At 41.3% G+C, this 71113-nt stretch overlaps 4 protein-coding genes across 7 annotated transcripts in view; 3 read left to right on the top strand and 1 right to left on the bottom strand.

Moving 5' to 3' along the window:
* Prdm9 (PR/SET domain 9) overlaps window positions 1-4939 on the top strand; it is a 15880-nt gene extending 10941 nt beyond the window's left edge. The window contains exon 9 of the mRNA XM_036169065.1: window positions 3296-4939. Coding sequence (XP_036024958.1) covers window positions 3296-4929 — 1634 coding nt within the window. The 3' untranslated portion in view covers window positions 4930-4939. The remainder of the gene's footprint in view (window positions 1-3295) is intronic.
* An 18317-nt stretch (window positions 4940-23256) lies between these two features.
* On the top strand, window positions 23257-29569 carry Pdcd2 (programmed cell death 2). 2 transcript variants are annotated; one of them, XM_036169258.1, is made up of 5 exons: window positions 23257-23672; window positions 24020-24262; window positions 25069-25200; window positions 28022-28125; window positions 29071-29569. In XM_036169258.1, the coding sequence occupies exons 1-5, from the start codon at window positions 23390-23392 to the stop codon at window positions 29227-29229; spliced, it is 921 nt and encodes a 306-aa protein (XP_036025151.1). In that variant the 5' UTR covers window positions 23257-23389; the 3' UTR covers window positions 29230-29569. The 2 variants fall into 2 exon arrangements, with proteins under 2 accessions (XP_036025151.1, XP_036025150.1); XM_036169257.1 differs by having other exon boundaries at window positions 23258-23672; window positions 28957-29569.
* Window positions 29570-33911: 4342 nt separating this feature from the next.
* On the bottom strand, window positions 33912-50447 carry LOC118570589 (TATA-box binding protein). Of its 3 annotated transcripts, none has more exons than XM_036169235.1 (9): window positions 50353-50447; window positions 49035-49084; window positions 45819-45988; window positions 44488-44861; window positions 41578-41665; window positions 38233-38324; window positions 36716-36883; window positions 35433-35527; window positions 33912-34644 (listed from the first exon to the last, which is right to left on the bottom strand). In XM_036169235.1, the coding sequence occupies exons 3-9, from the start codon at window positions 45870-45872 to the stop codon at window positions 34565-34567; spliced, it is 951 nt and encodes a 316-aa protein (XP_036025128.1). In that variant the 5' UTR covers window positions 45873-45988; window positions 49035-49084; window positions 50353-50447; the 3' UTR covers window positions 33912-34564. The 3 variants fall into 3 exon arrangements, with proteins under 3 accessions (XP_036025128.1, XP_036025126.1, XP_036025127.1); XM_036169233.1 differs by having other exon boundaries at window positions 45819-45983; XM_036169234.1 differs by lacking the exon at window positions 50353-50447 and adding an exon at window positions 49898-50342 and having other exon boundaries at window positions 45819-45983.
* A 1676-nt stretch (window positions 50448-52123) lies between these two features.
* Psmb1 (proteasome 20S subunit beta 1) lies at window positions 52124-68117 on the top strand. Its single transcript, XM_036169330.1, has 6 exons — window positions 52124-52289; window positions 54405-54512; window positions 55444-55525; window positions 58262-58391; window positions 66478-66584; window positions 67866-68117. The coding sequence occupies exons 1-6, from the start codon at window positions 52180-52182 to the stop codon at window positions 68049-68051; spliced, it is 723 nt and encodes a 240-aa protein (XP_036025223.1). The 5' UTR covers window positions 52124-52179; the 3' UTR covers window positions 68052-68117.
* Window positions 68118-71113: the final 2996 nt, after the last annotated feature.

Here is a 71113-nt window from a genome sequence, read left to right as displayed (position 1 = left end):
CTGCAGCCGAGGGCCATATCTAGATCCATGGCCCTACAGCATTCAGTGTCTGTGTTGATGTCCATGGCTCCTATTACCATCGAAGGCTGTGTGGATGCCCCGGTTCTGGCCTGCCACTTAGGACCATGTTAGCATCCGAGGGCCATACTGCTACTTGGGGCCATAGTGATATCTCAGACTAGGCTGCTGCTGAGGACCATGTCTGAATCCATGGTCCTACTGCAACTACGGTCCATGTAGATGTCTGTGGCCTGTGTTGCCACCAGAGGCCACAAAGATGGCCAAGGTCTGGGCTGCCACCTGTGGCCATGTTGGTGTCTGAGGGCCATGCTGCCACTGGGGCCATACTGATCTGGGTGGCTTGCACTACCACCTAGGCCATGGCAACATCCAGGCACAAGCGGCTGCCAAGGGCCATGTCTGAGTCTATGGTTCTGCTGTAGCTAGGGTCTATGTTGATCTCTGTGGCCCATATTACCACAGGGAACCATAAGAACCATGCATATTGAAATCTGAAGGCCTTGCTGAACTGGACCTGCCCCTTGCTGGCCACTATAGCACAAGAGCTGGTCCCACCCCTCACAGGAGAGCTTGTTCTACTACACTTGGGAGATGTCCCTGATAGCATGGGCATAGAAAAGCTGGCTCCACCTGTCACCGGAGGGAGGTGCTCTCAGTGGCCAGGACTGACAAAATCAGCTACCACACAGACCCACATCCAGAGCTTTGAGTTGGCTCACCCCAACATCTATGACCTGCCAGAATGTGTGAAGGGACTGGTCCTGCAGAACCATAGCTGCAGGATCTTCATGACTCAGGGCAACAGCAAAATATCCTAGAGGAATTTCTGTGAGGGTCCAGTATTGATGGTATTCCAGAAGCCAGAGGCCTTGAACGTGACCAATAACAACTCATTGCAATGAACACTTGCAAGTAAAACTAAATGAACAAAAGGGTCTACTTTGTGACACACCATAGCTCCTAATGCCACTAAGACCAATGATGAGGTTTTGGAGAGGCAGGAAACATAGAGCAAAGGGTTTTTTTGTTTGTTTGTTTGTTTTGTTTTGTTTTTAATTAATATTTTTAAATTTTTCTTTTGGGGGATCATGCTACAGGGGTGAGGGGCAGATATGGAGGGACTGGAAAATAAGTGGATTGGGGCACATGACCTGAAATTCCTAAAGAATCAATAAATAAATTATGGCAGAAAAATGTTTATATGTTTCTTTTTTCCTTTTCTTTTTTTCCCCTTTTTCTTTCTTTTTTTGGTTTTTGGAGACAGGGTTTCTCTATAGCTTTGGAGCCTGTCCTGAACTAGCTCTGTAGATCAGGCTGGCCTTGAACTCACAGAGATCCGCCTGCTTCTGCCTCCCGAGTGCTGAGATTACAGGCGTGTGCCACCACTGCCCAGCTCTAACTTTTAAAAAAGAATTTATGGGGGTTGGGGATTTAGCTCAGTGGTAGAGCGCTTGCCTATCAAGTGCAAGGCCCTGGGTTCAGTCCTCAGCTCTGGCAAAAAAAAAAGAAAAAAAAAAGAAAAGAAAAGAAAAAGAATTTATGTATTTATTTTATATGTTTGAGTGCTTGCATGTATGTATGTGTGTGTAATGCCTGCTGATGCCAGAAGACAGTGTTGGATCCCCCTGGAACTGGAGTTATAGACAGTTGTGAGATACCATGTAGGTGCCAAAACCAAACCCAGGTCCTCTGCAAGAGCAGCAAATACTCTTAACAGCTGAGCCTTCTCTCTAGCCCTAAATTTATTTTTAAGTACTTTATGAACAAAATATATAACATATAGTGCTATATGTTTAGGAGCAAAAGAAGAAAAGTTCTCAAGTACTCACCAATTCTTTTACTAAACTAGTTTATTCTGGTCCTTTTGGATTCTTTTTAATTTCCTTCTTATTTGTAAATAATATTAATATATCATCATGCATTATATCAACTAGTTGTCAAGTAAATTGTGGCTCTGTGCTAGGAGAGAAAAATATAAAATAAACAAAATGACTGGAATGCCTGCTCTTTGGAAGTTGACTCATGAGCTAGGGAAGCATGCATATTTGTATGCAGAGTCAGGAAGTAACTCCGACTTTGAAGAAAATTAATCCCAGAAAAGTGTTTAGAGACCTGTGGAGTAGGGGTGACTATAAATGATACTGAAGGAAGATAGCATTTGGAAGGGGCAAACAGTTGGTCAAAGGGTCCCAGACAGAAGAAGTAGTTGAGGCATGAGAGGTTTGGACCTTTGAGAACAGGCTGAAATCACTTAATGGAAGGAAGAAGATGCCAGAGAAATGTACATAAGCCTGTTAACATAGAGCTTGTGACTGGTGCCAGGACAGTGGAGAATGAAACAATTGTGGGGTTTTTAGTTCTCTTCTAAAATGATGCGTTGGTTAATTTTCTAAAATATAATGCAATGTGCGATCACCTTAGAGATTGCTTCAGTCTCCAGGGGGAAGGAGGACGCATACAAAGGGTTAGGTGTCAAAGAGAGACGATATCTGACTAAGGATATGTTTGGAAACAGGATTTTCTGTTATATCTGGAATGGGCTAAGAGTAAATGAAATAAGCATGAATACTTAGAATGAGACCTGAGGAAGGAGTTAACTTTCATTTTAAGATTTGTGGATCACTGAGAAAGACAAGTTTTGACAGTAGAAGGAGAATCCCCAGGTGAATATGCATTTTTGAATGAGAAGACAATTTTAGACTTACATGTGCTGCTTTAGGAATTAAAGGAATTTCCACCTAAGTCAGGAAGTGTTTCTATGTCTCAATAGAATAAATAGAGGCAGAAAGTGTGTGGGGAAAGGCACCCAGAGATCTGAGTAAGTGAAACTGGATGAGGCATTAGGTTTGCTGGGTAAAGTAGGATCTAACCTAGAAGATACTTGTAGTTTTTAGGGCATGCTCATTGCTGCACTATTTATAACAGAAGTAAAGTTGTCCCTGATCCTACTTGGAGGACCATAGTCTGGCTGACATGTAGAAAAGGGACCTAATGTGAGCTTTTATAGATTTCTATAAAAGATATAGTAAATAAAAATGGAATAAGGGAAACAGCTTGTGTTGGCTGTTGTTTGTCTTGAGACAAAGTTTCACCCCATAGTCCAGGTTGTCATTGAACTGAAAGTGATCAGACATGAACCATCAAGCACAACTGAGTTTGTGTTGTTAACACATGAAGATTGAGTAGTAGGATAGGCCTGGTCACATAGAAAAATCAGATGCCTAGGCAGTTTGTTATTATATTCACTCTAACCAAAAACTTCATCTTTCAACAGAATTAAGGACAGAGATCCATCCTTGTCTTTTGTGCTCTTTGGCCTTCTCAAATCCAAAATTCCTCAGTCTACATATGCAATGGAATCATCGAACTAAAATCTTCTCAAGAGCATCTTCAAGGATAAACTCCAAACCAGGGGATCCCCACCCAGATCAACTTCAGGAACAGCAACATTTGGATTCACACAACAAAAATGACAAGGCCAGAAGTCAAGAGGACAAAGGAAAGTCCAAACCCATGCATAAATGGGCAAGAGAGAAGATTTCAACAGCCTTTCCCAGCACATTCAATGGACAAATTAGATCTGAGGAAAGTAAGAAAACTATGGAAGAAGAGCTCAGAACAGGCCAGAAAACAAATATAGAGGACACAGTCAAATCATTTGTTGGATCAGAAATCTCAAGAATTGAAAGACAATGTGGGCAATGTTTCAGTGATGAGTCAAATGTCAATGAAAGCCAGAGGACACACTCAGAGGAGAAGCCCTATGTTTGCAGGGAGTGTGGGCAGGGCTTTACATGGAAGTCAGTCCTCATCAGGCACCAGAGGACACACACAGGGGAGAAGCCCTATGTTTGCAGGGAGTGTGGGCAGGGCTTTACACAGAAGTCAGTCCTCATCTGTCACCAGAGGACACACACAGGGGAGAAGCCCTATGTTTGCAGGGAGTGTGGGCAGGGCTTTACATGGAAGTCAGTCCTCATCAGGCACCAGAGGACACACACAGGGGAGAAGCCCTATGTTTGCAGGGAGTGTGGGCAGGGCTTTACACAGAAGTCAGTCCTCATCTGTCACCAGAGGACACACACAGGGGAGAAGCCCTATGTTTGCAGGGAGTGTGGGCAGGGCTTTACATGGAAGTCAGTCCTCATCAGGCACCAGAGGACACACACAGGGGAGAAGCCCTATGTTTGCAGGGAGTGTGGGCAGGGCTTTACACAGAAGTCACACCTCATCTGTCACCAGAGGACACACACAGGGGAGAAGCCCTATGTTTGCAGGGAGTGTGGGCAGGGCTTTACACAGAAGTCAGTCCTCATCTGTCACCAGAGGACACACACAGGGGAGAAGCCCTATGTTTGCAGGGAGTGTGGGCAGGGCTTTACACAGAAGTCACACCTCATCTGTCACCAGAGGACACACACAGGGGAGAAGCCCTATGTTTGCAGGGAGTGTGGGCAGGGCTTTACACGGAAGTCAGTCCTCATCTGTCACCAGAGGACACACACAGGGGAGAAGCCCTATGTTTGCAGGGAGTGTGGGCAGGGCTTTACATGGAAGTCAGTCCTCATCTGTCACCAGAGGACACACACAGGGGAGAAGCCCTATGTTTGCAGGGAGTGTGGGCAGGGCTTTACACAGAAGTCACACCTCATCTGTCACCAGAGGACACACACAGGGGAGAAGCCCTATGTTTGCAGGGAGTGTGGGCAGGGCTTTACATGGAAGTCAGTCCTCATCTGTCACCAGAGGACACACACAGGGGAGAAGCCCTATGTTTGCAGGGAGTGTGGGCAGGGCTTTACACGGAAGTCACACCTCATCAGGCACCAGAGGACACACACAGGGGAGAAGCCCTATGTTTTCAAGAAGGATGAGAAAGCCCATAGCAACAAAACCACACCTCAATAATCACAGGAAGAAAAATGTAGCCTCTAAATATCTTCTCATTTATTCTACTAAAACTTCTGACAAGTTTACTAATTTTCTTTTCTTTTCTTTTTTTTTTTTTTTTTTTTTGGTTTTTGGAGACAGGGTTTCTCTATACCTTTGGAGCCTGTCCGGGACTAGCTCTGTAGACCAGGCTGGCCTCGAACTCACAGAGATCCGCCTGCCTCTGCCTCCCAAGTGCTGGGATTATAGGCGTGTGCCACCACCGCCCGGCATTTTTTTTTTTTTTTCCACAGAAGAGTTTTTATTAAGATAGGAGAAGAGATAGACGTGAACAGGCCTGTGGGAAACACATGTGGTCAAGATAAAGGGGAAGAGAGGTCTTTAAAAAAAAAAAAAGATTTGTTTATTATGTATACAGCTTTCTGCTTGCTGTATACTTAAGAAGGCACCAGATCTCATTTCAGATGGTTGTGAGCCACCATGTGGGTGCTGGGAATTGAACTCAGGACCTCTGAGAGAGCAGCCAGTACTCTTAACCTATCTCTCCAGCCCTGATTTTTCTAAACTCAAGAGTATAAAATGATCAGCCCCATTTTCTTTTGTCTTTTTTTTTTTTTTTTTTTTTTTTTTTAAAGACAAGATTTCTCTGTTTAGCCCTGGTTGTCCTGGAACTTGTTCTGTAGACCAGGCTGCCCTGGAAATCAGACCTGCTTGCCTCTACTGCCTTCTGAGTGCTGGGTAAATTAAGGCATGCATCCACTACTACAATTTCCCACTTGCATGATGTGAGATGAGCTATAAAAACAAACAACAATAAAAAAGCAGGAGTTTCTTGGGTGATCAGAGGACGTCTCTCTGTTCTTTCCCACACAAATCCCTTCCATGTCTTTTGTTTCTACTTTATTTATTTAGCTTCCTGGTCTAATAAAGTTTGTCTCCATACAAGTCTGAAGCCCAAGTACCTTGCCCCATTCATCACAGGATGCAGAAAAAGTCAAGAGGGCATGGGAGAACTCATACTCTGAACTCAGGTCTTTGTGAAATTTCAATCCCTGGAAAGGTGTAAGTCTGAGATCATTACAGTTAAACTTTTAGAGAATCATAGCCAGACAGGCATGGTGGTACAACCTTTAATTCCAGCACTTAAGAGGCAGAGGCAGGTAGATTACTTTTTTGTGTGTGTGTTTTCAAGACAGGGTTTCTCTGTGTGGTTTTGGTGCCTGTCCTGGAACTCACAGAGATCTACCTGGTTCTGCCTCCTGAGTGCTGGTATTAAAGGCATATGCCACCACCACCCAGCCACAAGGTAGGTAGATTTCTGTGATTTCAAGGCCAGACTGTTCTACATAGTGAATGTCTAGGACATCCAGAACATAGAGAGACCCTACATAGAGAGACCCTATTTAAAAAAAAAAAAAAGTATTAGAGAATCAAGTCTGGGACAAAGGGAGAATTATCTGAGATTTAAGGCATAACTGGGAGTCTTAGTTACAGTTTCTACTGTGTGATAAGACACCATGACCAAAAACAACTTGGCAAGGAAAGGGTTTATTTTACCACACACTTCCAGGTAACAGTCCATCACTGAAGGAAGTCTGGGCAGGAACTCAAGTAGGACAGAGATCAGGGGCCGTGGAAAAGTTCTGCTTACTGGCTTGCTCCTCATGGCATATTCTACTAGCTTTCTTATAGCACCCAAGATCACCAGCACAGACCCTCCCACATCAGTAGTTGAGAAAATTCAACATTGGCTTGCCCACAGGCAAATCTGGTAGGGACATTTTCTCAGTTGAGAGACCCTCTTCTAAAGGGGCTCTAGTTTGTGTCAAGTTAATATAAGACTGGCCAGCACACTGGGTCAGGGAAGAGGATTCTGCAGTTACCTGAGAAATGAGGCTTTTCTTTTCTCTACTCTCCTGCCAGGCTCCTACCTTGACTTTATTTATTTATTCATTCATTCATTCATTCATTCATTCATTTATTTATTTATTTATTTGTTTGTTTATCTATCTATCTATCTATTTATTTATTTATTTATTTTAAGTGAGTCTCTATCATTCTATTTTATTAATGAAGACTCGGGAGCCAGATGCTGGGGTGAAAACCTGCTAGCTCAGAGAAGCAAAGAAAGCACCCAGCTGACTGTCCTTCTCAGCTGTTGTCCCAGAAAGATAGTTTTCTCCTACACGATCTGAAACAAAAACTCCTCCAAATGCATAGCACTCCCTTCTACTTCCTGTACATCTCTCTCCACGTCCTCCTGACTTCCTCATACTCTCTATGGTTTTTTCATTATCAACTGGTTGCTTGCTCCACATCTTGACCCATGGTTGATTTTATTTAAGCCTGTTTACAATATTCAAGCAGAAAGCTCTTGGATTAAAGGTATGTGCTAGGGATGAGCCACACCACAGCTAGAAGCAGTTTTTTTTTCTAGTAAGTAATGCAGTCTTGGGGTTCATAGTATGATCAAATATCCTGCAACAGCTCTTGGCTTCTTTCAACCTCTGTAAACTCAGAGATGAAATCCAGACAGGGTTGTACATGTATGAGTTCATGTGCAGCTGTGTTTTATGTACTTTACATGCATGTATGAAAATGTTTATAGATGTGGCCTACATGTGTGCCTTATTGTATGGTGGATGGTTATGACAGTATACCTAATGTGTGTATGTTTTATTTGTATGTGCATGTGTGGGTATGTTTATTTGGGCTGCCAGTCAGGGAAATAATGTAGTTTAGTCCATCCCTCTAGAGTAATCCTAGACGTGTGTGTGTGTGTGTGTGTGTGTGTGTGTGTGTGTGTGTGTGTGTAGATAGGTAGACAGGTAGATAAATGTTGGCTAGATAGTGAAATAGTAGGGAATTACTAGCCATTGAAAACAGAATCATGGCATTTTCTTTCCTTTTTTTGTTTTTTGTTTTTGTGGGTTTTTTTTCTTTTCTTTTCTTTCTTTCTTTTTTCTTTTCTTTCTTTCTTTTTTTTTTTTTTGTTGTTCTTTTTCAGACAGGGTTTCTCTGTGTAGCTTTGGAGCCTTTTCTAGAACTCACTCTATAGACAGACCAGGCTGGCCTCAAACTCATGGACTCATGGAGATCCTCCTGCCTCTAGGTCTTGAGCGCTGGGATTAAAAGCATGCACCACCACCGCCCCGTGAATCATGGCATTTTCAAGAAAATGGATGCAATCAGATACCTATCATGTTTAGCAAAATAATCCAGACTCAGAAGCACAAGTATTATAGGTTATTTCTCATATGTGGAAATGTAAACAAACAAAAGACATGGATGTAGATGGAGGATCTGTTACGGAATAGAATAGAGCTAGGGAATTAGCGAGGAGGGACAAGTATGGGTAATAGCGAAATAAACACAACCAAAGTCCCTTGCATGTATGAAAATGTCACAATGAAACCCACTACTTTGTACAATTAATATACACTGGTTAAAATATAGAAAAATGATACCTTTTAAGACTACTGGGACACTGCCTCCACCATCCAACTCCATCAGAGACTTCCCATATCCTGCTCCAGAGTTTAGCCTGGTGGCTATCCACCACCACCCCATACTTGTTATCCCACCCCCACCCAACCCCCACAACCTACCAGACCTAGCCTGGGTCCCACAGCTGGCACTCCAGCCTAGTCTGGCCACCTGCACTTTGCAGCAGGCAACCCCTAGGCTTCTTCAAGGTCCCACATCCTGTGCTTAGATGTCACTTTGGGTGCCAAATGTCATGAAGTGTCACTGTACAGGTGTGTGGGTTTATGTGGGTCTGTGGAAAGAAGACTCAGAGGTACCGTATGAATGAATCTAGCCTTTTACAGCTGCAGGCTCTCAGGACTGAAAACTTTCCCTGCGCCCAGGGCAATTTTATTTTTTCTCCATATTTACACTTTAGCCTGTTGATTTCCATATGTTCAAAACAACCCAAAAGAAGCTCCCCAAAATACAATGCCAAGTGCAACTTCCTCAATTCATCAGGTACCACAGTTTTCCAGGTTTCCTGAACCAAGTTTTTCATAGGCCTTTGTATCCTTGGGAGACTCTCAGACAAAAATCACATAGGGCGACAAGAGAAACAAAAGGTATCAGGTAAACAAGAGATGGATTAGGGCTAGGTGCTACCCAGACCTAGTCCCAACAGTCCCTCCACCTCCTCCTGAGCCACAGCTAACCTCTAGGCATCCTCCAGGACAAGCCCTAGCTTTATCCAGCCTCCAGACACTGCACACTATCTTCACCAGCTGACGGGTATAATCTGGTGAGTACCCCAGACCACTTCATCCATGGCTTTCCCACAATCCACCAGATCAGCCTGGGTCCCACATCCAGTGCACCAGTCTAGTCTGGCCTTCCATGCTTTCATTATAGAGGAGCTCTAGGCTTGGGCTAGTATTCTCCTTCCCTATTCACTAGATCATAGGATTCTTCCATGTCACATTCAACCTTTCTACTCAGACCTGTCTAACCCCATATTATTCAACTTGGAACAGGAAGCATGTTCTGTTTACCAGCCCAATGCTCTTTGCCCATGTGAATTCATTCCTCTCAATACATCTCAAATTTCTAGATCCAACCCACCTCCACATCTTCTCTTCTCCCTCAATCTACATCAACAACAAACTTAGAACTAACAAAGGAAGTCCACATGCCCATATTTCATCACAGGAATCCCATCAATATGAAAGATCAAGCTGATATCTTTTCTCCAAACCTAACAGTTCTGTAGAAATATTTGACAATGAGAATTACTTAGATGAATTCCAGGACACAGAGGTTAAAAGAAAAATAATAAACTTCATCAAATAATTCAAGGAGTTAAAAAAAGACAGAAAGAGACACTCAATGAAAACAAGGAGAAAGAGCTTAAGGAGAATATATGCTTGAGCAATGCCCAGGAAAAAAACAAACATAAGGCTGATGGAAATGACAAAGACAATACAAGGCCTGAGAATAGAATTCAATCAAGAGATCAAAATATTGATGAGGACTCAGCTAAGATGAAGATGGAATTGAAAACCCAATAGCCCAGTTAGAAAAGTCAAAGGAAAGCTTGCAAATAAAATGAATCAAGCAGAAGACAGAATCAGGTCTAAAAAATAAAATAGAGGGTCTATAGCAAATAAACAGGAGAGTGAAAAAATAAAAAATATAGAAAAGAAACACACAGGAAATGTGGGACACCATAAGAAACCAAACCTTTGAATTCTAGGTATAGACAAGGGAGAAGAATCCCAAGTCAATGGCATAGACCAGATCCTCAACAAGATCATACAAGAAAACTTTCCCAAACTAAAGAAAGACACACCCAAAAGAATACAAGAAGCATACAGAACAGGAATAGAAAAGAAAATGCCCACAGTGTATCAAAGTTAAAACACGCTGGGTAGCAGTGGCACACACCTTTAATCCCAGCACTCGGAGGCAGAGCCAGGCAGATCTCTGTGAGTTCGAGGCCAGCCTGGTCTACAGAGTGAGATCCAGGACAGGTACTACACAACTACACAGGGAAATGCTCTCTCTCTCAAAAAAAAAAAAAAAAAAAAAGGAAAAAAAGCTAAAACATTAAGTATACATAACAAAGAAAGTACATTGAAAGCTTCAAGAGAAAAAAATTGTAAGTCACATATAAGGACAACCTATTAGAATAATGATTGATTTTTCAATGGAAACTTTGAAAGACAGAGAGCCTGAAGCAGTGTATTCCAAGTCCTAAAAGACTATGACAGCCAATCTAAAATAGTATACCCAACAAAACTACCTACCATGTTTGAAAGACAAACAAAAATTTCTACAACATAAACAGCCTAGAAAAATTTATATCCAGCAAATAAAATGTAAGAAAAATTATTTCAAGACAAGAATGAACATAGAAGAGAGCTCATGGAAAGGAATATGAAGCCATAATTATTAAGAAACAAAATACCACTGAGAAAACAATAAAAACCACAAAACAATGACCACAACTAACATACACATTTCAATAATAACTTCATTATCAATGGCCTCAATTCTCCAATCAAAAGACACAGATTGACTGAATGTATCAATAAACAACATTTATCTATCTAATGCCTACCAGAAACACATATTAGTTTTAAAGATAGCACTGCCTCAGAGTAGTGAGATAAAACAGGACTCCATCAGACAGGACTGGGAAGCAGGCAGGTTGCTGTCTAAATATCTCACAAAACAGACTTCAAGCTAAAACTAATCAGAAGAGAGACTAAAAGATAATTTATCCTAGTCAAGGGAACATCTAACTAAGAAAACACACAGATAAAACACAGATCCTAAACATATATGTGGCAAACTCAGAGGTGCCCAATTTCATAAGAAGTCTACTATTGGAATTAAAAACACAGATTAACATCAATCCACTAACAGTAAATTATTTCAAAGCCCCACTTTTGCCAACAGAAAGATCATCTGGATGAAAAATAAACAGGAAAACATCAGAATTGACATCATACATCAAATGGACTGAACCAATATCTGCAGAATATTCTATCCAAATACCAAAGAATACACATTCTACTCAGCAGCACATGGAAGTTTTTGTTTTTGTTTTTTTTCAAAATAGGCACATCTTGGGATATAAAACAAATCTTTGAAAATTCAAAAAGATTGAAATTGCTCCTTATATCCTATCTGACCACAATGTAATAAAACAAAGTGGATAGCAATAAAACCTCTAGTAAATACGAAAATTTATGGAGATTAAACAACCCATTACTGAATGATGAATGGACCAAAGAGGAAATCAAGAAAATAAAAACTCCCAGGAGACTTTTTTCATTTTTAAATTTATTTTTGTCATGCTGGGACTTGAACCTAGGGCCTTGGACATGCTAATCAGGTGCTTTTCCACTGAGCTGCATCCCTAGTCCCAAGTTATTTTTAAAATACATTTGTGATAAACCTAAAAAAGGAAAATTAGAAGATAAACTTAAAAAAGGAAAATTAGAAAAATGAGTCACAGAGGGACTCTCCACCTGGACTGGCTGGCTTCAAGTGTTTCTTGATCCTTCCTTCAGACTCTCCAGGTAAAGTTGCTGTGAAACTAAGCCAGGAGCTGCCTCAGGCGCCACCAGAGGGAGCCTTGTGGGAAGAAACTTGACCCGACCCGAGCCTTCTGTCCAAGACCGGCCTGGGACCCAGCTGCAGATCTGAGGAACCTAGCAACTTCAGTGAACCAGGATCAGCTGAGGAGCTGGAGACCACTGTCAGAGAGGAGCATCAGGGACTGATCACTGAGAAAAAAAAATTAGAGATACATTTTGCAATTGCAAATTGCTGACTTTGCTTCTGTAAACTTGCTTGCGTTAGACATTGATCCATCCCCTCCCTGGAAATAAGTAAAAAGTTTCAGAGTCCAGACGCCAGCCTTGGGACAAGGTCTGTAATTATAAATAATAATAATAATAATAATAATAATAAGTCTCTGTTTAAAAATTCCCCAAATGGGACCCAAGATAAGGACCATCTGGTGAGTCCAGCAAACTAGGTCAAATGTCAGCCAATCAGAAGCCTTTAACTATGCGAACTCCCCTCCAGAGTAACTGCTCCCCCTGGACCTCCCTTGAGCCAACCAGTTTACGACTAATGTTACAAAATTTCCCGCATAACAAAATGATTGCTGAAATATATGATGATTTTTAAATTGGGCCAAACCCAGGGCACCTGGTATCTTATGCTAATTTTGTATTTTCTGCCTTTAAAAATGCTTGTAACCGATGCTCGGGGCTCTCTGACTGACGGGGTAGAGAGTCTGCGCAAGCACCAGCGCTAAATACATTCATCTTGCTTGTTGCATCTGCTGGTTTGGAATCTTGGTTTCTGGGGTGCCCTCCCACAGACGAAAGTATCCCAGGAGTCTAGGGTCTTTCAATCACACGCTTTAATTGCAGCACTGTGTGTGTGTGTGTGTGTGTGTGTGTGTGTGTGTGTGTGTGTGTGTTGTGGGGGGCGGGGACGGGAAGCCATTGCCGTGGGATGAGACCAGAATGGACCCAAGCATTTGCCCAAAGGGCCCAGATGCAGATCTTGATCGTGGGCGAAGCCTAACAACTTGGAGGCATTGGTGAGATTGCCCTACTGATCAACCTGTTCAGCTGACACCCATTCAGGAGAGGTTTCAGAAGCCTGAAGCCTCCAGTTTGAGGAAACAAGATCAGTTGAGGAGTTTGTGAGCAAGCAGAACCGGGACCTGAGAACGCAAGAGAAGGAGTAATCCAGACACGGAACCAGATCACCAGAGTCATAAGACCACTCTACACCTACTGGGAAAAGGTAAGGCACCATCTCTGGACCGGCAGACCAGGTCTCTAGCCTCTAGGCCCCAGGGGCACATTACATGCCCCTCCCCGCCAGCCATTGGCCTCTTTCCCTGCCCCTCACCAAGAAAACCATCCCATGCAACACCAACAACTACCAGAGCTATAAGCCCACCCTGCACCGATTGCAAACAGCTGCTCCCTGAGACAGAACCCACTAACACTGATTGGACTAAGTTGCTCCTGGAGAAACAGATCCCAACAGCACCGATTTGACCAAGAATTCCCAGTGGATCAAGACTATCAATTGGAACAAGACAGACACCTTCAGACAGATACTGCCTGCACCGAGCAGAGGAAGAGATGAGAAGATGCCAGTGCAAAAATACAGGCAACAACATAAAGACCTATATGACACCATCAGAACCTAGCAATTCTACACCTGAAGGCCTGAACATATCAAGGCAGACGAAGCAGAAGAAATCAATCCTAAAAACTTTAAGATGATAGAGGCCCTTAAAGAAAGGGAAGAAAAAAAACAAAAACAAACAAAAAATTGGAAGAAATCAAAGAAAGCCAAGAAAAAGCAATTAAACAGATGAAGGAAACAGTCCAAGATTTGAAAACTGAAATCCAGACAATAAAGAAGACACAAACTGAGGGAATGCTGGAAATAGAAATCCTGACTAAATGAACAGGAACTACAGAAGCAAGCATAACCAAAAGAATGCAAGAGATGGAACAGAGAATCTCTGACATTGAAGACACAATAGAGAAAATAGACCTGTCAATCAAAGAAAACACGGAAGCCAAAAAAGTCATAACACAAAATGTCCAGGAAATTTGAGACACCATGAAAAGACCAAACCTGAGAATAACAGGGATAGAAGAAGGAGAAGAATACCAAATCAAAGGCACAGAAGATATATTCAACAAAATCATAGAAGAAAATTTTCCCAACCTAAAGAAAGAAATACCTATGAAGAAACAAGAAGCTTACAGAACACCAAACAGGCCGGATCAAAAAAAAAAAGTCCCCTCACCACATAATAATATAACCACTAAACATACAGAACAAAGAAAAAATATTAAGAGCTGCAAAGGAAAAAGGCCAAGTAACATATAAAGACAGACCCATCAGAATAACACCAGACTTCTCAATGGAGATTATGAAAGCTAGAAGGTTCTGGACAAACGTTATGCAGACACTGAGAGACCATTCATGGATGCCAACCCAGACTATTATACCCAGCAAAACTCTCAATCACCATAGACAGAGTAAACAAAATATTCCATGATAAAATCAGATTTAAAAAATACCTATCCACAAATCCAGCCCTACAGATACAAAAAAATTGAAATAACCTCCTGTATTTTATCAGACCATATGGCTTAAAGTTAGATTTCAACAACAACAAAAATTACAGAAAGCCTACAATCTCATGGAAACTGAATAATGCTCAACTGAATCAACAATGGTTAAGGAAGAAATAAAGAAAGAAACTAAAGACTTCCTAGAATTCAAAAAAAAATGAAAGTACAACATACCCAAACTTATGGGACACTATTAAAACAACGCTAAAAGAAAAATTCATAGTGCTAAACACCCACATAAAGAAGATGGAGAAATTTCACACTAGTGACGTAACAGCATACCTGAAAGCTCTAGAACAAGAAGCAAACCCACCCAGGAGGAATCCACTCCAAGAAATAATCAAATTGAGGGCTGAAATCAATGAAATAGAAACAAAGAGAACAATACAAAGAATCAACGAAACAAAGAGTTGGTTCTTTGAAAAAATAAAGAAGATAGACAAACCCCTATCCAAATTAACCAAAAGACAGAGAAATAGCATCCAAATTAACAAAATCAGAAATGAAAAGGGGAACATAACAACAGACAACGAGGAAATCCAGAGAATCAGGTCATACTTCTAAAACCTGTACTCCACAAAATTGGAAAATCTGAAAGAAATGGACAATTTTCTTGATAGGTACCACATACCATAGTTATCAAGACCATATAAACGATTTAAATAGACCAGTAACCCCTAAGGAAATAGATACAGTCATTAAAAGTCTCCCAACCAAAAAAAAAAAAAAAGCCCAGGACCAGATGGTTTCATTACAGAATTCTACCAGATTTTCAAAGAAGAGCTAATTCCAATATTCTTCAAATTGTTCCACACAATAGAAACAGAAGGAATATTACCAAACTCTTTTTATGAGGCTACAGTTACCCTAGTACCTATACCACACTAAGATACAACAAAGAAAGAGAATTACAGACCAATCTCCCTCATAAACATTGATGCAAAAATACTCAACAAAATATTGGCAAACCAAATCCAAGAACACATCAAAAATATTATCCACCATGACCAAGTAGGCCTCATTCCAGGGGTGCAAGGATGGTTCAACATAGAAAAATCTGTCAATGTAATACACCAAATATAAACAAACTGAAAGAAAAAAAAACACATGATCATCTCATTAGATGCTAAAAAAAAAACTTTGACAAAATCCAACACCCCTTCATGATAAAGGTCTTGGAGAGATCAGAAATACAAGGAACATACCTAAACATAATAAAGGCAATTTACAGCAAGCTAACAGCCACCATCAAATTAAATGGAGAGAAACTCAAAGTGATTCCACCAAAATCAGGCACAAGGCAAGGCTGTCCACTTTCCCCATATTTATTCAATATAGTACTTGGAGTTCTAGCGAGAACAATAAGACAACAAAGGAGATCAAAGGGATAGAAATTAAAAAGGAAGAAGTCAAACTTTCATTATTTGCAGACAATATGATAGTATACATAAGTGACCCCAAAAATTCTGCCAGGGAACTCCTACAGCTGAAAATTCCTTCAGTAAGGTGGCAGGATACAAGATCAACGAAAATAAAAAAAATCAGTATCCCTCCTATATACAAATGATAAAAGGGCTGAGAAAGAAATCAGAGAAACATCACCCTTTACAATAGCCACAAATAATATTAAATACCTTAGGGTAACTCTAAGCAAGTGAAGGACCTGTATGATAAGAACTTTAAGTCTCTGAAGAAAGAAACTGAAGAAGATGTCAGAAAATGGAAAGATCTTGTAGTTAGAGTTTCCTGCCTGGCCCAGTCAGGACAAATCTCTCTTACCTGCCTATCTCATAGTCGCTCAGACCCAACCAAGAAAGCACACAAAAACTTGTATTGCTTACAAACTGTATGGCAGTGGCAGGCTGCTTGTTATCTACCTTTTCTATCTTAAATTAACCCATTTCTGTTAGTCTATACTTTGCCACATGGCTTGTGGCTTACCAGTGTCTTTACATGTTGCTTTTCATGGCGGCGGTAGATGGTGTCTCTTTCCACCCAGCCTTCCACCTCCCAGAATTCTCTTCTCTCTTGTCCCGCCTATACTTCCTGCCTGGCCACTGGCCAATCAGAACTTTATTTACACAGAGCGATATCCACAGCACTTCCCCTTTTCTTTTTTTTTAAAGGAAGGTTTTAACTTTTACATAGTACAATTACATATAACAAAACAACCATCAAACAAGAATTACAGTTACAATATTAAAGAAGATATCCTATCTATCTTATATTTGTGAGTCTAAGGTTTTTATATCTAACTTGCCTTTTATCATAACTGAGGAAATTATAACTATCTAGTCTTCAACCACATCAAAGACCTCAGAAAGGATATAATATTACCTGAGAACTGGGAGAAGGATGCAAGCAACTTTCGGGAGTCTTGCAGGGTAGACAGAGACAGCTGGCAGCCTGGACAGTCACCTAATGTTCCTTTGTAAAATTAGGGCATTTGTCTTCAGCCCACAGGGCTAGAGTCTCTCGGTCACTTCTCTCAGTGTCCTGTAGAATGTCTGGCAGTTTCCTCTGCGAAGCAGGAACCTGAAGGACCATTTTGTCAAGCAAAGTTTAGTGGTCACCTTTTTATGGGTCCTGTACGTCCAGTTGATCAAGCAGTCCAGGCAAGAACAGTTTCTTGCCCAAATGGCTATTTTTGCCAAGGTGAAGATAAACTCCATATGAAGTGTCTTCAATGCCCATCCTCCTCTCTGAAGTAAATTGGTGCTTCCAGGAGCAGTCATGTCTCACTGTCCAGAAAGTCTAAATTTTAAAAATATTTTAAATGCCATATTCTGTAGGTCTTTGAAGTGTTTGAAGATTACCTGTCTATCTGAAATATCTCTGTGTATACCTAGAAGACTTAACTAACATGGCTATGAGTATGATTATCATAGATGACCAGTTATTAATCTATTTTTAATTATCCACTACAATTTTAAATGAGCTGTACAAACATATCTTAAACAAGAGTAGAAATATACACACAGTATAACAAAATTAACTTTAAGTTTGTATCAATAGACTAAAATCTATACCAATGTAAAACATTTTAAACAAGTTGTTGCTCTTTAGAAGTAAGTTCCTTCCTTAATCTACCCTTTCATCCTATTATATTTATATTGTATCCCCTTTTCTTCTTTAGAAAGAGATCGCATTTATAATCAACCTGCTTTAAAGAAAAATATTGGTTTTTCTCTGTCCCACACCAGAGGGCTCTTCTGATTTGGGACACAAGAATCTCTTAACCTTTTTTTTTTTTTTTTTTTTAGCAATATGTCTGGGTTTAGAGAAGGAGTGAGCCAATTCCATCTCCAAAGCCAGCTTGATAATTTTGGGAATGTGGGCGTAGTTTCTCTTACTACTTCCTGCTGGAGGGGGGCGCTGTATCTTATGGGGACACAAAGAAAATTTTAGGATTATGGAGTAGTCCATTAGGGTGAACGTCTGAGCCAGTTGCCTTGAAACCATTTTGGATGTTGGATCATCTGGGCCATGGCGTCATTGGAGACCTTTCAGGTGGTCTTGGCTGATCAAACCTGATGTATCTTAATCTGGAACAAATGCACAGCCTCTGGCTTTCTGTGGAAACAAAATCAGATACTCTTTTCCAAAGCATCATATCCTTATATCCAAATTTTGAAGTCAAGTTACCTTTAAAATTTACATATTTGTTTAACTCAACAGTTTTTACAATCAAATCTTTTTCTGTAGTTAAAAATCCCAAAGACAAGACAAACCAGATTGTCTGTGTAATATCCATCTTTGTAAGACTGAAACGCTGCAGTGGCTGCTGGCTCCACCCACCTCAGCTTCCCAACATGGCGGTGGTACAGTTTACCGCCAGCTCTGGGTCTAGAGCCATGTGTACCATCAACTATCAGAAGCAGTTCTATCAAAGCAGTGCATAGCCCAGAAACCTTTTTTCTTTTTTTTAACTAGCAAAGGCTAAATCCAACATGCAGCAGAGTAAAGTGCTGCTTGTAGATTCCTCATTCCCACCACACTGCAGGTCAGATGCACACTCCAGGAACCTGCCATTGTAGCTCAAACCAGCAGGCTGCCGCTAACTTGAGAGAGGCAACTAGACAGCTGTTTTTAGTTCCGTTTTAGAATCTTTTTTTTATCAGGTTTTAGGTGGAAACTCTTGTCAACACATTGGGCACCATTTGTAGTTAGAATTTCCTGCCTGGCCCAGTCAGGACAAATCTCTCTTACCCGCCAGTCCCACAGTCGCTCAGACCCAACCAAGAAAGCACACAAAAACTTATATTGCTTACAAACTGTATGGCAGTGGCAGGCTACTTGTTATCTACCTTTTCTATCTTAAATTAACCCATTTCTGTTAGTCTATACTCTGCCACATGGCTTGTGGCTTACCAGTGTCTTTACATGTTGCTTTTCATGGCGGCGGTAGGTGGTGTCTCTTTCCACCCAGCCTTCCACCTCCCAGAATTCTCTTCTCTCTTGTCCCGCCTATACTTCCTGCCTGGCCACTGGCCAATCAGAACTTTATTTACACAGAGCGATATCCACAGCATGATCTCCCATGCTCATGGATAGGTAGGATTAACATAGTAAAAATGGCAATCTTACCAAAAGCAATCTACAGATTCAATGCAATCCCATCAAAATCCCAACAGAATTCTTCACAGACTTGGAAAGTACAATACTCAACTTCATATGGAAAAACAAAAAGCTCAGGATAGCTAAAAGAATCCTGTACAGACAGTAGTATCAAGACATAATATCATGAATGTAATAAATCAATAATTAATGCAATTAATTAATATCATAAATATAATTATTGAATGAATACTGTGAATGTAATCAATGAATACCACAAATGTAATTAATATCATGAGTATAATTAGTGAATATCATGAGTATAATTAAAAAATAAATAAAAAGAATCCTGTACAATAAAGTGACCTCTGGAGGCATCACTATCCCTGACCTCAAGCTCTACTATAGAGCTACAGTAATAAAAACAGCTTGGTGCTGGCATAAAAACTGACATATGGACCATTGGAATCGAATTGAAGACCCTGACATTAACACACATATGAACACCTGATTTTTGACAAAGAAGCCAAAACTATACAATGAAAAAAAAGAAAGTATCTTCAACAAATGGTGTTGGCATACCTGGATGTCAACATGTAAAAGATTGCAAATAGATCCATATCTGTCATCATGCATAAAACTCAAGTTCAAGTGGATCAAAGACCTAACATAAATCCAGTTACACTGAACTTGATAGAAGAGAAAGTAGGAAGTACTCTTGAACGCATTGGCACAGGAGATCACTTCCTAAATATAACACCAGTAGCACAGACACTGAGAGAAACAATTAATAAATGGGACCTCTTGAAACTGAGAAGCTTTTGTAGGGCAAAATCACGGTCAATAAGACAAAAAGACAGCCTACTGACTGGGAAAAGACCTTCACCAACCCCATATCTGACAGAGGGCTGATCTCCAAAGTATATAAAGAACTCAAGAAACTAGTCATCAAAATACTGAACAATGCAATTACAAAATGGGCTAAAGAGCTAAACAGAGAATTCTCAAAAGAAGAATCTCAAATGGCTGAAAGACATTTAAGGAAATGCTCAACATCCTTAGTCATCAGGGAAATGCAAAGCAAAACAACTCTGAGATACCACCTTATACCTGCCAGAATGGCTATGATCAAAAACACTGATGACAGTCTATGTTGGAGAGGATGCAGAGCAAAGGGAACAAACCTCCACTGTTGGTGGGAGTGCAAACTTGTACAACCACTGTGGAAATCAGTATGGCGGTTTCTCAGAAAATTGGGAATCTACCTACCACAAGACCCAGCCATACCACTCTTGGGCAAATTGTAGTTAGAGTTTTCCTGCCTGGCCCAGTCAGGACTAATCTCTCTCACCCGCCAGTCCCACAGTCGCTCAGACCCAACCAAGAAAGCACACAAAAACTTACATTGTTTACAAACTGTATGGCTGTGGCAGGCTGCTTGTTATCTACTTCTTTTCTCTTAAATTAACCCATTTCTGTTAGTCTATACTTTACCACATGGCTTGTGGCTTACCAGTGTCTTTACATGTTGCTTTCCATGGCAGCGGCTGGCGGTGTCTCCCTCTTTTTACTTCCCAGAATTCTCTTCTCTCTTGTCCCGCCTATACTTCCTGCCTGGCCACTGGCCAATCAGAATTTTATTTACACAGAGCGATATCCACAGCAGCATATACCCAAGGAATGCTCAATCATACCACAACAATACATGCTCAACTATGTTCATAGCAGCACTATTTGTAATAGCCAGAACCTGGAAACAACCTAGATGCCCTTCAACTGAAGAATGGATTAAGAAAATGTAGTACATATACACAATGGAGTACTACTCAGCAGAGAAAAACAATGACAGCATGAAATTTGCAGGGGCAAATGGATGGAACTAGCAAATATCATCTTGAGTGAGGCAACCCAAACCCAGAAGGACAAACATGGTATGTACTCACTCATAAGTGGATACTAGATACAAAGCAAAGAACAATCAGACTGCAACCCACAGAACCAGGGAGACTACCTAGCAGGGGGGACTCTAGGATGACTGTGACTTATAATAAGTTTTGTTTTTACTCAATCACTGGGCAAGCTTCAGTGAAACATTTCACTATTAGGATAAGAATTTGTACTATATCAGGCTGATTAAAAAAAAAGAAAAAGACTTTGAAAGCCTTTAATGCCAGCACTCAGGAGTCAGAGGCAAGCAGAACTCTCTGTGAGTTCAAGGCTAGCCTGGTCTACATAGTGAGGTCCAGAACAGTAAGGGCAATAGAGATATTGGCGGGGAGTGGGGGGGGGGAGTGGGGGGGGTTGACGGGAGGGGGGGGTCGACACACGATACGACGACTTTGAAAGCAGATTCTCTGGCTTTTGAAATAAATCCTGATAAGCAAAACATGAAGAGCTCTCCTTTCCCAAGGTGTCTCAAGAGTGCTGCAAGTAGCCTGGTGGTGGTGGCGCACACCTTTAATCCCAGCAGTGAGATCCAGGACAGCCAAAACTACACTGAGAAACTCTGTCTCGAGAAAAAAAAAGTGCTGCAAGCCAAGAGGGCTCATGCTTGCTTCGAGCCAGAACCCACGTGACCTTGTGACCTTGGAGTTGACCTGTGTCAGCAGTCCTCTCTCATTCCTAAACCACCCCACAGCACCATTTAAGAAAGGGAATCCCTTAGAGTAAGAAACAGCTGGACATGGTGTAACAACAGGACCTGGGAAGCTGAAACAGGAGTCCCCCTGAAAGCTGTACTCCGGAAGAGCTTTTGACTGGTACAGCTGCTTGACAAAGATCCTGTGAAGCTGAGATGCTGATGGTCTCCGAGCCACTTTTCTTTTGATCTCCCTATGTTGCCTGCTGGGGGGGCTTCTAATATTTGTATAATCTGGGGATATTGGATTGATGGGAAATTTCTTATGAATCATTAATGCCTCCTCAAAAAAAAAGAAAGAAAGAAAAAGGCATGTGCCACCACTGATGGTCAGTACATTTTTTTGTTGAAAATAAAATAAAATTAAATTAAATTAAAAAAGTATGCCAAGTGGCAGAAAAAAACATACTTTTATAATTAATAGAAAAAAATGGGCTGACCCCTCTGTGAATATGTAAGTCACTCCTGTGCTCCCCTTGTCTGCTGAGAGTAATAAATCTTTCTCCCCTCTTTTGTCTTAGCTGTGCTTAATTTGGCTGTACATACAAGATCGGAACCCACTGCAATCTAACGTTGACACAAAGACTACAACTCTCCCCTCAAGGGGAGGTGGTTGAAGTTTATTCTGGAGCTAAATTTGAGTGATCATAGTCTAGGCACAAATATTCAGGGCTTCCCAAGTACAATGTTCCAATGTGGAAGCAGTTTCATGGAGTTTTTATAGTAACAGAACAAAGAAAATCTGAAATCAAGGTATTCTAAAAATGCCTCGGGGGCTGGAGAGATGGCTCAGGGGTTAAGAGCACTGACTGCTCTTCCAGAGGTCCTGAGTTCAATTCCCAGCAACCACATGGTGGCTCACAACCATCTGTAATGAGATCTGATGCCCTCTTCTGGCCTGCAGTCATACATGGTGCATACATAATAAATAAAATCTTTAAAAAAATGCATTGGTGGTAATATTAAGTAGTCAGTTACAGGCAGAGAAATCTCACCTATAGGCTTTAGAGCCATCTGATAGCATTCTTAGCCTTTTGATTAATGGAGAATAGCATTTTGTTAATACATTCCAATCGTCTTCTATGTTTTTCAGGATGTTAGATCTGACACAGAGGTGGGCACTAAGAGCTCTTTAAGGGGCTAAAAACAACCCAAAGAGAAATAGTATCAGTAACATTTTAAACTCTTCAAAGTAAAAAAAGTTTTGTTAATTGATCAGACTATGAAAACAGTTTCCTTCCAGGAATTCTGGTTTACTCTGTCTCGAAAGACCAAAAAATCAAATCAAAACAAAACAAAAACCAACTATGAAATGTTTTTGATCCGGGCCAAGTCTCTTTACCCAATAGCTAAAGTCTACAGCTACGAACCAACATCTTGAGCTCAGAGCTCCCCAAAAGCCTGAAAAAGCATCTGGCCTCCGACACCCCGGAAGTAGAGACAGTGCAGTGAGGATTGAAGAGGTTGGGTCCCGCCCACCAGCATCCTGTATTCATTTCTGCTTCCTGCCTACTCTTAGGGTGACCGCCAGTCGGGTCCCAGCTAGCGACCTGACCTCGCCTTCCGGTCCAACGCGGACCACCCGCTTCCGGTGTGGTGGACCAAACGCGGAATATCGCTAGAACTCATGGCTGCAGGGGCGGCCGGGCCGGTGGAGTTGGGCTTCGCCGAGGAGGCCCCGGCCTGGAGGCTGCGTAGCGAGCAGTTCCCCAGCAAGGTGGGCGGGCGGCCCGCGTGGCTGGGCCTGTCGGAGCTGCCGGGACCCGAGGCGCTGGCGTGCGCGCGCTGCGGCCGCCCGCTGGCCTTCCTGCTGCAGGTGTACGCGCCGCTGCCCGGCCGGCACGACGCCTTCCACCGCAGCCTCTTCCTCTTCTGCTGTCGCGAGCCGCCGTGCTGCGCCGGCCTGCGAGGTGAGCGGCCGCCCCGGGACAGGGCCAAACTCCAGGCGTGGGTGGCTGTGGTCGGGTAACAGAAATTGTCTCTTAGAAATGTGCCCCTACAGAGTCTCATCCTTTTGCACTCGGTGAGAACTCTTTGATCGGTACGAACTCTTTAGAGACAGCTAGTTGCTCGTGTCAGATATTAAAACCTTCCCGGTTTTATTCCCTCTCCTATAAGAACTGCCCCCTGAAATCGAAAACCTCACTTTTCCTCTTTAAATAACACTTTATTAGGTGACACCGAAGAAAGTCCAAATGTTTGAATTTTGTTTCTCAGAAAACCTTTATACTTTACATACCTCTTTTCTTCGTTTCAGTTTTTCGTAATCAGCTACCAAGGGAAAACGAGTTTTACTCATATGAGCCACCTTCTGAGACCGGAGCTTCAGACACTGGCGAATCTGTTTATCTCCAGCTTAAGTCCGGAGCCCATCTCTGCAGGGTTTGTGGCTGCTTGGGCCCTAAGACATGCTCTAGGTGCAGGCAGGCGCATTACTGCAGTAAGGAGCATCAGACACTAGACTGGCGGCTGGGACACAAGCAGGCTTGTACAGAGTCAGGTAAGACTTCCTTGTTGTGACCTCAGTTTCCCCACCTCAGTCAACCCAGATACTTTATTTAGTTTCTGATTAAAGTTGAAATTAGAAAACTTTAAAACTTATAAGAACTGGTAACACGGACACTTCAAAAATGAAAGAGCTGTGTGTTGTTCAATCTTACTCATGTGGACAGCCTTTCTTGAGTATTGGCTTTTAGGACTCCCTAACCTAAAATATAACCAGCCATATTAACAGAGAAACATAGTAGTTCTAACAGTAGGCATGCATAAAGCTTCACTATCTTTTGGTTGACAGCAAATACATCCCTGATTAAATTATAATTCTTAACTGTTTAAGTGACTTTGTAGACTGTGATCTATGCTTGTGTTAGTCCTAGAGTACATGAAGTTATGTATAATATCCAATCCTCTGATAACAAGTGACTGCTAATAGCTGGTATATTTATTGTACCATTTAATCTTATTTTAGCCTACTGTGTATTTTACAAATATCATTGAGCCAGTGGTGGTGATAGATACAGGGGGAGTTTGAGGACCATCTGGGCTACATAGTGAGAGCCTGACTCATAAAACTCATAACTTCACATGTTCTGTAGGCAGCAGCTTTGTACATTTAATGGCTATTATTTCACTTGATTACTGGCATAAGGCTACATAGTGATTGTCCTCTTCCACAGTGACTGATGTTCAAACTGTGATGAAATCACTCACCAACACTGATCTCAGAACTACACTATAGAAATGGCAACATTTCAGATCACCTTCAAAACTAAATGTTTATTAATGAAGCTAATAACTTTATTGTAGATCATTTAAACCAGACAGCTCCAGACCACAACTTCCTATTTCCAGAATTTGAAATTGTAACAGAAGCAGAAGATGAGATTACACCTGAGGCTGTGGAAATGGAAGATTATTCTGAAGTTACAGGAAGCATGGGTAAGGAGTCGGTGCATCAGTTTTACAGTACTATGATCAAATATACTTTGGAAAAAAACTTCAGTGAAGAAAAGCTCCATCAGTGTGTGTCTGGTGAAAGAGAGATTATCATGGTAGAAGATTGTAGATCAAAACAGTAACTACAGAATATATGACAGGAAGGGCCCTTAGTAACTTAGTCTTTTAGGTACATACTTTGGTTATCTTCTCTAGAGTTCATGCTCTAGGGCTGTCTGTCTATGCTGACCATTTAAGAGACTTGAGTAGTAAACAACACAAGTGTAGTCACCAGTCCAGCATTCACCCTGTACTGATGTTGCTTACGCATGGGGCTCATTGAACACACTTTGCCTTGGGCTTCCAGTGAGGAAATGAAGTTCTAGGTATCATGTGTTTGAACAAAAAAATAGCTTTATAGTTTGATTCTAGATCTTGCTGACTCTAGAATTTGAACTTTTAAATCCTAAGGTCAGGTTTATAGAAACTAAATTAGAATCTCAGTTACTGGTTCATTTGCCACAAGCATTAAAAAATTAATGTCAGAGTTGTTTTGTGGCCCAGTTCATGCTTGGTAACAGGAATACACATGGGAAGAATGGCACCTAGTAGTCAGGAGGAAGCCCATGAATGCTCAACCAAGTAAAATGTCTTGTGACTGACAAAAGGATGATGGGCTGGAGAGATGGCTCAGAGGTTAGGAGCACTTGCCGCTCTTTGGGAGAACCTAGGTTTGGATGCTATATGAACTACCTGGATGTAACTCTGATGTGTCTACTCATGTGTACACTGTTGCTCATGTTTTTACAAGTGGCAAGTCATGAAAGTTTTCCTTCAGAAAGGAATTTAATGAGAGGGACGGTGTGCTCAAGAGTTGTGACCATGGGACCTCCCAATCACATGAGTAAGCATAGAATGCTTATAGAATAAGAAGCAATCATAACAGTAAGCAGTTGAACTATATAACCACTTAATTCTACATGACTTCAAACCAGTGATTTGATGGTAGATCTCTAGAAAAATACATTTCAAGAATGAAAAAAAAAATTAATGAGCGTATTTTTCTTTTACTTGGAGACAGGTTCTCCTGTAGGCCAAGCTGCCTTGAATTCATCCTCTTGCCTCCACCTCCTGAGTACAAATATTACATGTGTTGCATCATTTTACATCTGACTGCTGTATTTTATTGAGTAATTGATGTACTGGGTCTGGGAAAAGAATCATACAGATTTGCAAAAAGTAGGTCTGAATTTTTATTAGAAGATGCCAGCAACTCATGAGTACTTTTATCTACAACAACTATTTAAAATTCTTGAGATTTTTTAAATGTTTAGAAACTGTTAGATCATCTTATTTGTAGTTGGTACTCCAGATCTATAAAATGATCTACTTAAAGAGGTAGTCGATTCCAAAACTAAGGAAGAAGTACTCAAATAATAAAAGAAAGTGGTTATTATCAGAAATTTAAAAAGTTAACAGTTAAGAATTCAGTAATCATGCCTTTAATCCCAGCACTTTGGTGGCAGAGGCAGGTGGACCTCAGTGAGTTCAAGGTCAGCCTGGTCTACAGAGTGAATTCCAGGACAGCCAAGGCTGTTAAACAGAGAAACACACACACACACACACACACACACACACACACACACACACACACACACAGCCAAGGCTGTTAAACAGAGAAAAACACACACACACACACACACACACACACACACACACACACACACACACACACCTTAGTGGTACAGACCTATAATCCCAGCTACTCAGGACGCTTAAGGCAGGAGGATTCTAAGTCCAGGGCCTTCTAGGGCCACCAAATGAGGTCAAGGCAAGCCTGAACAAATTCACAAGACCCTATCTAGAAAAATAAAAATAGAATGGGGGTTGGAACTCAGTGTAGGCTCTAGATTCAATTCCTGGTTTTGAAAAACAGAAACTTTATGGTTTGGGCAGCAAGGAGAAAGAGGTTGGGAGGGAGGGGATGTACAGGGAGACACCTGTGGAGTATCTTAAGGTCCCCCAAATCATTAATGCTTTGCTTTTACACTTGAGAGAATGTACGTTTGCTTTTACACTTGAGGGAATGTACGTTCTCCATGCATCCTGGCTATTTATGGCAGTAAGTGCCATTCATTAATACCTCTTCCAGTTTATCAAAATGGTGAAAGTGAATTTCAGCTTATCTGACTCAGGATATCAAAACTGTATTTTGATGCATTACCAACACTAAAGGTTGTATTGGTAGCCACTGGTCTGTTCAAGAACAGCGGTTCAGGTTAGGTAGAAGTTCCAAACTGGCTATGGAACAGGAAATGGCATTTCCTGACTGTGAATAAGTGCAAACTGGAAAGAGATAGGTGAGATATAAGGAGACTTGAAATAAGAATCCAGGCCGGGCAGTGGTGGCACACACCTTTAAACCCAGCACTCAGGCAGAGATAGGTGGATCTCTGTGATTTGAGGCCAGCCTGGTCTACAGAGAAAGTTCCAGGACGGCTAGTACTGTTACACAGAGAAACCCTGCCTGGAAAAACAAACAAACAGAAACAACAACAAAAAAAGAATCCAGATAGTTTAAGAATAATAGTGATGAGATTCACATTGCAGGGAGTCCTAACATCACCTATATTTTAATTTGAAGCCTTAAAGACTAGATCTATAATGATTACATAATGTTACCTAGAAATAAGCACTATGTTACTTCAACAGAGGAAGCTATCTAATTAGGTTATTAACTAGATTCCCCATACAGAATTGTTAAGTTGTGGGGATTATCCCAGTATTCAATAATTATTGTGTTTTTTGTTTTGTTTTTTTCAAGGGAGAATACTTGAAGAAGAACTAGATTCCATGGCAAGGCATGAATCCAAGGAAGATCACATTTTCCAAAAGTTTAAATCCAAAATAGCCCTCGAACCAGAGCAGGTAAGGTGGGATTTATACCTCTTCATTATGTTCTCAAATTGACTATAACCCCTATTTTCAGCTTATAAAACCAGTAAGATTCAAATGCCTATATACTGTATACACGTAAATATATACATACACAATTCTAAAAAAAAAAAAAAAAAAAAAAAAAAGCATGATATATTGTTAACTTTTCCCCATTAAGTTACTTTGCCATAAACAAAATCACTAAAGGCAACTTCCTAAAAATACTGAATTAAATAAGCATCCAGACCTTTACACAGAAGTGGTTTTTAGCAATAGTGATATATTTTAAACAAAGTGAATTTACCCTTTTTTAAACAATTTAACTGAGCACCATGTCTGACTACATATATATCCCTTTTTTATTTAAGGATTCTGACTATATGTGAAAACAAGTACTAACTACTTTGGGCCACATTTTGTATGCAGACTCTAGTAATGAGTTATTCTCAACTCCTTTTCAATGTAGTGCATAGGACTGCGATGCTATCATTGGGGCCAGGGCCTGTTGCTGAATCATAGCCTGATTTGGCCCTTGGGACCTAGACAAAAGTTGACTCACAATTATCTTCTGGCCTCCAGACTCACACTCTGACATGAGTGCTGCCATGTGCATGTGTCCACACACAATGATTTTAATTGTTTTAAAAGGTTCTGACATCTTAGGGAGGACTATCACTAGTTAGGAAATAAGCTGAAATAATGGCTTTGAGGTTTAGGGATGTTGGTAGTGTATAGAAACACATGTAGATTTTCTCTAAATGATCCTCAGGTCATCATTCCATTGGAAATTCTTAGATGAAATGTGGTCCTTGTTGATTTTAGATTCTCAGGTATGGAAGAGGTATTAAACCCATCTGGATTTCTGGTGAAAATATTCCTCAAGAAAAAGATATCCCAGATTGCTCCTGTGGTGCCAAGAGGGTATTTGAATTCCAGGTCATGCCCCAGCTGTTGAACCACCTAAAAGCAGACAGACTGGGCAGAAGTGTGGACTGGGGCGTCCTGGCAGTCTTCACCTGTGCTGAGAGCTGCAGTCTGGGCACTGGCTACACAGAGGAATTTGTGTGGAAACAGGATATAATAGATACACCTTGAAAAGGGTTACATTCTTAAAAATGTTCCTTATGCCTCTGTACCTCACAATTCCACCTCCAGGACTTTATCTCAAGGAAGCAGTTACCAAAGACCAAAGTATGAAAATGTTACTTGATATATTATTTACCATGTCTCTGTATTATTAAATGTATTCTAATAACATTTTTGGTGTATCTATAATGAAGGGTGATAATGTTAATGTTACAAACATACATGGATACCAAGTAAGAGGGGTATAGGGTATAAATAAACACCAGAATATTTTTGATGTTCATGGTATGTTAACTTTGTGGAAATATTATGTGTGCATAGAAATAAATATGCTGGAGAGGTGGCTCAACTGTTTGTAATTACTATTTTTTATTGTAATGTTTTGCCTGCATGTATGTGTACCACATACTTCAGAGGCCAGAAGAAGACATTGAATCCCCAATCCCCTGAAACTGGAGTTACAGATCATTGTGAGATGCTATGTGGGTGCTGGGAATCAAACCTAGGTCCTCTGCAAAAACAGCCAGGGCTCAGTTAATCTCTGAGCCATCTCTCCAGCTTCAGGCTCAGCTATTAAGAGTGCTTGCTTCTCTTCCAAAGGACCCAAGTTCAGTTCCTAGCACTCACATCAGGAAGCTCACAACTACCTGTAACACCAGCTCTAGAGGATCTGATGACCTTTCATCTGTGGAGACCCAGTACATATATGGCATAACTCATACAGATACACAAAACATACACATAAGCAAAAAATAAAATCTTAAGAGTATCTTGGGGGTGGGGGCTGGAAAGATGGTTCAGTTCCCAGCACCCACATGGCAGCTCACAGCTGTCTGTAATTTGAGTTCCAGGGAACCCAACACCAATGCACATAAAATAAAAATAAAGAGATTAAAAGTCTAGAACTTTATCAATTTAAAAAAAAAAAGTGTCTGGAAGGAACCATGTGTATTTCTTTCTGTAAACCTCACATTCACAGCATTTCTCCACCTCCAAATTTACAGTTAAAGAGGTTTGTAGGTAAAACTGAAGTAGTCAATACTGTCTGGTGCCAGAACAAGGAAAAACTGAACTTTGTCAGACTGAGTAGGATGAAGGAGGAGCCAGTAAAGAAGCAGTAGTCCCAAGCTTGACAGGAGCCTGGATTTGAGAAGGCCCTACTTCAGAACTGACCTTGTAAAGCCAGGGGACCTGCTTATAGAAGACTGAGAACAAGGGCTTCATCTTCCTGTGCAAATACTTTGGACAGGCTGCCCTCCCAGGTTGATGGAGGAGAGTGAAGAGAAGGAACAGACCCTGGAAGCAGCACCCTGACTAAAGGGGGGAGGTTCTGGGCCATCTTTCAGATATGGGGTGTTCCATATGGTCCATGGCCAAGCAAATGGCCACATCTTAAGACCTTAACAGTGCTTCCAGTCTCCACCTACTCACAGTGAATTCCCAACATCAGAGACCCACACTGAAACAAACCTCAACAGAGCTGTTGTGTTATATGTTACCTTAGCAGCCTTGTTCACCCTGAATCTTAATCTGCCAAGGTTATATCACATTCTACTACCACTGACTATCTGGCTATAGCATATTATACAGAGTCCTGGCCTACAAGTTCATACCACCTATGTGTACATTAAGATACACGTAGAACCATTTAGGGACTCCTAAGGGGGACACCTGTTACTTACCAAGCTATTTTTAAGGGGAAAATGTTCATTTTTAACTTGAGATAGCTAAAATATTAAGAAGCACACAGAACTAGTATTACAGCTGTAGAAGGAATTGGCAATTAGTGGCAAATGTAGAGACAGCGACTCGGGGGAAAGCTCCAGACAGGAGTATAGCGTCACACCCTAAATTACCTGTAACCCTGTCTACTCAAAATGTACTAAGAGAAAGCCCTGAATGCTGAGGGCTTTTAAAAGTAAATGTGTTAAGGTATTTATAAATGGTAAGGGCTATTATTTGGGGATATCCCCAGGTGGTATGGACATTAATGTACCAGGTAGGCACTCATGAGTACATTTGGGTGAATCTTGGAGGCCCATGGATTCAAGGCCAACTCAGGCCATAAACTGAGTGCCTGATCGGATCGGCCTAGGCCAGGTATAGCAAGATCCCTTCTCACTAAGACCATTACCTTGTTTGGTTTTTTTGTCAGTTTGACACAAACCTAGACATATCTGAGAAGAAGAAATCTTGAGAAAACGGCTCCATAAGACTGACCTGTAGGCAAGTCTGTGGGCACACTCTTGATTGATATAGGAGAGCCCAGCTCAATGTGGATGGTGCCACCCCTGGGCAGAGAGAGGCTGAGTAAGCCAGTAAGCAGCGTTCTTTCATGGCCTCTGCTTGAGTTCCAGCCCTGTCTTCCCTTCATGATGGACTGCAATTATAAACTGAAATAAGCCCTTTTTTCCCTAAGTTGCTTTTGGTCATGGTATTTTATCAGCAACACTAACCCTAACTAAGACAACCACTTTCTAAAAAAGACTGCTGCATGTGTAATCTAGGTAGAGTACACTCAACATACCAGTACATACTAATCTGCCAGCCCCTATGTCCTTAAGAATGAAGGGTTCTACTCTGGGGGTAGGTCAGTCACATAGATCATACCCTGCAAGCACATGAGCCTGTGTTTTGTCACCAGTATGTCAAAAGCTAACAATGAGGATAAACAGGTTAAATAAAAACCTTGGTGAGACCTAGTGGTTCATGAGGCTTATAATCCCAGCTACTTGAGAGAGTAAGGTGGAATCATTGAGTTTATGGCCACCTGGGCTATAGAACCCCTAATCATGTCAACCTGTCTCAAATAAAAACAGGAAAGAAAAAAGGAAAAAAGCAAGGTATGTTTGCTGGGGAATGCCATTCTCTATGCTGTGAATGTGTTGCTCTGATTGACTGATAAATAAAATGCTGATTGGCCAGTAGCCAGGCAGGAAGTATAGTATAGGTGGGATAAGCAGACAAAGAGAATTCTGGGAAGAGGAAGGCTGAGTCAGGAGGACGCCAGCCTGTCATCCAGGGAGCAGCATGTAATGGCACACAGGTAAAGCCACGGAACACGTGGCAACATATAGATTAACAGGAATGGGCTAAGTCCCAGCCATTGAAATGTTAAAAGTAAATACTAGAAAAAAAACAAAACAAACAAGATTACTATTTACCAAAACTACTACATTGCCTAGAACGTAGGGTTCAAATATAATCAACTATTAACAGCAATAATAAGAGTTCAATAAATAGATTGGAAAAAGCTAAATATATATCAACATTTTTTCTTAAAGTGTTATAAAAAAAACCCAATGAAATAATTAACTTTTATGAAATGAAAATGCCCCATATAAAAATAATTATAAAACTTAAAAAGAAAAACATATAATCATGAAGAGAAATACTAGAATGATGCCTTTCCAAATAGTTCTCATATTACTAACATCAGTAATGTCTGGGAAGTGCAAGAAAGGGTACTTTGTACACTTTTTTGGGGGGACTGGAACCTAGTATTGATTTGTCAAAACTTAAAACACAAATGGTTTATAATACATCAGTTCCTCTTGTAAAAGTATACTCTAGAAATCTATAATGTATTCAAAATACACATACAAGAATAACTGGTCCAACACTGTATACAGAGTGTGCACTGGAGGTAACAAAGGACCATCACCATTCAAAGTGTCTAAGAGGATATTACATTGTATATCTTGGAAGTATAACTGATACACTGACTGCAAAAATGAAAGTCACAAAAGAACATATGCTTCATTATTTTTCAAAAAATGAGATGAAAAGTGGCCCCAAAGGTCAGAACTGCACATTAAGAATTTAGAAAGCAACATACCTGGTGACTTTAACACCCTAGTCCACCATTTCCTCACCCCAGTGAGTTCTGGGCCAGGATCCAGAAGTCAGCAAGGCAATACCACCCCCTAGTGCACAGTTCTTTCCCACACTTGGTCCTGAGTGGCATGGTAACTGGTAAGCACTGAGGACTGACTGCTTATCCTCCCAACTACTGGCATTCAATGGGACTCTTCTCTGTCTTATCTCAGAATGATACTCTAGTAACCCCAAGTTCCAGGGGGCTAATGCCAGCTGAAAACAGTCACTTATTGTGTGTGTGTGTGTGTGTGTGTGTGTGTGTGTGTGTGTGTGTGTCCCACTGCCACCATCATTTGAGAGCTCAGGAATAATCTAGGGGAAGGATTAGAAGACACTAATCTAGAAGTTACCTGGGGAAATAGGTAAGGATGGAAATAAAAAGTCTTCTTTCTCATTATACATACTCTGAACTGTGAAAAATGTACTTTTATAATTAAAAAAAAAAAAAAAAAGGACATAAAATGCTCCTAAAATAATCCAAGGCCTTACAAATGTCCACCTGATATTTCATGAGAAAAACAGCCATAACAGAAATGTTGTATCAGAGAAGCTAGCTATCTGTGGACAGGGCACCAAACTTCTACACCTGAATTACTCAGAGCCCCACAATGTCCCTTACTAGCTATGAAACCTTGGACAAGACTCTGGCAAAGGCTGAAAAGGGAACAAAACATAACTAGTTTGGTGAAGCCCCCAGCCACTGTGGAATGTCTAAGAAACAAGGTGTTCAATGGGGACAAACCAATGGCCAGTCCATGTTCACTGCAAGAGCAAAAAAGCAAAAAAGCAAAAACACGACAAGCAAACAAAACAATGGTCTCAGGCATTATATCTAAAATAAATTTCTTTGACAGTATAATCATATGACTTACAAGGTATCATTTATAACAAAAATCTAAATTTACAAGCTGCATTTTTTGTGTGTGTGCAGAGTACTCTGAAGAAAGAAAAGTATGTACATTTGTTTTGATTAATACAACCATTCAGTTCTGCAATACTGGGAAGGCGGAATGTATCTGGCACAAAAATAACTCCTTAGAGTTACAAACTAGAAAAACAACACTTTAAAAAAAAAGATTTTTACTTTTTCTGGTAGAAATATAAAAACTGGCTTATGTGGGAAAAGTTAAAATAAAAAGTCCAATTGTACAGGTGGCTTTAACACTTAAAAGTTCTGTCCCTTAAACCAACAAACTCATCACCAGCAGTGTTTAAAATCTAAATATAAATAAATGGGCAGTGCTGCCCATATAGCAGCACAGAGCAAGCAACTCACAGTAATGCTGCAGGGTGATCTCAGTGCAGAGGAGGGAACCTTTCCAGCATCCTGCAGTAGGACACAGGGTCACTTCACTGCCACCTGTAACCCAGTGTCCTTCTTCTCACAACTGTACCATCAGTGGTACCAAAACTGACTGGTTTTAAAAAACAAGTGGGTAGGGGAGGCAGGGGCACATGGCAGCCACTATGTGGTCTTCCTGAATCCCTTTAAGATGGGGTAGATGTTTTCAAATGCTTCATAAATTTCTGCTCTAACTTTAGCACCTACAAAGACACATGGGAATAGAAATGAGATGGTTAACATTACTTAAAATAGAAAGTAACATCATGACCTTAAAACAAAGCCACAATACACCTCTCTCCATACCCAGTTAAGACAAACAAATGGTAGCAGACCCTTGTCATAATCCTAGCGTTTTTGTTTTATTTTGTTTTTCTTGGAGACAGGGGTTCTCTGTGTAGCCATGGCTGTCCTGTTTCTGCCTCTGCCTCCTGAGTGCTAGGATTAACGGCCATGCCCTGCTTTCCAGCTTTGTTTTTTAAAACATTATTTTCTTACCATTTTAAAAAATGGTACACCAGGTGACTTTTCACACTGTAGTCCACCATTTCCTCACCCCAGTGAGTTCTGGGCCAGGATCCAGAAGTCAGCAAGGCAATACCACCCCCTAGTGCACAGTTCTTTCCCACACTTGGTCCTGAGTGGCATGGTAACTGGTAAGCACTGAGGACTGACTGCTTATCCTCCCAACTACTGGCATTCAATGGGACTCTTCTCTGTCTTATCTCAGAATGATACTCTAGTAACTCCAAGTTCCAGGGGGCTAATGCCAGCTGAAAACAGTCACTTATTAGTGTTCCCTCTTTGCCTGCTGCCTCAGTGAAGCATAATCTAGCTAAAGGCCATAACTGTAGCAGGACGCCACTGTTTTCACCCTTCCTTCTTTCTCATGAAGGTTAGGATGGGAAACAAAATGTAAAAACATCCCAACCCAGAAATGCCATTCTAAAATTCCTTCCAGTTTTGGTACACTACTTTCCTTTTAACTTACCTGTTAATACAACTTTTCCAGAAACAAAAATAAGGAGAACAATTCTGGGTTTGATCATTCTGTAGATTAATCCAGGAAATAATTCTGGCTCATAGCTAGAAAGAAAATGGGAAAGAGTTTAGAAACCATCAGTTTTTGTGTAAAAGCAATGAGGCCTTGGGCTAGGAAGTAGTGAGTGAATAAGCCAGATGTCAACAAATAGGAAACACAAGAAAACACTTTCACCAAACAAGAGCCACATGTCATGGACATGGCAACAAACTACATGTCTTCCTATCACTTAATGCTGTCTTCACAGAATCGACATTTTCTGTGATTAAAGACAAGAGCTACAATTCACATTTTCTGATCCTCATTAGATTCATTTTGGGCAAGTCTAGGAATAGCAGCATAATCTCACCATTCACTCTAAGAGCTGATAAAGACAGTCAGCCTTGCAATAATATCTCATCTCCCTGAGTAGAAATATTCTGGAGCTGTCAGTTTTGATAAACCAAACATGGAAATGAACCTATTCCTTGATCACACTGTCTACCTGAACTGACGTTAATGAAATTCTAACCTAGTGATTTTGGGTTTATTAGTTCAATCTGATAAGGACCTGTCTGTCTTATATGTGACCTGTAGATAAACCCAGGAAAGATCTGTATGAGGAAGAGCAACACTGAGTGAGTATCTGAAACTCAAACAGGAGTTTCTATGTTGAAAATTGAACCCAATGTGCTAGGTATCAAAGTGTCATGTGCAAAGGCCCTGAAGCAACAAGAATATGCTGAGTGTGAAGGAGCTGGTAAGCTGGTGTGGCTGCAAATAGAAAAAACGACACTGAGATAAGGCTTTGGGTAGGGAAGCTACACAAACACCAGAAAAATGGCAAAGGATAATAATGGACAGCATATCCCTGCTGCTTATATTTATACTTTGCTGGTATGTCGACAAAAAAAGGTTCAAACTAGGAGAAAAGTGGTAGAAGAAACTACAAATTCATGTATTTAAATGTATGTATTGACTAACAAAATGATAAGGCATACAGAAGTGAATGAATATGTCATTCCATCGCAGGGGAGTTTGGGAGTCACTAAGTGACTAAGGAAATGGGAACTGTAAGGACTGAAGAACTGCAGTACAACTGTGGATACCTTATGTTTACAAGTAGCACACTCAACTTGCAACTACATCATATGCTTAGAAACTGAATGTCTTAAATGTACTTCACCCCAAATGATGCCTGAGATTATAAATGGATTGCTGCTAAAACTGATCCCAATACCTCTCAGACCTACCTACTGAACTGCTGGTGGGTCAGCACAAGGCCTTCCAGCCTTATGGGGAACTTCACATCACAGCTCCCCACCATGTTTTGGATCTTGAAGTCTAAGAACTTAGCTGGAAAGCCCAACTTCTGCACAACTCTAGCGTATTTTCTTGCTGCTAGTCTGGATTGTTCTTCACTACAGAAAGGAAAAACAGTGAGTTATGTATGGAAACCCAATGGAACAATTTACAAGAATAACTTAAATGGAAATTAGGAAAGTAATTAAACTATCCCTGAGTCCTTAACAAAAACCATAATCTACCAAAACATCAGCCTTGGACTTGCCACATTATTGACAAGCCTTAGTTTTAAAAGATGTGATGTAGCATGAGGTTTAATTGTCATGATCACTGCTATTACTGCTACATTCTGACCCACAAATTTCTACTGAGATGAAAACTTTATAAAACTATATAAAAGGGGGGTATGTGTGTGAAGAGATGGCTCAGCAGTTAAGAGCACTGGCTATTCTTCCAGAGGTCCTGAGTTCAATTCCCAGCAACCACATGGTGGCTCACAACCATCTATAATGAGATCTGGTGCCCTCTTTTGGAATGTAGATAGAACACTGTATGTGTAATAAATAAATAATTTTTTTTTTTTTGGTTTTTTGAGACAGGGTTTCCCTGTGTAGCTTTGCGCCTTTTCTGGCAAAGAAAAAAATAAAAATAAATGAAAGAAATAAAGAAAGAAAGAAAGAAAGAAAGAAAGAAAGAAAGAAAGAAAAGCAGGATACAAATACAATGCTACAACCAAAGTTGTACAGGAGAGCAGGGTAACAAAAATGATAAGTGGAGCATCGATGCTATTCAAGGTGATTAAGATAACCTATTAAAAATAACATGTTAGGGCTGGAGAGATGGCTCAGGTTAAGAGCACTGACTGCTCCTCCAGAGGTCCTGAATTCAATTCCCAGCAACCACATGGTGGTTCACACCATCTGTAATGAGATCTGACGCCCTCTTCTGGCCTGCAGACATACATGCAGAACATTGTATACATTACAAAAAAATAAAAAAACCAAAAAAAACAAAAACCCAAAAAATAATAACATGTTAAAAATGCTAGTCCAGCTGGTTGGTGGTGGCACCTGCCTTTAATTCCAGCACTTGGGAGGCAGAGCCAGGCGGATCTCTGTGAGTTTGAGGCCAGCCTGGGCTACAGAGTGAGATCCAGGACAGGCATCAAAACTACACAGAGAAACCCTGTCTCGAAAAACCAAAAAGTGCTAGTCCAGTTGAGTGGTAGTGGCTCATCTCTTTAATTCCATCACTCCAGAGGCAGAGGTAGAGGCAGAGGCAGATGGACTTTTTTTTAAGTTCAAAGCCAGCTTGTTCTATAAAGTGAGTTCCAGGAAATCCAGGGCGGTTACACAGAGAAACCCTGCCTTTAACAAACAAACAAAGTGCTAGCCTGATAATATAAACCATATCCTTTTTTCTTTCATAATACATCCATCAGAAACGAAGAATCCCTTACGGATACCTCTTGGCTCCTGTGCACACCATTTTTCCAGAACTGAAAATCAATGCTGTTGTCCGTGGCTCTCTTATTCTCATGATGACAGCAGCAAACCGCTAAAATGGTCAGGAAGAAGCGTTAAAATTGCACTTATGTTGACTAATTATAGTTTCTGTTACTGAAGAAGGCTGAGTCAAACTCTCTTGATATTCCCATCAATGCATTTAAAAACTTTTAGAATGTTTTTATTTTTTATTCCCTTTCTTACATTCATCTACTTTTTTCTGTATTTCTTCTTTATTGGGCAGTTTTAAAAAAATCTCTTGACTTTTCTCTACTGTTTTGTAACATTTTTCTCCTTTTTACTCTCTTGAACTTTCTAAGTTTGCCCAATTAAATAATCCATTAGTACCAAAGTCAGGATTGCAGAAAATACTTAAGGAATGCTGTACACAAAGGAGAAGACAGTCAGACATGAAAGCTCAGGAAAGAATAAGAATTTTATGAGGAACAGATGAATAAATGAGAACCAAGAAAGAATCAACCATGTCAGACTCAGTAAACCAACTAACTCCTAGTGATGACAGGTGAGAAAGCCAACCAGAAAAACAACCAAGAAAATTACAGGAATCAGATAATATTTTTCAATAGTAACTCTAAATGTAAATGGTATTACCTATCCAATTAAAAGACAAAGGACTAGTTGTTTTTCTAGTCCCACCATTTGCTGCCTGCAAGAAACACACCTCAATGGCAAAGACACTTGCAAACTGAAAGTGAAAGCAAGGAAAATGACACATAAGCAAATGGAAACAAAAAACAGGCAGAGGTAACTATACTCATAACTGACAAAGTAGGCATCAAGCTAAAATTAGAAGAGATAGAGGCTACCATCTTAATAAGGTTAATAATCCATCAAATAGATATGACAGTTGTAAATATTAGAAATAACAACAAATCTTGGTTAGCTAGAAGTGACCAGTGGCCAATTTGATTCTTTGTAGTTGATATTCTGGTTAGCTTCATACTCAACTAAAAAACTACGAGGTAGGTTCCACATGTTCCCTATATTTAGGACGGTTCTCTTAACTCATTCTCTACATGCTGTCACATTTCCAGTTTCAAGATGACACAAAACTAATGAAATCATAGTACAAAGCTGGGCATAGTGACACACTTTTAATTCAAGCATTCAGGAGGTGGAGACAGAAGGATCTGAGCTTGAGGCCATAAAAGTGAAATCACAGTATAAAGTATGCAACCCTATTCAGACAGAAGCACAAGGCAGGCAAGCATAGTGAACAGTTTTGAAACCTGGGACCTCACTTGGTTTGGGCTATGCCTACACCCTACTGCTAGTAATGCACCTGGCAGCCTGAGACCCTTACCTGCATGAACAATACATATACAGCCTTCTCCAAACCTAGAAACCCAGGACCCCCATGTACACAGATACACAAACAGCACACTTCAAACAATGGAATAAGTTTCTCCTTCCCTTGATCAAACAGAATCTATTCAATCATACTCCAGTTATGTCCGAGTACAAGACAGGGAGGCTGGTGGGGGGCTCCCTGATTCAGCTTGAAAATTTTTGGTGCAATAAGGCAAGCTATGTCCTCTGAGTAAACTTTTAGGGAGAATCCCCTATTACCATTTTATGCTCATACAAAATTAGGCATGCATATCATTAAAATCAGTTGCATCATGGGAAGAGACATTCATAATAGATAAGTTACATAACTTGAATATGTTTGTCAAATAGAAAAACACACCCCTAATAACCAATTCCTCTTTCCTTTAGAACATATAAAATAGCGCCCAGGTAGTCATCTGGGACCCTTGAGTCCTTTCTCATTTATGTGGCCCACCCTTACTCCTAACAGTATATCTTTCTGATCTGTACTAAAGCCTGTAAGTGAACTGTTAGTTTGCAATCTGTGTGGACCTTTATTTCAATTCCTTGAATAAAAAGCTAAGAACCTGGGAACACAAGACCCAGATTCTGACTACCAGTATCAGTACCAGAAGTATGAGGCTCTCTCACAGGAGGCCATGTAAGGAGCTGTCACAGGAAGTGTGAGGACGCTCACAGGAGGACACATAAGGCACTCCCACAGGAGGAAAACAGAAACTCTCATGGACAACCTCCACTGAAAGTATACAAAAAAGGGGGGGAGAACTGAGATTCTCTGGTGCAAGAAATAGGGTAAAACTAAGACAGGGTTAAGGCAAGGTAGATGTCAAGGTTTCTGGAGACTTTACTAGAATTGTGTGTTCCTTAATGACCTATTAAACTGTAAAAGGACAAAAGCCTGATTAGCCTCTTGCTGGTTATCAGGTTATCAGACTATGTTTTAAAAATGGTCCCAAGTTCTTTCTGTTGCCACTTTTTTCTTTTTCATTTATAAAACTTAATTTCCAGCGCTGGAGACTCCAAAGCTACAGAGAAACCCTGTCTCGAAAAACCAAAAACAAACAAACAAACAAACCAGTAACTAAAACATCTGGTAATACAAAAGTCTTTGGCCTTGCTAAGCCAGTGCTCTACCACCAAGCCATACTCTAATCTCCTGCAATTTCTCTATCAGAAAAGCCATCTGTGACCATACCACTCAGAACACACCTGATCTTGTCTATCAGAAAACAACTTCAAAGTTACACAAAGGTGGGAAAACCTATAATAAACTTCTTATACTTACAGCCAACAATTACTAACTACTGATCAATCTTTCTCTACCCATGTAATCTATCCCTAACTCTCCCGCAGGATTACTGAAGTAGGTACCTCAAATATGTCACCAGCTATGCTTCAGGAGACAAATGGAATATTCTGTTTTCTGACTTCATGTGGTCCCCTTTACAATGTGAGTGCATGCAAACTTAGTTTATCATATGAATTTCTACACAGAGAGGGAAATATACATAGCAGGTATTCGGTAAAACACAAGTTAAAGAACTGAAAATGCAGCTGGGCAGTGGTGGTGTACGCCTTTAATCCCAGTACTTGGGAGACAGAGGCAGGTGAATCTCTGTGAGTTCAACACCAGTCTGGTCTACAGAACAAGTTCCAGGACAGCCAGAGCTACACAGAGAAACTGTCTTGAAAACAAAACAAAACAACAAAACAAAAGAACGGAGGATGCAGCTTAGACAGCACTACCCTAGTGTGGTTGAGACTTCAATACTGCAAAACAGAAAACAAAACAAAATGAACTTTTCCTAGGCACTTAACATTCAAGATAAGCATGATACTACTCATTTTGTTGGTATCAAGAAACAAGCGCAATACAGACTTCTCAGCAACAGATTTAGGAAGAATTTTCTCTTTATTTTATACAGTCTGAAATATATAAAAATGGGTCTAACCTTGGGATTATATTCAGCATTTCGGGCACGAAGTGCAATGGTCTTTAGGTCAAGTTTACATCCAAGATTCACCGTGGATACAATGTTTCTACAAGAAATTTGAAAACATAATTACTTAAAATATTTAACTTTTACACAAAGAAGGCAATGGTCTTTAGGTCAAGTTTACAACTCAGATTTGCTATGAATACAGTATTTCTGCAAGAAATTTGAAAAGAAAACATGATTCAGATTGCTGATCCATTATTTTCAGTAGGCTTTAATTAAAAAAAAAAAAAAAAAAAAAAGACATGACAAAACAACAAAAAACCCTGATTTTTTTTTTTGAGCTGAGAATTAAACCCAGGGCCTTGCACTTGCTAGGCAAGTGCTCTACCTGAGCTAAATCCCCAACCAAAACCGATTTTAAATGTTTAAAAAGTGCCACATACCAGATATTTTCACTCAGTACCTAAAATGTACTCTGCAGTGTTAATTATCACTCCCATATTCAAAGCAGCTGAAACTTGAGGGAATGGACTGTGTTTGGCTTGGGATGCACTTGACTCCCAAGCGGAAGAGCCAGGTAGCCTTGAGGCTTCATTTAACTGCCATCCGGCCTTCCTGAACTCTGAAATACTATAGACACTAGCTTGCTATTAAGTCACTATGAGAAAAACAGGCAGATGTGGACTTTCTCAATCTTCCCAAATAAGCTATCTTTTGGAAAAATGGAATTCAATGTCTTTGGCAAGGGAAGAAAATATCTGTCTTCTTTTCTGCTATTTACCACAGCGAATCTTGTTAAATAGAATCATCTTTAGCAGGCTGGGGAGATTAAAGGTTACTAATCAGCTTGTAAAGTGCTTGCCATGCAATCATGAAGACTTGAGTTCAATCCCTAGAACCCATGTGAACAAGACCAGAGTGATAATGTGCACTTGTAATTCTAGTGCGAAGGAGATGGAGACAGGTAGATCCCTGAGGCTCATTGGCTAGTCAGCTTAGCCAAACCAGCAAATTTCAGGCCAGTTAAAATACCCCATCTTGAAGTGGATGCAGAGATCCTCAGCCAGGTGCCAGGTGGAGCTCCAAGAGTCCAATTGTCAAGAAAGAGGAGGGACTGTAAGAGCGTGAATTGTTGAGACCAAGATTGGAGAGGCACAGGGACAAATAGCCAAACGAGTGGAAGCACATGAATTATGAACCAAAGGCTGTGGAGCCCCCAGCTGGATTAGGCCCTCTGGATAAATGAGACAATTGAATAGCTTCAACTGTTTGGGAGACATCCAGGCTGTGGGACCGGGACCCGTCCTTAGTGCATGAGCTGGCTGTTTGGAACCTTGGGCTTACACAGGGACACTTTGCTCAGCCTGGAAAGAGGGGTCTGGACCTGCCTGTACTGTATCTATCAGGTTTAAATGAATCCCCAGGGGAGTCTTGGCCCTGGAGGAGATGGGAACAGAGAGGAAGGAATGGGAGAAAGGTGGGGGTGGGAGGGGGAAGGACAGGGGAACCCATGGCTGATGTGTAAAATTAAAACACAAATATAATAATTTTTAAAAAAGTAAAAAAAAAAAAAAAAAAAAAAAAAAAGTAAAAGAAAATCAGAAACAAAACAAACAAAAATCCCATCTTAAAAACCAGGGTGGGTAGTGAGTGTCCTGAGAAATGATTCTTGAGATTCTCCTCCAGCATACATAGGGAAGTGCACATACACACGCACAAAATCTATCATCATTCACCTGGGTCTGAAAGACTGTCTCATGCCACTGTGTCCCATTCTTAAAGCATTCTATGCAATACTTTTTTTTTTTTTTTTTTTAAATCTCGAAACAGGATTTCTCTGTGTAGCCTTGGCTGTCCTGGAACCCACTCTGTAAACCAGGCTGGCTTTGAACTCAGAGATCTTCTGGCCTCTGGCTCCCAAGTGCATGCTCTGTGGATATGGAAATAAGTGTATGTCCTAAGCTGGTTCTAATAGATGTAATCAGAATTACAAACAGAATGTCCGTGGAAGTCAAATAGGCATAAAAAATTAGTTAGTAGACAAAGGAGAGCTAACAGGGCTTACCTCTCTAGAACCCTTTAATCAGGCCATATGCTTCCCTAAGGTAGGAAGAAAGAAAAAAAGCCTGTATCTCCTACCTTTTTACATGTGGGAACTATTTCACTTAGGCAGAAAAATTCATCAAGACAAGAACTGCCATCCTCACTTTGAAAGAGAGACACAAATCTCCAAAGATATAAATACAGCCCTCACAGCAGAACTGTAGAAAAACCTGCACCTAAGACCTCTGCTGACACTATGGCCAAGGCTGTGATACAACTGGCCTATGACTCAGTCAATTAGCTACAGAGGAATGTCCACAGTATCAATAAAACATAAAACTCAGTTTTCATTTCAGTGGCCCAAACACATAAACACAAGCACCTCCTTTTTTTTTTTTTTTTTTTTTTTTTTTTTTCCTAAGACAGGGTTTCTCTGTGTAGCTTTGGTGCCTGTCCTGGATCTTGCTCTGTAGACCAGGCTGGCCTCAAACTCACAAAGATCCGTCTGCTTCTGCCTCCCGAGTGCTGGTATTAAAGGCATGCACCACCACTGCCTGGCTGCGCAACTCCATTTCTAAGGAAAGGTTTTGCTGAGAGCACTGACTCAATTCTATAGCTTCAATTCCTTGCCAAGAGCAGATGAAGCCACAGTGTAACAGAATTATCACTGTGTTACTTCTTTAAGTAAATCCACTGTCTGAAAGCAAAAAATGTAATACCACCGAGAGCCTCTGGTACAGGGGTCAGAGGACAGGGAGCATAAACATAAAAAGTACACACACACACACACACACACACACACACACACACACACACACGAACATACGTCAGGGGAGGAGAAGCAGCGAAGCAAGAGCACACGGGCTAAGAGGTACTCACTGTAGCTGTGGTACGATCCCAGAGCTCTCAGAGGCTGGTGTGGCAGGAGTGATAGGGGTCATAGGGGTCATTGGTGAAGGGTACAAGGGAGTGGTGCCTGGCAATGGTGCAGTGGTCAGAGTCTGAGAATGGAAGAGCTGTGGTGTCTGGCCTGAGGCACCCTGTGTGGATTGCTGAGATGCTGATTGTTGTACTGAGGCTGCTGCAGTTGCTACTGCCTGCTGCTGCTGCTGCTGTTGCTGTTGCTGCTGCTGCTGTCTCTGCTGCTCTTCCAAAATAGACAGACTATTGGTGTTCTGAATAGGCTGTGGAGTAAGTCCTGTGCCGTAAGGCATCATTGGACTAAAGATGGGAATTCCAGGAGTCATGGCACCCTGTGGAAAGCAAAGAGAATGATAAGACATTAATGTTGAATAATACAGGTTCTTTCCTAGTGGAACCCAGGTAAAGTATAAAGCCTGGTGCTTTCTGAATATAATAGGTCATTAAACACTACGGAAGAACTTGGCATCCTGAGATGCATCACTTTTCTCCCTAGTACTGAACCTAGTAGATGAGCGCTTAGCATCTGGAATCTGATTTATGATATGCAAGAAAGACGCTTAGCCTCCAGCATATCTGGACCATGAAGACAAAGCATAAGTGCAGGTCCCTATTTAAAGTGCTGCGCAGCATATGAGGATGACCCACTAACATGTGACCACTCTGGATGATGGATTGCAGCCACCTAGAGGTTCAAAATGACAAGCTCATGGCCTTCTCTATCATACTACTTGAAAAAGCTATTTATTCTACTAAAAAAAAAAAAATAACAAAGCTTATAAAATACTATTAACTGCCTTTTCTATAATACTTCTATGCCTTACATTGTTAGATTTAATAATTATGTATGTGGAAGTAGGAAGAAAAAAGATGGCAAAATTCATATTGAATTGGTAACAATCTAGGTCTAATTCTATCGCAACTATGCACATGTTTTACATCAACACTAATCTTGAACTTTGAAAGTAGATCTGATTGTCATCTTAGGCTAGGAAAGTGACAACAACAGGGTCAAGAAGGAACCTTCTGGAGTAAATGAAATAACTGTTCCACAGCTCACACAGATGGAATGGTCTTCTAAATAATTAGGTTCCAAATAAACTCCCCAAGCAGACTCCCCAAGCAGAAGGGCATCATGCCTACTCAAAGCAGAAATTTCCACAAAGTAAAACAAGCTTAAAAACATACAAATCCATGTTCAATACTGGACTGCTAAAGTTTACCGTTTTTCGCTTTCTCTTAAAGGGAGTATGTCAGCCCTCCCTGCCCCTCCCTTCCTGCTCTATTACCTGTGGGGAGGCCAAGCCCTGAGCATAAGGTGGTAGGCTGTTGTTCTGGTCCATGATTTTCACTTTCTTCAGTACTCAGATTTTATCTAGAGCATCCTCTGCAAATTCTCCTTAGAAACTTCTTTTATTTTCCAGGTTATCTTCACACACCATAAAACAGTGATGCTGTGCTTGGAAAAAAATGCTTTAAGTTTAAACAGGTTTCATGTTCATACAAAATACACACACACCAGCTGTCTTAGAGAACATGTATATATCCCTAGTCCATGATTCCTGTGACTCACGTAAAACTGCCAACAAAACAAAAATGATGTTACTATGTTCTTAAATATTCTAACAGTACTAAAAATGAAGGTGTTAAAATCAGCAATAAAAACTTTCGAAAAAAGAGCTGCCAAAAAAAGGCTCAGCAGTCACAGGCATATGCTGTCGATTCTGATAATTTGAGTTCACCCACATGGTGAAAAGAGAGAACAGATTCTCACAAGTTGACTCTATACAGAAACATAATTTATTATATTTTATGTGTGGGTATTTTGCCTGCATGCCTGCCTGCATACCACTTGCATGCCTGGTGCCAGCAGAGGCCAGAAGAGAGGGTCAGATGCCCTGGAACTGGAGTTAACAGATGGTTGTGAGCCACCACTGGGTCATATATGTACTTAAAATAAATATGGGTCTTTGGATATACAACTTGTAACTTTGAAACCTGTATACTTTTTTTTTTTAATGAAATTAGACGATAACAAATGTTTAGATTAAGATCAAATTATAGGCCTGGAGAGATGGCCTCAACCTGGGCTCTCTGCTTTTAGCCTGTGAGCCGTCTTTTCTAAGAGCCAGAATCAAGGACCAGCCCTTTCAAACACCCCACCACCACCATCACCTCCAGCAAAGGACTTTTTTTTTTTTTTGTATGGGGGAACACCTAGGGAAAACTAACTCCTAAGCAAACTGTACTACCAGAGGAGAACACGTATTAAGCACTGTTTATATAGTACTATTAGGTTAATGCTGGTTTTAAAAATATTCTGCTCAGTTTTATACGCTTTACAATGTCTCAAGCATAAACGTCATAAATAATGAACTTGACACAGTATGCTTTAGGTAATCACTTTTTGGTGTTCTAATTTCAATTAAAGACAGATCAATGAAACAATTTTAGAAATACAATATTCTTTTTTTTTTTTTTTTTTTTTAAATTTGTTGTTGTTGTTGTTGTTGTTTTTCAAGACAGGGTTTCTCTGTGTAGTTTTGGTACCTGTCCTGGAACTCGCTCTGTAGCCCAGGCTGGGCTTGAACTCACAGAGGTCTGGCTCTGCCTCCTGAGTGCTAGGATTAAAGGTGTACATCGCCACCACTGCTGCCATGACCCCCACCACGGCCACCGCCTGGTGGAACTGGGTTCCTTACATCATCATCTCTTTAGTGGTCATGGATATGCAATATGATTATGGATTAAGACACTATGAAAAGAGCTTTTTTTTTTTTTTTTTGGTTTTTTGAGACAGGGTTTCTCTGTGTAGCTTTGTGCCTTTCCTGGAACTCGCTTTGGAGACCAGGCTGGCCTTGAACTCACAGAGAGCCACCTGCCTCTGCCTCCCAAGTGCTGGGATTAAAGGCGTGTGCCACCATCGCCTGGCGAGCTTTTTTTTTTTTTTTTTCTTAATAAATTTGTAATAGTAGTGATAGAACCCAGAGCCTCAAAAATGCTAGGCAAATGTCCATCCTCGATTCTTTAAAGACATTTTTTAAAAATCAGTTCAGTTCATGCAGACCAATAACTTGCTCAGAGAGGCCATAAGGACTAAATGAATCAACAATGGATGAACAGACAGAATGAGCTAACAAATCAAGATTAGTCTAACTGTTGGGTAGTGGCAGAACACAGAGCAAGTTCCAGGACAGCCAGGGCTACATAGTGAAAACCCTGTTGGGGGATGGGGTGAATCTAACTATATACACATGGTATGAACAGGACAGATATTAGCTATTACAAAATTAGATATTTTTAAAGAAGATTTTCATTTTATGTGTATGAGTGTTTTGTATGCATGTATATATGTGCATCACATGTGTGGTGCCTGCAGAGGTCAGAAAGAGGGTATTTGGATTCCCTACAACTGGAGTTTCAGATTGTTGTGAGCTACCATGTAAGTGCTGGGAACCAAACCCAGGTCCTCTACAATAGCAGCAAGTGTTCTTAACCACTGAGCTATCTCCTCAGCCTGACAATCAAATCTTATTCTAAACATTTATCATCATCTAATATCACACAGGACATATAGGCTTACAAGTCGTATATTCAAAGATCCACAGTCATGTTAAGTATATGCTGGTGGGCTGGAGAGATGGCTCAGAGATTAAGAGAATTGGCTGCTCTTCCAGAGGTCCTGAGTTCTATTCCCAGTAACCACATGGTGGCTCACAACTGTCTACAATGGGATCTGGTGCCCTCTTATGGCATGCAGGCACACATGCAGACAGAACACTGAATACATAATAAATAAATCTTCAAAAAAAAAGAAAGATATATGCTGGTACAGGCATTCTGATGTTGGCTGAATCAATGAAAGAATTTCATAATCACTTTGGGAGGACAAAGGACCCAAAAGATAATCCTACAAACTCACTACTGAAAAAATAAAGAGATGCCTGTTTCCTAGAGATACTAAGGTTACAAGAAAATTACACTTTTTCTGATATCATCAGAAAATGTATTTATTATTCTGTAATAGAAGTGCTCCAGATACAAAGATAATGAGGATACAGTCCTCATCAAACAGTCCAATATTAAAATAAAAAAAAAATACAAATAACTGCAAAAAACTAGCCAGCACTAAAATTGCAGGTATTTACTAAGGCAGGATGCAAGAAAGCTGAAACCATCATACATGACTTCAAAATCTTTGCACCCAGGAATGAGCCTGGTATGTAGTAAATAAATGAATGCTATGGAAGAAAGAATATAAGCTACAGTCAAGGGGCTGGGGACATGTTCAGTAGTTAAGAGCATTATTGCTCTTCAGAAGTCCTAGGTTTGATTCCTACCCCCCACACGGCAGTTCACAATTAGCTGTAAATCCAGTCCCAGGGAATCCAGTGCCTTTTGGTCCTCCATGGGTCCCAGCATGCATGTGGTGCGCAGACATACAGGCAAAACATTCACATACATAAATCCTTTAGAAAAATCAAGAAAAAACTAAAATTACGTACCCTTCTGAGAGGCCAAATCTCCCATAAAGCAGGAGCGATTTAACACAGGTCTAGCAAGAGGAACAAAAATATACAAATCAGCACTACACACAAGTGAAAGGGAGACAAAAAAGCATGCAGTATTTAAGTAACAATCACTCCAAGAGATGACATAACAGCGGGTGGGGTAATATAATTCGAGTGTAAGATGTTATTACACAGGCAATGGGATTTTTTTGTTTGTTTTTGTTTTTCGAGACAAGGTTTCTCTGTGTAGCTCTGCGTCTTTCCTGGAACTCACTCTGTAGCCCAGGCTGGCCTCGAACTCAGAGATCCGCCTGGCTCTGCCTCCTGAGTGCTTGGATTAAGGGAGTGCACCACCACCGCCCGGCGGCGGCGATGGGATTTTTAAGTTAAAGGATTTTAAAGTGCAGTTTGAACACCTCTTTTGTCAAGAGCAGATAAATCTGAGAAAATTGAAGACTGAAAATTCAATTTCAGGGGTTACTGCTTTAGTTAAGCCAAAAGATAATGAAGGCTGGATTTAACGTCCAAAGTATAGCCAGAGATTTATCCAGATCACTTTGTCAAAAGAGTTTACCGAAGCGGTTGATTATATAAGACGGAAATTTGTAGCATGCTATGCAGAGGTCATCTCACACCTGCAGACGATATAAACCATTTTTCCTCACCTGTCTCATAAAACCGAAATAATCACTACACTGACTTATTCTTGGGCTGTTGCTCAGGGTCTTCGTCTTTTGGAAACTGAGCCATCAAACTGAATATTTGAGAAACCTGTTCTGCAGTCTTCAAGCGACCTAACCCAGTCCGGCATCTTTTCCCAGAAAAGCCTGCCAAGAGTTTTAGAAAACCACGCTAACCTGAGCCTGGAGACGGAGAACGTGTAAATAAAGTAAGTAGCGCGTGTTTATATGTTAATCTCCACCGTGCTTCTGACGAGATGTTAACAGTCTCAAAGCCGCTTCCGAACGAAGAACGAAAACTATCCTTACTAGGGGGGACAAGACGAGCAGCCACAGGCCTGGGTAAAAACTGTTTTCTAACGGAGGAAAGCAGCTGAGGTGTGCGCCGTGCGCCGTGCGCCGTGCGGTGCTGTCCGGTGCCAGCCCCTCAGAGACTCACACTTGGCCCTCGGTTTTAGGACCCCGCCGAAGCGGTGGTGGTCCCCGCTGAGCCGCCGCAGCACGCGCGGAGGACCGTTCCCCGCCCGGCCGCGCGCCCATGCCATGTCTCCTCCGGCCGTCTCCAGGGACCCGCTGCAGAGGTCGCCTTTGTTACGGCCCTCAAAGCAGAGAAAAGGCTGAACGACCGTTACCTGGGCACCGAGGAGAAAATGACGCGACCGCAGAAACCTAGCCAAACCGCCAGCAAGTACCCGCCACCGCTCCCGGACTCGACCCCACCGGAGCCCGACGCACATTTGATGTCGTCACTTCCGCCAGTTGCGCTCTTGACTGGAGCCCGGGCTGGGAAACGAGGGGGCGGAGCTCCTCAGAAGTTCCGGGGCGGGGCCCCTCGGCAACCCCTTTTAACCGGTTCTTGTCAAAAGCTAGAGCGATGTGGAGTGTGTAGCGGTGACAGCTGGGATTGTGGTAATCGGGATCAAACTCCAGCAAGCATTCTACCGCTGAGCTACATCCTCAGTCTTCCAGGCTTTCGTTTGTTTGTTTATTTGCTTACTTGCTTGTTTGTTTGAGAAAGAGTTTCTCTGGGTAGCCCTGGCTGTCCTGGGACTCACTCTGTAGAAAAGGCTGGCCTCGAACTCAAGAGATCGCTTGCTTCGGTCCCTCTGCCCCTTTGCCCTCCTCTGCTCCCTTGCCCGTCTCCGGAGTGCTGGGATTAAAGGCATGGGCTACCACACCCTGCCAGTCTAACATGTTTTTCACTCACAGTGTTACCCTTGGCAAGCTCACAGCTCCTCCACTTAGTTCCGTAAAGCTGAATGAAAGTTTAGAGCTTTGTGCAATCCATAATGTGAATGGCAAGCAGATACTCCTCACCAAGTTCTCAGTGAAAGTTATCTCGTGTCCAAAGAAGGACAAAACAGGCGGCGTTGTAGTCACAAATTCATTTACATTTTTTTCTTAGGCTGCTTCTTAATGCTTAATTGAATTCGAGCATATCTTGATTTCTTCCTTCTATGGTTTATCTAGGCAGATACATGTATTGTTCTTACTTCCTTTCCCTTGTATTTTGCACTATCATCGAAGTAATGAGCTCTTTTAGGTTAGCTCTGTGTTTGTGATGGACTGTACCTGTGTGTGTTATGTGTATAGGGTGTTGATCTATGCATGGACTCTAAGTACAATCGTATTATGTAGCTATTTTCTCCTAAATGAAACATCCTCTCCTGGAAGGACAGGGAACCTCATAAGATTTAGGAAATGAAGAAAATTTAACAAAGGCCTGACAAGAGGCAACCTAAGTGAAGGAGGGTTCAATTTGGCTCACAGCTTGAGGGCATATAGTCCATCATGGGAAAGCATGACACCTGGAGAAGCGGGAGTCACTTTGCATCCACAGACCGGAAGCCTAAACAGATGAATGTTAGTTTGCTTTTTTTTTTTTTTTTTAATTTAGTCCAGAAAGCCAGGCCGTGAGATGGTACCACCTATACTCAGGTTGGGTGTTCCCATCTCCGTTAAACCATCCTGAAATAACCTGTATAAACACGCCCCCAGGTTTTTACTAGGTAATTCCAGATTCTGTCAAGTTAATATTAACCATCAGGTTCTGGCTAGGGAAACCTAGTATCGCTTCCTGGGTCTCGTGGCTGCACATACCACACAGCTGACCATGCATCATGACCATCAGGCCTTGAACACAGCAGGAGTTGCTAATCCTTCTCGACACGTCACCAAAGTGACAATTCGAGTTGTCGTTGCTCCGTAATTGGGTTAATTTTTTGTGATGTGAGTCAGACTTTTAACTTTTGATTCGCCATGAGCGAATGTTTTCGTGAGGTTGGAAAACAGGTATACCGCAACTGGCGCAGCCAGGATGTGGCGGGACTTAGGCGCAGACCTCCAAGAGCAACGACGAGTGAGGGCTAGAGGAGCCCGGTGGGTAGGGGCGGGGCGGGGGACGGAAGTGGACCTGCCCCGGCCGCCATTTTGCCGTGAGACAGCAGGAGTTCGGCGCGATGCTTTCCACTGCTGCTTACAGGGACCCCGAGCGAGAGCTGGCTATGGGGCCTCACGGCTCCGCCGGCCCTGTACAGCTGCGGTTCTCACCGTATGCCTTCAATGGAGGGTAAACGCTCGGGTCTGCTGCGCTCACCTTGGTCGAGCCTGGGGTCGCGGCGGGCGGGCGTGGGAATGGCGGAGGTGCAGCCTGTTAGGGCGCTCCGCAGCCCGGTACCCAGAGCGGTGCACGCACGCCCTGGGTGCCGCTTGCTCCTGCAGGGCGGCTGCAACCTGAACCCTCCGTTCTGTGGGCTGTTGTTTCGTGGGGCTTGAACAGGTTTCTAAAGCCAGCCCGAGAGGGGCGGTATTCTTGTTAAGATTGATTCGCCCTGGTCGGTAGACGCGTAGCTGTTTCTGTGGCCGAGCCGTCTGATCATTTATTATTTCAAATAGAAAATAACGTCGATGAAGTAGACTTAATTTTGTAGATCACTGATTTTTTTTCTTTTAATGCTTGTTTGGTTTAAGTTCAGGGGTGACGTATAGCAGTTGTTTTGTTCTCTTGAGTTCTCTTGCGTGCTGTGCAAGTTCTAGACTGAGCTATGTCCCCGGCCTTAGGCGGTCGGCCCGTTTGTGTGTATTCTTATCTCAAATTGCTTGTGCATTTTAATTATGTGCTTTACTCGAAAGGATGTTTTTCCTTCGAGTTTAGGATCTTTGACAAACAGGGATATTCTTCATCAAATTTTATACGTTGAAACAACCATTATCAAAAAAGGCTTGTTAAGAAAAGCAAAACAGCCAGGAGGTGGTGGCGCACGCCTTTAATCCCAGCGCTGGATAGGCAAAGGCCAGCCAGGTCTGCAGAGCGAGTTCCAGGACAGCCAGGGCTACAAGGAGAAACCTTGTCTCAAAAAAAAAAAGAAAAGAAAAGAAAACTATGTTTTTATGAATGTTGAACATTGACTATATAGGGAGTGTAATAGTGGTTTCTAACCTTGGTTGTGCCATTTGAAGAACAAATGTGAATATGTGCTGTGTGGGTTCCTTTCAGCTTCTTGTATAGGTTGAGGGAGGCTCAAGGTGGTTACATTTTTGTAAGCTGCAAGCAGTTAAGTGAATATTCATAGTCTTAGTCCTTGGCTCTTGGCATTTAAACAGCCATGTTAAAGGGCTGGTATGTATCCCCGCAGGCATCAGATCCCATCATAGATGGTTGTGAGCCACCATGTGGTTGCTGGAAATTGAACTCAGGACCTCTGGAAGAGCAGCCAGTGCTCTTAACTACTGAGCCATCTCTCTAGCCCTGCATTGTGCTTCTTAACTCTGCATGTGAGCACTAAGTACTTACGTTGTAAGACGTGTTAATAGTTTCAGGGTGTTCTTAATGTAGTACTCATTCACTTTTTTAAAAAAAAGATTTATTTATTATGTATACAGTATTCTGCCTGCATGTGTCCCTGCAGGCCAGAAGAGAGCACTAGATCTCATTACAAGTGGTTGTGAGCCACCATGTGGGTGCTGGGAATTGAACTCAGGACCTCTGGAAGAGCAGTCGGTGCTCTTAACCTCTGAGGTGGCTCTCCAGCCCCTGGACATCTTTCTTCTTTTTTTTTTTTTCTTTTTTCCTCTGGAGCTGAGGACCGAACCGCGAGGGCCTTGCGCTTGCTAGGCAAGCGCTCTACCATTGAGCTAAATCCCCAACCTCATTCACTTTCTAACCTCCTGTAGTTCCTCTTAACTCATTACTTTCCTCATGGTACTTTCAGCTCTCTAGTAAATTATTCATACTCTCTCTGTCTCTGTCTCTCTTTTGTTCCTTTAGCATTTATTGCAACTACCCTGCCAAGCAGCCTCTCGTTCTTTAATGATGAAGGTGTGACTCATTCTCTTTCCTATCACCTCTTCCCAATTAGGTACTAGAACAGTATTTGTGTCCTGTTTTATATTCTGTGCCATATTTTTGAGAAAATTGAAGCCTTCAGAAGTTAGAAGTTAACTTGTCCTCAGGCTTATAACTGCTTAATGGGGAGGGCACCATTAGAATCTAGGTTAGGAATGTTCTAAGATGACATGTAGCCAGGGATACTTCCCTCCCGTCTTTTGTCCTTCACTTGAAATCTACTCTTACATCTAATAGATTTGCCCAGGCAGGTCCTGTGGAGCACACTTGTATTTGACGGGGTAGAGTTGCCACCCTGAAGAAGTAATTTGTCTTTTTTTTTTTTTTTTTATTCATCAGTACTGTACTGGCAATTGCTGGAGAAGATTTTTCCATTGTTGCTTCAGACACTCGGTTGAGTGAAGGGTTTTCAATTCATACCCGAGATAGCCCCAAATGTTATAAACTGTAAGTAAATCAGTCTTTCTTTTTTTCTTTCTAAGATTTATTTTATGTGTGTGTATGTTTTGTCTGTATGACACCATGTGTGTGCAGTGTCCACAGAGGTCAGAAGAGGGCATTGGATCCCCTGGAACTGCAGTTATAGTTGGTTGTTAGCTGCCATGTGGATACTGTGAGTTTAACACCCCCCCACCCCCAGGTCCTCTGGAAGAACAGCCAGTGCTCTTAACCATCCATTGAGCCATCCCTAGCCCATAAATAAATATTTCTAAAGACACATTCTCTTGCCTTTGTGGTAGCAGTTGGGAATGTGCAGGGATGATCACAAAACTCTGTTAAACTTGAAGTAGAAGAGGACCCAACAAGGCTTGGGTTCTTTGCACAGATGTTTAAGGTGATGTGGAGTAGAAAATATGGAAGACAGCCTTGCCATGTTTCAGTCCTAGGCCTGGCCCATGTCTTTCCATGAAAAGCGATGAAGTTTATCTTGTCTTCCCAGTTCCCAGCTACCCAATTTTTCTATCTCATTGACTATTCTTTCATAAGGAGATTAGAATTAGACTTTAGTCATATGTTCATATATTTTTAACTTCATTTTTTCTGTAGAAGTTGTCAGATTTATGAAACTTCTATATGACCCTTGGGCTACATCATATTTCACCTTTCTTAGCCCTAGGTTATAAAATAGTCACCCTTATTTTCTTTAGCCTATTAATAGTATATTTTTGGCTCATCTAAAATTAATTTGGTGTAAGGAGATATTGGTATGTAGACTCCCGTGCTGCAGAAATATAAAGAAATAGAGATAGTCCTTTTCTGAACTGAATTTGCTTGGAGGACTACTATCTATACCTGGTCTCCAAGAGACAAACATGTTGCTTTGTAATACCATTGCCCTGCTTTATCAACTGATTTCCCTGAAATTGGCTTTTTACAGAACAGACAAAACAGTCATTGGCTGCAGTGGTTTTCATGGAGATTGTCTCACTCTGACAAAGATTATTGAAGCAAGGTTAAAGGTAGGTGCTTTTGTACATATCTACCCCGTTGGGACAATTCATAAGATTCTAGTGAGCCTCAATATGACTGTTGCATTAGAGAGACAGCAAGTGAGCAGGTGGAGTTAGCCTAGAAATAAAGCAATACCACCAGTGGCTGTTGGGGTCACACAAATAACAGGAAACAGCAGCACATCTAGTCTGTTTAAACCTCTGTGCCTTGTCAGGGTTGTCTATTTTCTGGAGGTAGCCTGAGGGCTCTTATGAAGCTTCTCCTTCTGAAGTGTATCATGTCTGGCTGTGGCAGAAAATAGCCCAGGAAGCCTATTGACAGGAGCATGATTTGGAACTGTCTGCTGACCTTTCCTTCTTCACGTTTCTACACTAGTAGACAACACAAAAAAGGAAAAAATAATCTCTGGACCATTGATGAAGGGCAGCAGCCCATCATCATCTGGCAGTCTTCAGTAGAAATCACCAAGGGATGATGCAGTAGGAAACATGTTAGCAGGGATGACCATATTGTCTGTTGCCTGTTTGAGTCACTTAAGGAGATGTATCACATATCAAAAAACATTTACAAAACTTGCATTTGCTGTGGGGCTGTGTAGACATTATTTCACTGTATATTTTAGAACATCTAGTATTTGAAAGCTTCAGAAATTTACATTTATTAGCAGATACAGCATACCTTCTAATTCTTACTTTACTATAACTTACCTTAGAAATTCATCTGTATTTGTCTGCTTTTTGTTACATAGCTTACTTGTAATTGTTCAGTGTTTTGACCTTGATTTACAGTACTTAGGCTTTGCTTTAGAATTGCTTGCTCTGTGACTAACAAAAAATGGTGAACTTGGCCAGGCTTGGTGGCATAGGCCTATAATCCTAGCACTCTGGAGACAAAAGGCAGGTGGATCTCTGAGGCCAGCCTGGTCTACTAAGCTAGTTACAGGACAGCCAAGATAGTTACACAGAGAAAACATGTGAAAAACAACAACAAAAATTGTGAATGTAAATCCATTTTATGTTTATAATTTTTGTAGATAATTTGAAGTTTATAAGGATTTAGTATATCAGGATTATGAAATTCCTGTATTTTCATCCTAAGATCTTTTTTAACCTAATTATTCCATTTCTTTATTTTACGTGTATGGATGTTTGGTCTACACATACATGTACACCATGGGTATGCCTGGTACTCAAGGAGCTCAAAGATGGTGCCAGACCCCTTGGAACTGTCTGTGAACTCTTTTGAGACACTTTCTCTGTGAAGCTTTGGAGCCTATCCTGGAACTCACTCTGTAGACCAGGCTGGTCTCGAACTCTCAGAGATCCACCTGCCTCTGCCTCCCGTGTGTTGGGATTAAAGGTGTGTGCCACCACTGCCCAGTTATGATCATGTTTTTGAGACTTTTCCTTGGTAGACACTGCGAAACAAGACTGTTAACCTTTGATGATGTGTTTGTCTAGGAGTTTACAAAGAGTGGAACCCAAATGATTCAGTCCACTGAATTTTTTATTGTTTTTTTCTTTTTCCTTTTTTTGGGGGGGTGGATGGGTTTCGAGACAGGGTTTCTCTGTAGCTCTGGAGCCTGTCCTGGACTAGCTTTGTAGACCAGGCTGGCCTCGAATTCAAGAGATCCACCTGCCTCTGCCTCCCGAGAGCTGGGATTACAGGCGTGTGCCCCCATCGCCCAGCTTTGATTGTTTTAAGACATAAATATTTTAAGTCTCCAGGGCTAATCTCATTTCTGTCACAACTACCCTGTTTTGCTGTTGGATTGAGAAGGCAGCATAACAACATGGCTATATTCCAGGAAATTTTTACTTATAAAAGCAGACAGTAGGTCAGGTTTGGCTGCTGGTGCTGATACCATTTGGAGTACACAGTGCAGGAATGAGGTGCATTTGCAGCATGTTCCCCAGGCTCAACTACATGCCCTGTTTATTACATTGTTGTTGAATTAGTAGTGACCGAAATAAAGAGAGTAGGGTAAATAGCCTCTTTAAACCAGCATTCTTGACATCCTTCCCTTAAAAATTTTTTGTTTGTTTGTTTTAAGACAGGGTTAGTATGTAGTCCTGGCTTCCTAGAGCTTGATGTGTAGAGCAGGCTGGCCTCAAACTCACAGGTCCTTCTGCCTGTCTCCATGAGTGCTGGGACAACTACAGACCAGAATAGCAGTTCGGCCACAGTCTTACCTTGTGAACCAAGGAGTTTGTTGGGGTTGTTTAGACGACTATGGGTAAGGGGTTACTTATAGGAACGTGGGCAACTGAAAGGCAGCTACATCACCGAAAAACCCCCTGAAGCTTAGGTGACAGACAACTCAAGAAAGCTGCTTCTTGAAACCCTCTCATCAACATACAGGCAACTGAGTGTGTGTGGGGGGGGGTGGGGTGGAGGGGTTCTTGCAATCGTTTACTTTCTGTTTAACATGGAGAAAGGCCCTCTTGAATCTTGATTTCAACTTTCCTGGAATTCGTCAGATTTATTAACATCCTGAGTCTTGAGAGTCCTGATCTTTCTTCCAGGGAATGTTTCTGCTCTGAAAAACTTGTTACATGTTAACTACCTCAGATACATGTAATAAGCTGTCATTTTATGTTAGTAATACTGTGTTATTTGGTCATAAAGAAAAAAACTTTTGTGTTTTACTAAGGAATGCCTATACTGTGTACTGGTTGTCATTGAAGTTTGACAGGTTCTGACTCTGCTTTCTTGTTTGTTTTTTTTCCCCCTAAACCATGAAGATGTACAAGCATTCCAATAACAAGGCCATGACAACCGGGGCAATTGCTGCAATGCTCTCCACTATCCTGTACTCAAGGCGCTTCTTCCCTTACTATGTTTACAACATCATCGGGGGACTTGATGAAGAAGGTAGCATGTTTCTTTCTGGCAAATGCACAAGTGTTATTTCATAAATGTGTGTGCTTCTGCCTGGAGTAGAGCCATCTAGCCCAGCAGCTTTGTGTTCTGATCATGAAAGTAGAAGAAACTAAAGCTAAAAGGGATAAATAACATCCAGGGGCATACAGCAAGTACTGTATATGGTACCGGGTGAGCTGTTGGGTATCTGTTTTCTCAGGATCTGGAATGTGTTGATAGTTATTAGCTTTTATCTTAGAGATTGGCCTACAGAACATAATGGACATAGTTAATTCAAGCAGTTCTTGAAAAGGAATTTCTGAGGCTGGTTGAGCACTTACACAGGACCTGAATTTAGTTCCCAGCACCAACATGGTGGTTCACAACACAATTTTTAACTCCAGTTTAGGGGATCTGGTGCCCTCTTCTGACCTGCGGGTTTCAGGTAAGCATGTGGTACTCAAACTGTTGTGTAACAGACTTTTTCTGGGGAGACATAATACATACACACCACTCACCCTAGATAGGTAGCCAACAATAGACCAAAGTATGGATACCACCATAGTCCAACTTGGTGAACTAATGAACTTTATTGGGGTTACTTACAGGACTGTAGGTAAGGGGTTACTTAGAGGAGCAGAAATGGCTCAAAGACAGCTGCATCACGAAAGCTGGAAACTTGGAGCACACTGTACTTTCAGTTTAACAGGTTGGAGAGTATCCCTTTAGGTAGTTGAACAATACATGTTCAAGCAGCTCAGCCAATCTTTTTTGCAGCTTGGCTTGACTGAAAGTTTCTCTCAACAATATTTATTGTTTACTCTTGGGAGAGAAGGGTCTTATAAATCTGATTAGTTTTAGGGACTTCCTGGGGCTATTGAGTTTACCTTCTTTCTTAACTCCCCTATAGGATGGAATGTTTTATACAACACACTCAATACATGCAGGCAAAAGACTTAGACATGTAAAATAATAAATCTTTTTTTTTTTTTTTTTTTTAAGTAATTTCTTAGACTTTGGAGCTGGTAATACATGACTGTAACCCTAGCACTTGGCAGCTGAAGTAGGATTGTATCCTTCATGGGCTATTCATTACCTTATCTCAAAAAACAAGGGTGATTTGGGTTAATTAATACCTGTATTTCCCACAGTGTTCTCAGAATATATATCTTTCAATTTTTCTGTCAGAGTGAGATAGGATATATTATTTAAGACTTTTCTTAAGCTGGATGTTGAGGCGCATCCAATCTCAAGTTCCAGGACAGCTAGGACTATATAGAGAGATCCTGTCTCAAAAAACAAAACAACAACAAAAGATTTTATGTGTGTCTGTGTATTTGCTTCCCTCTCCTCATGTTTTATTAGTTCTTGGAGAACTTTGTATAGTGTATTTTGATCATAGTCACCCATCTTCCTAACTCCTCCCAGATACACCACCCTCTACTTCTCTGCCCACCCAGCTTCCTGTCCTCTTTGTTTTCATTTCCTTCCTTCCTTCTTCCCTCCCTCCCCAGGTAAAGTTGTGGTTATTCATACTCTTAGATGTGGTCAGCCTGCTAGAGGACATACTCTTAAAGCTGACTCTCCCTCTTTCAACCAGCTGCCAGTTTCCAAAAGCCCCTTCACTAAGGGTGAACTTCATGTCCACTTCCCTCCTCTAGGTTGGGGCTTTTCTCTGGCTTGAGCTTGCTGAGGTCTTGTACACAGATCACACCTGCTGTGAGTACTTCCGCCAAAGCCCTTCAGTGTCCAGAACAGTTCACTGTGGTCATCACCACCTCTGGCATGCCGGTCTTTTCTCTTCCACCATCTTTTCACCCACACAAATAAATACACATAATGAAAAGTCTAAAGGAGCCATTGTAGATTACTTTTCACTGTGTGTGGGGATGTGATATGCATGTGAGTGTGAATGCCTTCAGAGAGTTGTGTCAGAGCTACTAAAGCTGTTGTGAGCTGCCCAGCAGGTGCTAAGAATCTTAACTTGGGTCCTTTGCAAGAGCAGTAAGTACACAGTCTTAACCATGAGCCATCTCTCCAGCCCAGATATTTGTTGTTTTAAGATTGTAATGTCTTCGAAAAATCAGTCCCAGCGGTGGGAGTGGGGTAGGGAGGGATGAGGGAGTCGTTGGAAGTTTTCCTGGGTCTCGCCCGGTCCCACAGCCACTCAGACCCAAATAAACACACAAGAGGCTTATGTTACTTACAGACTGTATGGCCTAATGGCTCAGACTTCTCACTAGCTAGCTCTTACAACTTAACTCAACCCATTACTGTTAATCTGTGTATCACCACATGTTCCCTGGCTTCACCTGTGTCCCATTACATGTTGCTCCTTGGACAGCAGGTTGGCATCTCCTCCACTCTCCTTTCTCCTCCCACTCTCTCTCTTGGATTTTCCCACCTGGCTCCATCCTGCCCTGCCATAGACCAGTGCAGCTTTATTTATTAGCCAATGGGAGCAACACATATTCACAGCTTACAGAAAGACATCCCACAGTTTGTGTGTGTGTCTGTATCTGTGTCTGTGTGTGTGGAAAAAAATGCATTATATGCATGTCAAAGAACTAATTTAATTTTTAAAAAAATGACTAATAACTACAATAATTTTTAAAAATAGCAAAAAGAAATCAGTCTTTGTGACTGATCTGTCTTTCCCTAGCTGAATCACAGCAAGGGGCTCTGGAGATGGAATGTAGGTGAAACTGAGGAATTTAGCTCAAGGTTAAGACTGGTCTTCCCCTCTCTCAGGGGTGGAGCTGCTTCTCTGAGCCATAACATAAAAATGGTGCCTCTCTGAATTTTTTTTTTTTTTTTTTTTTTTTTTTTGGGACCATCACAAAGAAGTCCTTTGCCTTGCCCCTTTCTTTGAGTCTGCTTTTCATGCTTTCTTTTCCTCAGCTTGTTTCGATATTTTACAGTGACTCTCCTGGTTTGTTTTCCTCACTTCCCCTCTTCTTCATTCTCTTCATCTGTCCCTATTTTCTCTACAACTGCAGCTTACTTCTTACCCATTCTTATTTTTTGCCTTGTGGATAGTCCATATTTTTGTCTTGTCCTGCTTTTTGAAAATTCCCTCAAGGGTTTTTTGTTTTGCTTTAATTTTGTTACTTCTATTTCTGGGTCTTTAATTTTTTTTTTTTTTAAAGACGTATTTATCAGGTATACAGTGTTCTGCCTGCATGTGTCCCTGTAGGCCAGAAGAGGGCACCAGATCCCATTACAGATGTTTGTGTCCACCGTGTGGTTGCTGTGAATTGAACTCAGGTCCTTGAACCACTGAGCTGTCACTTCAGCCCCTGGGTCTTTAATTTTTAAAGGCTAAGTTTTTTTGTTTTTTTTAAGTACACTAGTTTTGTTTTTGTTTCTTTTTGTACTTCACAAGAAGTTTTATATTCATTTCATGTCTTTTTCTTTTTTATTGTTGTATTTCATATTGGAGTGTTCATGTAAGGCTGTTCCTTCATTATGAAGAGTGATGCATCACAGTCTGATTAGCAGTCCTTAGCAGTATCCTAGTATACTATTACTACTATAATTTTTTAAAATTTAGTTCTTTGCTAATTTCATACATGCATGTAATACATTATAGGTTCCATACACCTCAGGATGAATGATCTCCAGTCTTCTAGGCTTACAGCTGGAGCCTTTTGTTGATGGTCAATTTGCTATTCTTTCCTTTCTGCTCAGGCTAGAACACCAAATCTGCTAAGTCTCCAAGACTTGCTGGTCTTTGTGTTGGTAGGATGGGATCCTGGAGCACAGTGTTTCCTGTCAAGACCTCCAGAATCTGGATGATGTTTATCTGATGTGTGTGCCTTTATATATGACTTAACTGTTTCTGTTTTACCACTTTCAATATACTCTTTGTTTTGTATGTTAAGTGTTTTTTTTTTTTTTTTTTTTTTTGGTTTGGTTCTGGTTTTAAGTTTTTGTTTTTGTTTTTGTTTTCTTTTAAGACAGGGTTTCTCTTTGTAGCCTTTGCTTGCCCTAGAACTCAATGTGTAGACCAGGCTGGCCTCAAACTCAGAGATCCGCCTGCTTCTGCCTCCCCAGTGCTGGGGTTAAAGGAATGTACCGCCACCACCTGGCCCGGGTGTCTCTTCTAAACTTTGGGAATTTTTCTGTTACAATTCTTTTAAAAATGTTTTCTTTGCCACTAGAACAAGTTCTGTGTCTGTAACCAGTTGATTTGGTCTTTTCAGGGTTTCTTGGATACCCTGGAATTCCCCTTGGTACCTTCTTATGATTTTATCTCTGTCCTTGGGGGATTGTTACAGTTTTCCCACCTTGTCTCCAAGCTCAGATAATCTGTTCTCTCCATGATCCATACTGATGTTGAGACTTTACACAGAGTTTTTGTTTGTTTGTTTAAAAGATTTTATTTATTTTTTATGTATGCAGCACGTATGTCTGCAGGCCAGAAGAGAGCACCAGATCTCATTACAGATGATTGTGAGCCACCGTGTGGTTGCTGGGAATTGAACTCAGGACCTCTGGAAGAGCAGTCAGTGCTCTTAACTTCCCCGCCCCCCCCTTTTTAATGTTGGGTTTGTTTTCTGTTGGTTATCTTTTTTTTTTTTTTTTTTAAAGATTTATTTATTTATTATGTACACAGAAGAGGGTGCCAGATCTCATTACAGATGATTGTGAGCCACCATGTGGGTGCTGGGAATTTAACTCAGAACCTCTGGAAGAGCAGTCGGTGCTCTTAACCTCTGAGCGAGCCATCTCTCCAGCCCCAGAGTTTTTTTTTGTTTTTTTTTTTTTAAATAGCTTCTAGTGTTTTATTTCTGGCATTTCACATTTTTTTTCCTTCAGTATTTCTATTCCTTGTTGAATTCCTCTTTCATGTAGCCATCAATACCTACTTGAATTCTTTGTTAAGATTTATTTTATATGTGTGTATTTATATCTGTATATATTTCTATGTACCACATGTATGTCTGGTGCCTGTAGAGACCCAGAAGAGACCATCAGATCCCCTGGAACTAGAGTTACAGAGTGTGAGCTGCCATGTGGTGTTGGAAACCAAACTTAGAGCAGCAAGTGATGAGCTGTCTTTCCAAGCAGAACCCTCCCTTATTCTATTCAGCTGTTTGTACCTTTGAACATAGTTTCTATTTTGAATTTTCTGTGGAATTCCATCTAATGCACTCTGATTAGATGTGACTGCTATAGGGTTAGTATTTTTTTGGAGTTGTGTTGGTTTTTCTAGTCTCTTGTTACTGCATTGTGATTTTGGTGATTTTTATTTGTTTGAAAGCTATATTCTTTCATTTGATATAGTTGGAATGTTCAGGCGGGACTTAGGTTTGGTAGTTTATAATTTAGAAAACAATTCCTTCCAGGGGCTCTGGGTTCCTCATGTAAACACCATCTCATTCCTTGAGTAGATACTAATGGGGAGATCAGCTACAGCTATTTGATGTTACTACTATGCAGTTGTCCTACTAGCCGCTTAATAATGGTGTCCTTTTAGATTTTAATTACTGTTGGAGGATAAATCACCAAAGGTTGTATACATCACATTTGTTGGATTTTAGTTAATAAGATTAGCAGTGAGGCTGGGCAGTGGTGGCACAAGCCTTTAATCCCAACACTCAGGAGGCAGAGCCAGTCGGATCTCTGGGAGTTTGAGGCCAGCCTGGGCTACAGAGTGAGATCCAGGACAGGCACCAAAACTACACAGAGAATCCCTGTCTAAGGGGAAAAAAAGGCGGGGCGGGGGGGGGAGGAGATTAGGAGTGAGAGGGAAGTAGGGTCAGTAAGGATAAGGATTAAGTATTAGGTCAATTTTGAAAAGAAAAAGAATTTAAGATGGGTGAAGTAGCTAGGAGAGGGAAGCATGATACTGTTAGGGTCTACAGATTTTAGAGATTGTCTAAGTTATGGAAATTTGTGATTAAGTAAAAAGAGAAAGGCCAAGGATGAGAAGATGTAGGAGTAAAAGAGGAGAGTATATGAGCTGCGGCTGAAGAGTAAAAAATTGCCTCTGTAGACTGCGTTATCAAAACCAAGTCTTAAAACCTAATTTACGCCGGGCGGTGGTGGCCACGTCTGTAATCCCAGCACTTAGGAGGCAGAGACAAGTCGGATCTCTGAGTTTGAGGCCAGCCTGGTCCACAGAGGGAGTTCCAAGATAGCCAAGGATACACGGAGAAACCCTATCTCAAAATACCAAAAATGAAACATATGCTAGAGTAGAAATTAAATAAAAAAGATAAAATTATATTTGTAAAATTAGTTGCACACCTATGCTGAGTTGAAAGCTGAAATTCTCAAATCCCTCTGGCTACAGTACATTCCCCTACTGTACTGTAATACGGTGGCAGGGAGGATGGGAGAGCTGATCCCTGCAGCCTCAGTGTTCTTGGGGAACTCTGGTACTGTTGAAGCTGGAGGCTTTTATGGTGGTCTCTGGTTTCACTAGGGATCAGGTCCCCCCAGTATTACCATTTTTTAAAAAAGTCGGACCTTGTGAATGATTTCTTGGGGATTGGGAGTTTTGTTTTGCTTTTTAAGGTGGTCTCCCCAGTCTGTAGCCCAGGTTGGCATTAACTTTGTTGTGGTCCTCCCACCTCAACTTCTCAACTGATGAGGTCACAGACAGGAGTCACCACACTTGGCTCCCCATTTTTAAAAGACCTCTTCTAGGGGCCGGAGAGATGACTTAGCAGTTAAGAGTGCTTGCTACTCTTAAAGGAATCCGGGTTCAGTCCCTACACCAATGTGGTACCTCATAAAGTCTGCAATGTCAGCTCCAAGGGAATCCCATGGCTTCTCTTGACCTCTTCGGGCATGCACCATGTCATACATACACTTAGCATACAGACAAAACACTCAGACTTTTTTTTAAAGTTCTTTTCTAAAATTCTAGTGATATAGTCTTTGCTATAAACTCAAGCAATACATAGGCATATGGTACCTTCAGCTTTCCTCAAAGGTAGCCCAGTTACAGGTAACAGTATGTACACTGAACATGCAAGGAATACATGCATTTTACTAAGAATGACCTCTGCCTGATTTATTTATTTGTTTGTTTGTTTATTTTAATTTTTTCGGTTTTTCCAGACAGGGTTTCTCTGTGTAGCTTTGGAGTCTGTCCTGGATCTTGCTCTGTAGACCAGGCTGGCCTTGAACTCACACAGATCCTCCCTAGTGCTGGGATTAAAGGCGTGCACCACCGATGTTTGGTGACCTCTGTCTGTTTTAAAATTACTTTTTTGGGCAAGGAGTGTTGGCCTTGGTGCAGATGTCAGGACAGCCTGCCAGTAGGTTCTGGGGATTAAATTCAAGTCAACAAACTTTGCAGCAAGTGCATCCCTCTCTGATCCGTCTTTCTGACCCTGACCCGTCTTAGCAACATGGTAATTCGTTTTAAGCGTGTTAACCTATTTAGTAACTGAAACCAACAGCCTGACCAGACAAGTTACAACAGGTGGAGCGACTGAGCCATTCCCTCCTTAACGAGCCTTACTGCCAATTGGAGACCTTGTAAGATGGTATCCCAAAAGCAAATGGAACTTGAGTTTGTAAATTTATAACTTTCAAAGTCAATTGAAATGTATATAACTTGATTATGTCAATATCAAGTGTCATGTCCAATAGAATTAAAGATTAACTAACTGTGGGAGCTACTTTTGCTGCCAGGGTCTCCACTGTGCTAGCTGTAGTAACCAGTTACGAAATGGCGATTGAGTTTCTGGTATTTTTACTTACATTTAACGCTAAGAAAATTTTAAGTTATCAGGTCTATGCTGCATCTATACAAGCTTATTTGTTAGAAATAGTATGAAGATTTGGGGTAGAACTTGAAGTAAAGGCCTGTGATCATTATCCAATGTGTCTGAATGGTGTGCTTGTTCAGGGTCATGAGATGGTTGCCAGTGACGTTAGGTCTAGGCAAATTGGCCATACTGTTGGGACATCAAGATGTGAATTTACCCCATTCCATAAAGAACAGTGTGCTGGGGTCCACTGCACAACAGTAAACATATTCTGACTTTTGCCAAAGGTTTAGCCAAGTCATTTGTACTCTGTATCATGTTTTGACTACGTCCTTTCATGGTGGTAAGTGTCCTTTCTCTTCTTTAAGGAAAGGGAGCTGTGTATAGCTTTGACCCAGTGGGCTCCTACCAGAGAGACGCCTTCAAGGCTGGAGGCTCAGCAAGTGCCATGTTGCAGCCTCTGCTCGACAACCAGGTAATATGCTTGTGCCTCTGCCTGTGCCAGCGAAGGCAGCTGCGGGAGCCTCAGCTCTTTCATTCTGCTGAGACGCCGCTAAGGTCATCTTGACTGGCTTTCCTACCAAACCATTTTTGTCTCTGTTCTGCTGGTGCCCTTTGGTCTTCACCTGCCCCGCAGCCTTACGGACTCTAGATCTGCAGTCACTGGTCATGTCTTTGGTCTTCTCCATGCTATCTTTACCTGACATCACATAAGTGACTCCTTCATCACCCTGTTTCTGAGCTGTAGTCTGTCTCCCACCCATACTTTTTATTTATCCATCTTTTTTTTATACTGCCTCAGTATAAAAAATATACTGCGTTTATTGGGTTTTATCCCCAAATTCTTTCATCCTCTAAGCTCAGTTATCTAGTTCATGCTGCTCATAATTCCTACGCCTTGCCCTCTGCTATTTGTCCATCTCAATTATACTACATCCAGCTTCTGCTTTGTCCTGAAACGATGTCTTCTCCTATTTGACCCCACACTGCAGTCAGGGGTGTTTGATGCTTTTCAATTTCAGTGCCTTCTAGTTTTGTTTCTACTGCCATTGTAAAAGTGCCATGACCAAAAGCAACTTAGGGAGGAAAGAATTTATTTCAGTTTACCTGCTTGTACTCTAGATGGAGGGAAGTTGGGGAAAGAACCTGGAGGCAGGAACTGAAGCAGAGGCCATGGAGGAATGTTGCTTACTAGCTTGTTTCCCAGGGCTTGCTCAGCCAGCTTGCTTATACAGCCAAGGAGCACTTGCCCACAGTGGGCTGGGTCCTTCCACATCAATCATTAATCTAGAAAATGTCCCACAGACTTAACTACAGGTCAGTTTGGAGGTATTTTCTCAGCTGAAGCCCCCTCTTCCCATATAACCCTGCCCCACCCTGCCCAGGTTCTTCTGATGAAGCTGCCTACTAACAGATTTACCTAATGGCCATCTGGGGCTGTCTTGGCATGCCCTCTCTCTTTACTATGTGTTTTGTTTGTTTGTTTGTTGTTGTTTTTTTTTTTTTTTTTTTTTTTTTTTTAAACAGTGTCTGTTTCTAGCTCAGTGTGTTTGTGCTTTAGAGAAGTTGGGAGCTTTGCTACATTTCTATTGTGTGTAAAATGAGACTAGAATATCCTTAGTCCGAAAGACATCCTAATGTAACCTGATACATCCAATACAGATCCTGGGACATGGGAGTGTGTGCTGTGGGAGGTTGGGACCTTCCTTAGGTCTTGGGCTCACATGATGCTTCATATGAGTTTCTGTTTCTCCAGGTTGGTTTCAAAAATATGCAGAATGTGGAGCATGTCCCCCTGTCTTTGGACAGAGCCATGAGGCTGGTGAAAGATGTCTTTATTTCTGCAGCTGAAAGGGACGTGTACACTGGCGATGCCCTCAGGATCTGCATCGTGACCAAAGAGGGTATCAGGGAGGAGACTGTTCCCCTGAGGAAAGACTGATTGTGGCTTATATATTGGAGCTGTGGCACAAGTTTGTTTTATTAAAAAGAAACATAAAGTACTCATTTTCTTACAGTGTGACTTCTCTAAATATGACAAATTGGGAAGAATTTCTTCCTTTGGGGCTGAAGAAATGACTCATCAGTTAAGAAAGTATGGCTCTTATAGAGGACCTAAGATTGATTCCTGACAACCACCTGTAACTCTAATTCCACGGGATACAGTGCCCTTTTGTCCTCAACAGACACATGCACATAAGTATATGTAATAAAAAATAAAATCTTTAATAAAAAAACTTTTTTTTCCTCTGGGTATGTTTATTTATGTATTTATTTTAAGATTTACGTTACATTATATGTATGTGCTTATGTGAATGTATGCCACATGTATGCAGGTACTTGTAGAAGCCAGAAGAGGGTGTCAGTTTTCCTGGAGCTAGAGTTACAGGTGGGTATGAGCTGTCAGATGTGTGCTGCAGTCCAGACTTGGGTCATCTGGGAGAGCCATGCCTTCAACTACTGAGCCATCCCTCTAGCTCTAAAGAATGAAGACAGTGGGACTAGGGAGATGGGTTTTGTTTGCTTTGAGATTTGGTTTTTCTCAAGACAGGGTTTCTCTGTATAGTCCTGGCAGTCCTGGAACTCGCTCTGTAGACAGGCTGGCCTCAAATGCACGGGAGATCCGCCTGCCTCTGCCTCCCAAGTGCTGGGATTAAGGGTATGTGCCACCACCTCCCGGTTAAAGAATTTTCTTGTTGACAGATGGTTTTGCATCTGTGTATGTTGTCATACATGTCGGGGACAGAAGACAACTTGCAGACATCATTCTGTCCTTCCACCTAGTGGGTCCTGGGGATCTTACCTGGGTTGTCAGGCTTGGCAGCAAGCACCTTCTGAGCAATCTTGCTGGCTCAGCTGCATTTTAATTTTTGTCGTAGCATTTGAGTAAGCTGAACTGTAGATATTAGAACTTACCCAGCCACAGAACTACCTCAGGTGTGGTGGCATTTACTATATTAGTAGGTAGTGTTTATTAAAGAGTTCAGTTCTTTTTAAAAAGGGGAGACCATGTTGTATGGAGTGTTTTTGACAGTTAATATATCTGTGGGTGTTTTAAGAATGAGAAAAAGCCAGACGAATTTCCTTAACATCACTTCCTAAAAAAAATTCAAATTATCAGAAACTGGGAAATATATAAAGATTCTATGAATACATTTATTTGCCCCATGTCTTACAAGCTTTGGAACACAACAAATCTTGGTGTTTGTGTGTGTTAGGGCTCTTAAATAGACAAACAACAAGGGATTTATTAGGGGAGTTGACATGGCTGTCAAAGCCACAATAACATTCTCTAGGGTTACTATAGCATAGCTAGGTCAGTGCAGCTGAACAGGACCTCCAGAGTACCATTTTTCTGAGACTGCTTTACATTGTAACCCAGGCTAACCTTAAACTTAACAGTGATCTGATCTTCCTGCCTCAGCCTCCCAAAGTGCTGTTGTGGCTGAGAACCTGAGTTCTGATGACCAGAGGAGAAGGAGAAATGGTTCTGCCTCTGGAGAGAGAAATTGCTTCTATTCTCTCTCTATTCCTTCTGTCTGTCTGTCTGTCTGTCTACCTACCTACTTACTTATTTTGAGACAAGATGTCTTGTATCCCATATTGGCATCAAACTTTATATGTAGTTGAGGATGACTTTTAACTTCTGTTCCTACCTCTACCTTTTAAGGGCTGGAATAAAAGTGTTCACCACCATACTGTTTTTGCTGTGCTTTGCTGTACCCAAAGTTTTGTGTCTCCTAAGTGTAATGACTAATCTTGGTTGTCAACTTGACTGCATTTGGAATAAATTAAACCCAAGTTGCTGGGTATTACCTGAGCCCACCAAGCCACAAAGTTGGATGGGAATAGCAGCAAATAATTATCAAATAAATCGAAGTGGTTTATGCCTGATGAGGTCCAAGCAGACTAGGGAACAAGCAAGTTGTATGGAAGTTGCCCAAATATCTTTTTTCTATTCCTGTTACATTGTCTTCTGTTCCCAAGCATGTACATATTCCCCAACATGGGGTGTGTTTTATGATTGGCTGACTGAAAAAATAGCTCGGGTCTGGTTTTCTGATGGATCTGCATGCTGTGCAGGCACCACCTAGAAGCGGGCAGCTGCAGCATTAGAACCCTGAAAGATACTGGTGAAGGGAAATCTTAACAGTGGGTAGAACTTCAGACAAAGCACATGATCATACATTTTGCTTGGAATGAGAAATGGTCAGATGTGCTATTTATTGTATTCATGGGCTGAAGCAAATGGTTTGGCTGGATGGTCAGGGATTGGAAGGAGCAAGATTAGAAAATTAGTGAGAAAGGCACTGGGGAAGGATATTTGACTAACTTGGTAACTGAGGTATGTCAATCCAGGGTATGGTTTTTGTGCTTTTAAGCTCCCTGAGAAAGGAACATCTAGTGTAGTCACTTGCTGGCTAATAAAGACTTTCTATTGGCTTGAACCAGTGTTTGGATGGTCTTCTCTAGTGGATACCTCACAACAAATATGAAGATGGTATTTGTCAGTGTCTTTTTGTTCTCTTTAGCTACAGGTTATTTTAATATACTATTTCTGAATCCTTTTGACATGGCCTGTTGCTGAGGTCCGGAACGTGCTGTCATGTAATTCCTGGAGCTAACTCAACAATTACCTGGGTGGCTTTTAATGAAGACTGCAGATGTACTTTAATCAGCCTCCAAGGGGCTATTTGAAAAGCTGCCTCTGTGTAGAGGATTTTATTCTTGCTACACAGAATGGAAGGGATTGAGAGAACCCAATGAAAATTGTTGATGGAAAATTCATTATTTTCTGGAGAGAGTAGCCATGATTGACCCTAATTCCCTCTTTGTCATGAACTAGAGGATTGCTGTCCAGAGATGAAAAGATGGAAAACCTGACAGTTAACTGAGGGAGCTGAGATTCCAAGTGTGACTGTAACACCTTGGCTTGTATCTGTCCATCTAATAAATCTTAGGCCCACAATTGTTTGATTTCCTCAGTGGTTTTCAACACCCCAT

Source organism: Onychomys torridus, chromosome 19 (assembly GCF_903995425.1).
Source record: "Onychomys torridus chromosome 19, mOncTor1.1, whole genome shotgun sequence".
In the NCBI taxonomy this organism is placed as follows: domain Eukaryota; kingdom Metazoa; phylum Chordata; class Mammalia; order Rodentia; family Cricetidae; genus Onychomys; species Onychomys torridus.
This window is presented reverse-complemented; position numbering and strand designations above follow the sequence as displayed.

What these genes read in the sequence shown, in the direction of transcription:
- Pdcd2 (XM_036169257.1), top strand. Translation starts at nt 23,390, where the DNA reads ATGGCTGCAGGGGCGGCCGGGCCGGTGGAGTTGGGCTTCGCCGAGGAG. An exon ending in GCAGGCTTGTACAGAGTCAG is followed by an intron (nt 24,263 to 25,068) that starts GTAAGACTTCCT and finishes ACTTTATTGTAG; the next exon opens with ATCATTTAAACCAGACAGCT. An exon ending in TAGCCCTCGAACCAGAGCAG is followed by an intron (nt 28,126 to 28,956) that starts GTAAGGTGGGAT and finishes TGTTGATTTTAG; the next exon opens with ATTCTCAGGTATGGAAGAGG.
- LOC118570589 (XM_036169235.1), bottom strand. Translation starts at nt 45,872, where the DNA reads ATGGACCAGAACAACAGCCTACCACCTTATGCTCAGGGCTTGGCCTCC. An exon ending in AGGGCTTGGCCTCCCCACAG is followed by an intron (nt 44,862 to 45,818) that starts GTAATAGAGCAG and finishes TGCTTTCCACAG; the next exon opens with GGTGCCATGACTCCTGGAAT. An exon ending in TGGAAAAGTTGTATTAACAG is followed by an intron (nt 34,645 to 35,432) that starts GTAAGTTAAAAG and finishes GTGTCTTTGTAG; the next exon opens with GTGCTAAAGTTAGAGCAGAA.
- Psmb1 (XM_036169330.1), top strand. Translation starts at nt 52,180, where the DNA reads ATGCTTTCCACTGCTGCTTACAGGGACCCCGAGCGAGAGCTGGCTATG. An exon ending in AGCCCCAAATGTTATAAACT is followed by an intron (nt 54,513 to 55,443) that starts GTAAGTAAATCA and finishes GGCTTTTTACAG; the next exon opens with AACAGACAAAACAGTCATTG. An exon ending in CGGGGGACTTGATGAAGAAG is followed by an intron (nt 58,392 to 66,477) that starts GTAGCATGTTTC and finishes CTCTTCTTTAAG; the next exon opens with GAAAGGGAGCTGTGTATAGC.